This window comes from Crinia signifera, chromosome 8 (assembly GCF_055691185.1).
Source record: "Crinia signifera chromosome 8, ASM5569118v1, whole genome shotgun sequence".
Classification (NCBI taxonomy): Eukaryota; Metazoa; Chordata; class Amphibia; order Anura; family Myobatrachidae; genus Crinia; species Crinia signifera.
In genome coordinates this window covers 3,907-75,995 of record NC_139224.1, presented here as the reverse complement: position 1 = coordinate 75,995, position 72,089 = coordinate 3,907, and the positions used below count along the sequence as shown (strand labels likewise).

At 44.8% G+C, this 72,089-nt stretch overlaps 1 protein-coding gene across 1 annotated transcript; it reads right to left on the bottom strand.

Moving 5' to 3' along the window:
• Positions 1 to 28,209: 28,209 nt before the first annotated feature.
• Positions 28,210 to 53,823, bottom strand: LOC146025603 (uncharacterized). The gene is made up of 6 exons (XM_083155529.1): positions 53,640 to 53,823; positions 50,643 to 50,742; positions 33,235 to 33,327; positions 33,053 to 33,150; positions 31,002 to 31,095; positions 28,210 to 28,438 (listed from the first exon to the last, which is right to left on the bottom strand). The coding sequence occupies exons 1-6, from the start codon at positions 53,720 to 53,722 to the stop codon at positions 28,433 to 28,435; spliced, it is 474 nt and encodes a 157-aa protein (XP_083011655.1). The 5' UTR covers positions 53,723 to 53,823; the 3' UTR covers positions 28,210 to 28,432.
• Positions 53,824 to 72,089: the final 18,266 nt, after the last annotated feature.

Genomic DNA, 72,089 nt, shown 5'->3' with positions numbered 1-72,089 from the left:
ATTTATGCTATATAATTCATCCTGTGACACTGGAGCGTCACGCCATCAGCACATTTATGCTATATAACCATCTTGTGACACCTGAGAGCGTCACACCATCAGCACATTTATGCTATATAACCATCTTGTGACACCTGAGAGCGTCACACCATCAGCACATTTATGCTATATAATCCATCTTGTGACACCTGAGCATCACACCATCAGCACATTTATGCTATATAATCCATCCTGTGACACTGGAGCGTCACACCATCAGCACATTTATGCTATATAACCATCTTGTGACACCTGAACGTCACACCATCAGCACATTTATGCTATATAACCCATCCTGTGACACTGGAGCGTCACGCCATCAGCGCATTTATGCTATATAACCCATCTTGTGACACCTGAGAGCGTCACACCATCAGCGCATTTATGCTATATAATCCATCCTGTGACACCTGAGCGTCACACCATCAGCACATTTATGCTATATAACCATCTTGTGACACCTGAGAGCGTCACACCATCAGCACATTTATGCTATATAATCCATCCTGTGACACCGGAGCGTCACACCATCAGCACATTTATGCTATATAACCATCTGGTGACACCTGAGCGTCACACCACCAGCACATTTATGCTATATAACCATCTGGTGACACCTGAGCGTCACACCATCAGCACATTTATGCTATATAATCCATCCTGTGACACCGGAGCGTCACGCCATCAGCACATTTATGCTATATAATCCATCTTGTGACACCTGAGCGTCACACCATCAGCACATTTATGCTATATAATCCATCCTGTGACACCTGAGAGCGTCACACCATCAGCACATTTATGCTATATAATCCATCCTGTGACACTGGAGCGTCACGCCATCAGCACATTTATGCTATATAATCCATCCTGTGACACTGGAGCGTCACGCCATCAGCACATTTATGCTATATAATCCATCTTGTGACACCTGAGAGCGTCACGCCATCAGCACATTTATGCTATATAATCCATCCTGTGACACTGGAGCGTCACGCCATCAGCACATTTATGCTATATAATCCATCTTGTGACACCTGAGAGCGTCACACCATCAGCACATTTATGCTATATAATCCATCCTGTGACACCTGATGTCACACCATCAGCACATTTATGCTATATAATCCATCTTGTGACACCTGAGCGTCACACCATCAGCACATTTATGCTATATAATCCATCCTGTGACACTGGAGCGTCACGCCATCAGCACATTTATGCTATATAATCCATCTTGTGACACCTGAGCGTCACACCATCAGCACATTTATGCTATATAATCCATCCTGTGACACTGGAGCGTCACGCCATCAGCACATTTATGCTATATAATCCATCCTGTGACACTGAAACGTCACGCCATCAGCACATTAATGCTATATAACCATCCTGTGACACCTGAGCGTCACGCCATCAGCACATTTATGCTATATAACCATCTTGTGACACCTGAGCGTCACACCATCAGCACATTTATGCTATATAATTCATCCTGTGACACTGGAGCGTCACGCCATCAGCACATTTATGCTATATAACCATCTTGTGACACCTGAGAGCGTCACACCATCAGCACATTTATGCTATATAACCATCTTGTGACACCTGAGAGCGTCACACCATCAGCACATTTATGCTATATAATCCATCTTGTGACACCTGAGCATCACACCATCAGCACATTTATGCTATATAATCCATCCTGTGACACTGGAGCGTCACACCATCAGCACATTTATGCTATATAACCATCTTGTGACACCTGAACGTCACACCATCAGCACATTTATGCTATATAACCCATCCTGTGACACTGGAGCGTCACGCCATCAGCGCATTTATGCTATATAACCCATCTTGTGACACCTGAGAGCGTCACACCATCAGCGCATTTATGCTATATAATCCATCCTGTGACACCTGAGCGTCACACCATCAGCACATTTATGCTATATAACCATCTTGTGACACCTGAGAGCGTCACACCATCAGCACATTTATGCTATATAATCCATCCTGTGACACCGGAGCGTCACACCATCAGCACATTTATGCTATATAACCATCTGGTGACACCTGAGCGTCACACCACCAGCACATTTATGCTATATAACCATCTGGTGACACCTGAGCGTCACACCATCAGCACATTTATGCTATATAATCCATCCTGTGACACCGGAGCGTCACGCCATCAGCACATTTATGCTATATAATCCATCTTGTGACACCTGAGCGTCACACCATCAGCACATTTATGCTATATAATCCATCCTGTGACACCTGAGAGCGTCACACCATCAGCACATTTATGCTATATAATCCATCCTGTGACACTGGAGCGTCACGCCATCAGCACATTTATGCTATATAATCCATCCTGTGACACTGGAGCGTCACGCCATCAGCACATTTATGCTATATAATCCATCTTGTGACACCTGAGAGCGTCACGCCATCAGCACATTTATGCTATATAATCCATCCTGTGACACCTGAGCGTCACACCATCAGCACATTTATGCTATATAACCATCTTGTGACACCGGAGCGTCACACCATCAGCACATTTATGCTATATAATCCATCCTGTGACACTGGAGCGTCACGCCATCAGCACATTTATGCTATATAATCCATCTTGTGACACCTGAGAGCGTCACACCATCAGCACATTTATGCTATATAATCCATCCTGTGACACCTGAGCGTCACACCATCAGCACATTTATGCTATATAACCATCTTGTGACACCGGAGCGTCACACCATCAGCACATTTATGCTATATAATCCATCCTGTGACACCGGAGCGTCACACCATCAGCACATTTATGCTATATAACCATCTGGTGACACCTGAGCGTCACACCACCAGCACATTTATGCTATATAACCATCTGGTGACACCTGAGCGTCACACCATCAGCACATTTATGCTATATAATCCATCCTGTGACACCGGAGCGTCACGCCATCAGCACATTTATGCTATATAATCCATCTTGTGACACCTGAGCGTCACACCATCAGCACATTTATGCTATATAATCCATCCTGTGACACCTGAGAGCGTCACGCCATCAGCACATTTATGCTATATAATCCATCCTGTGACACTGGAGCGTCACGCCATCAGCACATTTATGCTATATAATCCATCCTGTGACACTGGAGCGTCACGCCATCAGCACATTTATGCTATATAATCCATCTTGTGACACCTGAGAGCGTCAAGCCATCAGCATTTATGCTATATAATCCATCCTGTGACACCTGAGCGTCACACCATCAGCACATTTATGCTATATAATCCATCCTGTGACACTGAAACGTCACGCCATCAGCACATTTATGCTATATAACCATCCTGTGACACCTGAGCTTCACACCATCAGCACATTTATGCTATATAATCCATCCTGTGACACCTGAGCGTCACACCATCAGCACATTTATGCTATATAACCATCTTGTGACACCTGAGAGCGTCACACCACCAGCACATTTGTGCTATATAATCCATCCTGTGACACCTGAGCGTCACACCATCAGCACATTTATGCTATATAACCTTTTTGTGACACCTGAGAGCGTCACACCACCAGCACATTTATGCTATATAATCATCCTGTGACACCTGAGCGTCACACCATCAGCACATTTATGCTATATAACCCATCCTGTGACACCTGAGCATCACACCATCAGCACATTTATGCTATATAACCATTTTGTGACACCTGAGAGCGTCACACCACCAGCACATTTATGCTATATAATCATCCTGTGACACCTGAGCGTCACACCATCAGCACATTTATGCTATATAACCCATCCTGTGACACCTGAGAGTCACACCATCAGCACATTTATGCTATATAACCCATCTTGTGACACCTGAGCATCACACCATCAGCACGTTTATGCTATATAACCCATCTTGTGACACCTGAGCGTCACACCATCAGCACATTTATGCTATATAACCATCTTGTGACACCTGAGAGCGTCACACCATCAGCACATTTATGCTATATAACCATTTTGTGACACCTGAGCGTCACACCATCAGCACATTTATGCTATATAACCATCTTGTGACACCTGAGCGTCACACCAGCAGCACATTTATGCTATATAACCATTTTTGACACCTGACCGTCACACCATCAGCACATTTATGCTATATAACCATCCTGTGACACCTGAGAGCGTCACACCATCAGCACATTTATGCTATATAATCCATCCTGTGACACTGAAACGTCACACCATCAGCACATTTATGCTATATAACCCATCTTGTGACACCTGAGCATCACACCATCAGCACGTTTATGCTATATAATCCATCCTGTGACACCTGAGCGTCACACCATCAGCACATTTATGCTATATAACCATCTTGTGACACCTGAGAGCATCACACCATCAGCACATTTATGCTATATAACCATTTTGTGACACCTGAGCGTCACACCATCAGCACATTTATGCTATATAACCATCTTGTGACACCTGAGAGCGTCACACCATCAGCACATTTATGCTATATAACCATTTTGTGACACCTGACTGTCACACCATCAGCACATTTATGCTATATAACCATTTTGTGACACCTGACCGTCACACCATCAGCACATTTATGCTATATAATCCATCCTGTGACACCTGAGCGTCACACCATCAGCACATTTATGCTATATAATCCATCCTGTGACACTGAAACGTCACGCCATCAGCACATTTATGCTATATAACCATCCTGTGACACCTGAGCGTCACGCCATCAGCAAATTTATGCTATATAACCATCTTGTGACACCTGAGCGTCACACCATCAGCACATTTATGCTATATAATCCATCCTGTGACACCTGAGAGTCACACCATCAGCACATTTATGCTATATAATCCATCCTGTGACACTGAAACGTCACGCCATCAGCACATTTATGCTATATAACCATCCTGTGACACCTGAGCTTCACACCATCAGCACATTTATGCTATATAATCCATCCTGTGACACCTGAGCGTCACACCATCAGCACATTTATGCTATATAACCATCTTGTGACACCTGAGAGCGTCACACCACCAGCACATTTATGCTATATAATCCATCCTGTGACACCTGAGCGTCACACCATCAGCACATTTATGCTATATAACCTTTTTGTGACACCTGAGAGCGTCACACCACCAGCACATTTATGCTATATAACCTTTTTGTGACACCTGAGAGTGTCACACCACCAGCACATTTATGCTATATAATCATCCTGTGACACCTGAGCGTCACACCATCAGCACATTTATGCTATATAACCCATCCTGTGACACCTGAGCGTCACACCATCAGCACATTTATGCTATATAACCATTTTGTGACACCTGAGAGCGTCACACCACCAGCACATTTATGCTATATAATCATCCTGTGACACCTGAGCGTCACACCATCAGCACATTTATGCTATATAACCCATCCTGTGACACCTGAGTCACACCATCAGCACATTTATGCTATATAACCCATCTTGTGACACCTGAGCATCACACCATCAGCACGTTTATGCTATATAACCCATCTTGTGACACCTGAGCGTCACACCATCAGCACATTTATGCTATATAACTATCTTGTGACACCTGAGAGCGTCACACCATCAGCACATTTATGCTATATAACCATTTTGTGACACCTGAGCGTCACACCATCAGCACATTTATGCTATATAACCATCTTGTGACACCTGACCGTCACACCATCAGCACATTTATGCTATATAACCATCTTGTGACACCTGAGCGTCACACCAGCAGCACATTTATGCTATATAACCATTTTTGACACCTGACCGTCACACCATCAGCACATTTATGCTATATAACCATCCTGTGACACCTGAGAGCGTCACACCATCAGCACATTTATGCTATATAATCCATCCTGTGACACTGAAACGTCACACCATCAGCACATTTATGCTATATAACCCATCTTGTGACACCTGAGCATCACACCATCAGCACGTTTATGCTATATAATCCATCCTGTGACACCTGAGCGTCACACCATCAGCACATTTATGCTATATAACCATCTTGTGACACCTGAGAGTGTCACACCATCAGCACATTTATGCTATATAACCATCTTGTGACACCTGAGAGCGTCACACCATCAGCACATTTATGCTATATAACCATTTTGTGACACCTGACTGTCACACCATCAGCACATTTATGCTATATAACCATTTTGTGACACCTGACCGTCACACCATCAGCACATTTATGCTATATAATCCATCCTGTGACACCTGAGCGTCACACCATCAGCACATTTATGCTATATAATCCATCCTGTGACACTGAAACGTCACGCCATCAGCACATTTATGCTATATAACCATCCTGTGACACCTGAGCGTCACGCCATCAGCAAATTTATGCTATATAACCATCTTGTGACACCTGAGCGTCACACCATCAGCACATTTATGCTATATAATCCATCCTGTGACACCTGAGCGTCACACCATCAGCACATTTATGCTATATAATCCATCCTGTGACACTGAAACGTCACGCCATCAGCACATTTATGCTATATAACCATCCTGTGACACCTGAGCTTCACACCATCAGCACATTTATGCTATATAATCCATCCTGTGACACCTGAGCGTCACACCATCAGCACATTTATGCTATATAACCATCTTGTGACACCTGAGAGCGTCACACCACCAGCACATTTATGCTATATAATCCATCCTGTGACACCTGAGCACCACACCATCAGCACATTTATGCTATATAACCTTTTTGTGACACCTGAGAGCGTCACACCACCAGCACATTTATGCTATATAATCATCCTGTGACACCTGAGCGTCACACCATCAGCACATTTATGCTATATAACCCATCCTGTGACACCTGAGCATCACACCATCAGCACATTTATGCTATATAACCATTTTGTGACACCTGAGAGCGTCACACCACCAGCACATTTATGCTATATAATCATCCTGTGACACCTGAGCGTCACACCATCAGCACATTTATGCTATATAACCCATCCTGTGACACCTGAGAGTCACACCATCAGCACATTTATGCTATATAACCCATCTTGTGACACCTGAGCATCACACCATCAGCACGTTTATGCTATATAACCCATCTTGTGACACGTGAGCGTCACACCATCAGCACATTTATGCTATATAACCATCTTGTGACACCTGAGAGCGTCACACCATCAGCACATTTATGCTATATAACCATTTTGTGACACCTGACTGTCACACCATCAGCACATTTATGCTATATAACCATTTTGTGACACCTGACCGTCACACCATCAGCACATTTATGCTATATAATCCATCCTGTGACACCTGAGCGTCACACCATCAGCACATTTATGCTATATAATCCATCCTGTGACACTGAAACGTCACGCCATCAGCACATTTATGCTATATAACCATCCTGTGACACCTGAGCGTCACGCCATCAGCAAATTTATGCTATATAACCATCTTGTGACACCTGAGCGTCACACCATCAGCACATTTATGCTATATAATCCATCCTGTGACACCTGAGCGTCACACCATCAGCACATTTATGCTATATAATCCATCCTGTGACACTGAAACGTCACGCCATCAGCACATTTATGCTATATAACCATCCTGTGACACCTGAGCTTCACACCATCAGCACATTTATGCTATATAATCCATCCTGTGACACCTGAGCGTCACACCATCAGCACATTTATGCTATATAACCATCTTGTGACACCTGAGAGCGTCACACCACCAGCACATTTATGCTATATAATCCATCCTGTGACACCTGAGCACACCACACCATCAGCACATTTATGCTATATAACCTTTTTGTGACACCTGAGAGCGTCACACCACCAGCACATTTATGCTATATAATCATCCTGTGACACCTGAGCGTCACACCATCAGCACATTTATGCTATATAACCCATCCTGTGACACCTGAGCATCACACCATCAGCACATTTATGCTATATAACCATTTTGTGACACCTGAGAGCGTCACACCACCAGCACATTTATGCTATATAATCATCCTGTGACACCTGAGCGTCACACCATCAGCACATTTATGCTATATAACCCATCCTGTGACACCTGAGAGTCACACCATCAGCACATTTATGCTATATAACCCATCTTGTGACACCTGAGCATCACACCATCAGCACGTTTATGCTATATAACCCATCTTGTGACACCTGAGCGTCACACCATCAGCACATTTATGCTATATAACCATCTTGTGACACCTGAGAGCGTCACACCATCAGCACATTTATGCTATATAACCATTTTGTGACACCTGAGCGTCACACCAGCAGCACATTTATGCTATATAACCATTTTGTGACACCTGACTGTCACACCATCAGCACATTTATGCTATATAACCATTTTGTGACACCTGACCGTCACACCATCAGCACATTTATGCTATATAACCATCCTGTGACACCTGAGAGCGTCACACCATCAGCACATTTATGCTATATAATCCATCCTGTGACACTGAAACGTCACACCATCAGCACATTTATGCTATATAACCATCCTGTGACACCTGAGAGCGTCACACCATCAGCACATTTATGCTATATAACCATCCTGTGACACCTGAGAGCGTCACGCCATCAGCACATTTATGCTATATATAGAAACGCGTGTTCTGTTTTGAGAATCACCCCCTCCTTGTATGCTCGATTTATGAGCCTGTCGTACATGCTTTTGTAGGTGTTCGTGGGATTAAGAATGAGTTGTTTGTAACACTTTTGATCTTGGAGTTGCCTGTTGGCCTCCCTCATGTACATGTCCTTGGGCCATAAAACGATGTTGCCCCCTTTATCAGAGGGTTTGATTATGATCTCCTCCCATGATGAAATGTCCCTCAGGGTATGTCGTTCTTCTTGAGTCAGATTGGTATTGTAGTTTCTGCGTGTGTCAAGATGACCCATGAGGCCGTTCATGTCTCTGGACACTGTATCAAGAAAGACTTTAATTTCTGCACTAAGATGTTCTTGTGGCATGAAGGAACTCTTTCTCTTCACAATGGATCGTCCGAGTCCTTTGGTTTGGGAAGTGCCTGGGTCCTGTAACTCTTCTAGGATCTCTATCATCAGTTGGTCTTGGGCTGAGAGTTCTTCCTCTCCCTGAGATGGTTCCCCCTGTGCTTGTGAAAGACTGGGATCGGTCTGGGGTAAGGTAGTTCCTCTCTCTTTATTAGCAAAGAACCTTTTTAGAAGTAATTTTCTGCCAAATAGACGCAGATCCTTCTCCCATGTGAAGCGGTTCATCTGTGTATTGGGGGAAAAAGATAGACCCTTGCCCAAGACATCGAGATGTTCCTTCGAGAGTTCCCGTTTGGAGAGATTGATCACTGTGAGAGGTGTATCATTTACTGGTTCTGTTTCCTGGTCCTGGAGGACTGTCGCTGCGGTAGTGGTGGGTCCCAGGTTCTCCAGTCTCTTCTTCTTCTGTCCTCGCCGGATCTTCCTCTTCCTGGGTTTCGGCGGTATCCCCTGCCACTGGGGCCTTCCTCTAAAAAAGGAACCTGGGATCTAAATGTGGATGAGGGGGGTTCATCAGTCTCTGAGACATGCGTTTCTGATGAGCTATAGTTATGTATATATCGTCTGCTCTGATTACGGTTTGGGTTCCGCGTGGTGGAGGTCCATTTAAAGATGTTACCATTTGCAAAGTCTTTCTTGTCTCTCTGATATTTGCTTCTCTTCCTGTCAATTATGGTATCTTCGTACCTCTTGAGTTCTTCTTTGTTACTTTCAAAACTCTTCTGGAACATGAGATCTTTTTCATATGTCTCCAATTTGGTCCCCAACTCTTCTATCTGTTTTTCACAGGTATTCAAAGTGAGCATGCTGTGTTTCACCAGGATCCCCATCAGATCGTTAGAGCATTTCAGGAGACATGTCTCCCATTCCGTCCTTAGAGCATCCGTGGCCAGTTCAAAGGTGGGAAAGATGCGGGGTCGCAAGCCCCTTGGTACTATTTTCTGTTTAAGATAACTGTTCAGTGTGGATATCTCCCAATTAAGCCTGATTTGTTTCTGCATGGAGTTTTTCAATGACATGAGATCATCCTCCCAAGTGGCAGTGTGAGTAGTCCCCAGGGGTGTTGACGGAAAGATATCGTCCAAGTCATCGTTTGTACCCCTTTTAGATGAGAGTTCTTTTCGTAGGCTGAACGCCATTATGGTCTCCTATTTATGAGCTAGTTCCGTCCCTGGGTGGTAATGGTATAATCTGTTTCACAACAGTTAGAGATTGAAGTACCGTGCAGACTGGTCACTTTTAAGAATCCTGGGATCACGTTTATATGTTGTATGATGGTACCGGGGATAAAATCTTTCAAGTGTACCTCTGGTCTATCACAGGTGGGTTGCCCGGCACAGATGCTGTATAAACGGAATCGGTACATCTGTCAGAATGAACTTAGGTCTACAGTCATTAGGTCGACTGGCAGGAAGGTCGACCTGATTTAAGGTCGACATGGGCCAAGGTCGACATGACTTAAGGTCAAATTTGCATAAAGGTCGACATGCGGAAGGTCGACTGGTCATAAGGTCGACATGGGTTTTTCAGTTTTTTTGACCGAATGTCGACACAGTCGACATGGACACAGTTGGCAATGAGAATCGGACCCTCGCTTCGCTCGCAATGCTTCGGGCACGGTGGCTCGCTTCGCTCGCCACAGCTTTAATAACCTCCTCCACGCCCTAGTGGATGGTAGGGCATGAAATACCGCCTGTCGGCACATGTCGGCTCAAAAAACAGTGAAAAACCCCATGTCGACCTTATGCCCAGTCGACCTTCCTCATGTCGACCTTTATGCAAATTCGACCTTAAGTCATGTCGACCTTGGCCCATGTCGACCTTAAGTCAGGTCGACCTTCCTGCCAGTCAACCTAGTGGGGTCGACCTAATGACTGTAGACCTAAGTTCATTCTAATAGATGACCGCTTCCCATATAAACTGGTATGTGATAATCCACAGCAGTGGATTTACCGCCGCGTTCTTAGTACTCGCAGCTTACCCGTTCCCAGGGAAATCACCGCGCTGGTTTCTCCGTGGAGATGCCGGAGGCGCCGCTAGTACGCTTCAGTACTGTCAGCACCTCTGTGTGTAACAGGAGCAGACAGCTGTTTCACTAAGACAAGCTTCGTCAGTGCTACTGGACGAGCTGCACATCACAGGGTTTTAAATCCTTGCCCTGTGATTGGCTAGAAAAAAATGGGTGTGTTTGTCTATCTGAGTTAAGTGGTCGGAACGCTGGAATGGCTAATTGTAATGTGGTTTCTCCGTTGTGTTAGAGAGTACAGATTGTGGTACTTTTGTATTATCTGGGCTCCCATGTTAAATGCACCCCATTTTTTCATACCCCTACTATCCAACTACGCATGGAGTGGATTTTATATAGTGTGGCGAGCGGACGCGGTCTCATAAGAAAAACGGGAGCCCAGATATTACATAAGTACCCAGATTGTAATGTGTGTATGAGACTATGGATGTGGTTTTATTAATTGGATATGTGAAGAGATATGTAATTTAGTTCTAACTTTCATTGTGTGAAATAAACGGGGGAATTGGGAGCACGGACTAATACAGTAGTAGCGCACCAAGTTATTTGAAGATATGGTATCTAAGTGTATCCGCAAAATATGTATGGATCATGGATATCATGGTGTTCTTAGACATGAATGTTCATCAGCTACTACAGGTCTACCAAAACACCTTTTATACAGATGGGGCAGGTCCCATCTTTGCAGGGGATGGCGACGCCGACGGAGATTGAGACGCGCGTGCGTCTCAGCCAGGTGGTGAGCCAGGCTGCTGGCGGATCGCCAGCGCTGACGTTCTGGCGATTCGCCAGCAAAGAAGAAGCCTGCTCCATCTGTACATCAGAAATGAATGGAGCCTATTTCTGTTCCTTATCCTCCTTCTGTGGAGATTGATGGATAAATGGAAAAATGATGTATATATATACACGCTTGATGTGTACATTTAGCAAATTTATATCAGTTGTTACTAATATATGTTATTATGTGTGTGTGTATATATATATATATATATATATATATATATATATATATATATATATATATATATATATATATATATATATATATATTTTTTTTTTTTTTTTTCTTCTTTCTTTTGTCAAATACCATTTGTGGCAGAATAATTAATGCATATAGCGCAGATGAATATAGTTTTTATGTCTGCTGGTAAGTACTGTGTATGTGTTTATAAAGAGTTGGCGTGTTTTGTTCCAGTATCTAGGGCAAGAAGTGTGAGTGAGATGGGTTGTTGTAGTACCCGTGTTGTGTGGTGGTGCTTATAAGAGAATTGGACTATGCGCATTTACTAATAAATGGGCGGTGAGTGATACTTAGATGGGTAATAGGTACAGTAAGTAACTTATGTTGGTATCTAGGTGGTCATTGTTATTGTTTATTGTGTAATATGGATTTAGATGTGACTTTGGGAATGGGACTGTGACAAAAAGAGAGGGGAATTGGAGAATAGTGGTTAGTTAAAGGTTTGTTGAGATCCTGTGATCGTGAGAGTAAAGTTCTACTAAGTATGCCTCTTGGGGGAGTGGAGTGTGGGGGAATGATGAATTAGTAGCATTTCCATCCACTCCATACACTAAGTGAATATATGGGTGATCCTAACGGTGTACATTGTGTCATTGTGCCTTATTGCCAATCACTTTAAAGGCAACATTGTAATACTTTGTTCTATAAATTGTGCAGCAACCAGAGTGTTCAGGACACTGACTATGATATATACTAGTAATGGAATGGCAAATGCCATCAATAAATGATTTATAAGTCAGTGTTCCCTGACACTTCTCCAGCTCATGTTACCGCAGGGATTATCATCCGTATAGCACACGGGGGAGATATATTGCTCAGCCATATATTGCTCAGTTTCTCCTGTTCATCAGCAACCAGAGATGCACCAAAGAAAATGTTCCTGCGACCAGCGATCACCACAGGGGCAAAAACGGGAGCGCGCACCCGGCGATATATCGCCGGTGCACACTCCCATTGCGAGCAATATGGTCGCTCAGCAACCATATTTCCCGTGATTTTGCACAAAATCGCCCCCGTGTGTACATTCTCTTAAATGTGCACATCTCATTTCTTGTATTACTGACATACTTTCATTATTAATTCCCTATTGCAAAAGTAATACAATTCTTTACAATAAATGTATCCTTCAGGGACACTATCTTGAACACAATTAATAAAAGGTGTATTACTGATACCTGGTTAACCAGTGTGCTGAAGGTAAGCAACACTGGGAGAGATAAAGTATACAATAAAGTTATAGTTCCCTGACACATTTTTCAGTCTACCTACAGTACATAGAGACTTGCACGTTAAGAGGACTCCAAGGGGCACTTACTAACGTGCACATTTATATTCCATTCTTTTGATTAAAAAACTATAAAGTGACACCTTGTACCAACAGTTTATGATATAATTGACACATAACAATAAAGCAGTTAATTGCAATAGTAAAACAATATATAGCGTGTCAAAATGTAATTCTTTATGGTTATAAAGGAGTTTGGCTTAAAAATCTGTCCAATTGAAACCTAAATGTATCTCAACACACACGTGCAATTTTAAAACGCACTTCCCCGCACCTATATGTGTGTTTATATTTTGCTTGTTTTATAATTAAACTAATAAAAGTTAGATTTTAGGACTAAGTTTTTTTTTCTGATTAGTGCACCACAACAAGACAAATATTTCTCTCTATCCCTTTTTTGTGACCATATACTATTTGTCAGTGGTGGCACACCCCAGATTTGAATCCAGTGATAAGGCTTTTAGGATTATAAACAGGGGACCTTGTTTTGTAACCATCTTTAATTGATAAGATACACAGTCTTGTGCGATTGTACCCAACCTCTCTGTCTCCATATCTCGTTGGATCAGGGAGACTATTCTATTCGCTTACAAGCAAGACGACAAGAAGGCACCTCCTATTGTACAGGCACATTCTACTCGGGCAGTTTCCACTTCCTAGGCTAATAAGGCGAAGGCTTCAGTAACGGAGATTTGCAGGGCAGCAACTTGGTCATCAGTTCACACCTTTTCAAATCATTATGCTCTTGATGTTTCTCTTGCCCACTTTGGGAAGCAAGTGCCTCCTGTAGAACAGTCTGGTTGACGGTCTTCTCAGTAATAAATATTTTACATGCAGTATTTAGCCCTTCTGTCTGTTTACTTGGGCTCTCTAGGAAGTATCGGTGAGTATAATTCACCTCTTTACAAGCCTTGCGGCTTTGCAAATGTAACAGGTGCCTACTTGGGTGTAGTGCTTAGCTGCACCCACGGGGGCAGGTCAAATCTCCTAGATGAATATAGGAAAAGAAAAAGATGGTGAAGCGCAAGAAAAAAAAATTATGATAAATGGGGTATCGGGGTATCACAAGATTATATTTTTTATTTTGTTAATATAAAATCTAATAAAACACTGTAAATATATATATAAAAAAAACTAAAAGAAAAGGTTAAATGACAATAGCAAAATATACTAATTGAAATAATCAAATTCAGGTATAATAATGGCAGTACAGCTGGTGTAATGGTTACTGCCTCACAGCACTGAGGTCATGGTTTCAATTCCCACCATGGCTTTAAATGTGCGGAGTTTGTATATTCTCCCCGTACTTGCATGGGTTTCCTCCCACAATCCAAAAATATACTGGTAGGTTAATTGGCTCCCAATAAATTAACCCTAGAATGTCTGTGTGCATGTGGTATCGAAAATAGATTGTAAGCTCCACTGGAGCAGGGACTGATGTGAATGTTCAGATATTCACTGTAAAGTGCAACGTACAATGTATGCGCTATATAAGAAACTGTTAATAAGTGTACAGCCTTTTTTTCCACTGCATAATTTGTAATGAAAATTTCCTTAATAAAAATATTCAGTATACTTTTTACTATACAGGGTGTCCTGCATCCTTGTGCTTAGCGTGTGTTATAACATAACTACACATCAACCCTCTAGTGCAGTGTATAACTCCCCTTTCCTTGTTTAGGAGTGAACACAGTACATGTTTGAAGATGTGAGTTAGTAATGACTACACCTGTGTACCAGCTAACTCACATTTTCAAACATGTGCTACGATCATTCATAAAACACATTCTACAGATCCACTGATAGTCTGGAAAATATGAGCGGTTGGTAGAGAGAGGACCAGTTTGGTCACCCCTGGACTATTCATTTACTCATTTGGAATGGAAAGTCCAGGCCTTTAAGACGTTAGCCAATCTTAGGCATGTTGACAAAAGGGAACTCATACTCCCATTGATCAGAAAAACTCATCTGTTGTGGAGACGTATGGTATTGTTCCTAAAGTACACAATAGGCATCTAATGTTCGGTTATATTTATTTTCATTACCTGGGTGTGTAAGTAATAACTGAACAAAGGTTGGCAAATCAACTTCTAAATTAAAACTAGTGTGTAAATCATTGCTCTTCAGCTCTCAAAATCAAAATGGATCCTCTTGTTAGAAGATTTGGGCAATTGCCTTAATTGAAGCTTTACATAGACCAGCCTACATCTGGCATCTGAGGTTTTTTTTTGTAATGTGTGGAAAAATCAAGAGCAATTGCTTCAGTTATAAAGCCACTGTTGTGCTTGCGATACCTACAGCATTGCAGGATCATATTTATTCAAGGTTTATGAAGCTTCTAGATCACCAATTTGCATGGTGGGATACGGTCATTAGGTCTACAGGCCTTAAGTCAACACCTGAAATAGGTAGAAAACGGGAAAGTAGACAGTCAAAAAGTAGACATGAGTTTCACAGGTTTTCTTAACCAACATGTGCAGACGGGTGGTATATCATACCCTACCCTCCACTACGGTACCGTGGGAGAATAAAATAGTGCCTGAAGCATGGCAAGGGGATGTGGAACCGTTGGACAGTGTCCATGTTGACTGTCAACATTTGGGACAAAAAAAAAAAATAGGAAAAATTCATGTCTACCTTCCCATTGTCGACATAATGCTGGTGTCGACCCAATGCACGTTGACCAAAACACTTTTGCATTAGGTCACCATAGCATTGCATATTAAGGATTCACAAAACTGCAAGAGATCCATTTTACTGCATACTGGATTTCAAAACACATTTTTTAAGCAAACGATCAAAACCATGTTGCACTGCAGGTGGGGAAAATGTAACGTGCAGAGAAAGTTATACCCCTTTTACACCAAAATCCATTTACCTCCTCCTTGGCTCTGCTGCGGTCTGCACCCACAACCTCCATACTGACAGGACGTTGCTATCAGGAGGTTGGGCTCCCCCACTGGAATAACGGACCCCTGGTTGTTTGACCCAGCATACCTGTTTACACTGCCCCACAACCCGGGTCCTTCCCAGGTTCTACCCGGGTAGGATTCCTTGGAAAATTAACCTGTTTTTTTTTTTTACCCGTGTCAACGAGGCAAACAAACCCTGAGTTTTTGCAGTGGTGTAAAAGGAGTATTAGATTTGGGTGGGGTGTGTACAAACTGAAAACTATATTGAAGTATAAACCCCACAAAAACAAAATAACTCACCCAAAGCTAATTATTTGCACATGTTGCAATGCAGGTAAGGCCAATTTCAGATTTTGTGGTCCTGACGAAGCTTACTGGCGAAGCATACGCCGACCATACACTCCGCAGTGTGCTCCCACTTCCCTCTCCCCCCATGAATGCATTTTGATCTGTTTCTCTCCATTTAGCGGTATCCACAGCGGCGTGCATCCAAGCACTTACACGGCAGGCAGACGCGGTGCACACCGCAGTTCTGATGCCCAGCACACCGGCTGACAGTCCCACAGACTGACTCAGACCACTACGTGCAGTACAGTGCGAGCCGGCTGTGTCATTCTCAGCCGGAGTGACGAGAGCGGGCGCAGCGCTTCTCAATTAAACGCTGTGAATCCTGCTGTCCCGGCTCACAGACCGGACTCAGAGCACTGAAATTACAGCTCACTTAAGCACCATCCTGGTATTGCAGTGACCACACAGCTTATTGCTGTCTCTGGCACTGATACTTTTTTGAGCACACTACATTATAAACGCTCATATCTGCATATGCTTTAATTATACCAGCCTGCTGGGTGAGACCATAAATCTTTGGTTACCCTCACACCACAGACAAAATTGGTATACAGGCACCCTTGAACCTAATAGGTGCTTAAAGTGATACCGCTATTTAGTACTTGAAAACTGGGAAAATATATATCAACCAGTTCCTATTCTGGAAACAGTGAATGCACTAAACACATATTAAAGTGTTGACATTTATACGTATAAAAACATTGTGAAGTGGGACCCCACGGAGTCAAGGATATCTTCATCCTTTTTTTACTTGTCTATGTTTAATGTGTGTATTGTGTCTTATATTTTTGCCAAAAGTTTTTAAAAAAATTATAAATAAAGGTTACTTATTAAATTTTCTCTCTCTCGGTGCATCAAAGTGACATCCTTTTCTTGCTTTACAAGAATTTGTCTTTTGCTTCAAACTTATGTCCCGTGATAGCACACCCTCAGCATAAATATTTACGTATATAACACTATCATTTGAGGAGTCACCTTACACTAACTCTACGTATACTCTTCCTGTGCGATTAACCCTGTCCTCCCTTTGTCAATTTCAGATTTGATTGCAAAGCACATTTATTCTGCAATGGACACAACAATGTTAATTAGGCGTAATCTGTTATATGGTCAAACTGTATTCAGTGGTAGTCTCTGTGAAAGGTATATTATAGGATAAGACAGAGGCTTCAAACAAATCTGGTTCCTCAGAAACGTACATTATCTAAACTCGGAGAACACAACATACCAAAGGAAGCAAGTACAATTAGTTTTATTTAACATTAACCATTTTCTATTATAAAATTTGTGCACTTTTATTTTGGGCCGAAAAACCCTAGTTGGTAGATCAGCTCCAGTTCCCTTTACAAGAAAAAGAAAAAAAAAAAGTTAATAAAAAACAAACACCGACTTCCGGTTCCGGCTCCTATGCTGCTGGCAGCAGACTAGGAGAGCTCCGCTGTCTCACCCGGCTAACTCACCGTTACAACCCGCTTCGGCGGAAATAACAGGGCAGACTGCCTAGCCCAGTGGTTCCCAAACTGTGTGCCGTGGCTCCCTGGGGTGCCTCGGGTTGGTGGTCCAGGACCAATTCAAATTATTTATGATCATTTATTTATGGACAAAACCAGTGCTGGTGGCTGCCAATTATAACATGTGTGTACAACAGAAGCAATTCCTGCCCTTTAACACATAACTGAACATAATAGGCACATATAAACACAATCTACTTAATTTTACATATATTTTTTGGGGCCTGGGGTGCCGCGGAAAAATTCTGATTCTGTAGGGTGCCGTGATTTGAAAAAGATTGGGAACCCCTGGCCTAGCCCAAGCTGCCCGCTGACACCAGGCATCGTATGCAAAAGACCCCGGACTCCTCCATGCCCTCAAAGCCGCAGCGCTCGAGGTCTGAACGCAGGGCTGAAAAATCCAACATGGCGGCCGCAATGCATGACACGCTGCAGGACGCCAGAGATGCAGTGCTCTGAGCCTTCAGACTCAGAGCAAGGTAACCAAACCTCACACCGCTCCAGATCCCCACAAGCGAAACCAGGCAAGGGGGGTACCCCTGTAACATACGAGGACATCGTAAAAGCCATACAGGTCACAATGCAGCCCATGATGGATGCGCAGGCTGCTAAGTTTGACAAGGCAGTCCTAGATATAAAGTCACAACTGCAAACAGTAACCAAACGCCTCTCCATCACAGAAAACAGGGTGGGTGAGATATTTCATGACGTGGCTGAACTTAAAAAAAAAAAAAAAAAGAGACACAGCAACCCTGTCTAAAGATTACCTGCAGGTTATTAACAAACTAGACGACTTAGAAAACCGTTCCCGGAGAACAACCTCCGCGTGACAGGGCTGGCAGAATCTCTGAAAGGAGAAGAACTGTATAAATTTCTGCAGGACACACTCCCAGAACTACTGGGAATCAGTGATATATGTGGGGAGATGGTAGTGGAGAGGACACACCGCATTGGCCCCATACAGAAAGGAGCAGGAGGAAGACCCAGGGTAGTCATATTCAAAGCCCTGAATTATCAATATAAAGAGGCCATCTGGCAGGCGGCCAGGAAAAAAAAATCAGATCTAACATGGGATGGTGTCAGGATCAGACTATTCCAAGATTATTCAGCAGAGGTAACCAGGGCAAGAAAGGCGTTCTCACCGATCTGCACAAGTTTATTCAAGGAGTCAAAGAAATTTGCCCTCCTATACCCAGCCAGGCTACGTGTATTTGAGGGGGACACGTTTAAAGAATTCTCCACCGCAGCAGACGCAGAACAGTACTTGAAAGGAGCATCTAGTGGAGGCACACCACCCAGTCCCAATGTTGAATAGTAAATATCCCCAGCACACAATGACTAAGCATAAGTTAAAAACCATGTACCTGCCCTTGGACAGATGTTCACTGGCCCCGGAGTGGCATGAAACTGGCACTGAACGGAAAGGTTATATAAGCCGCTCACAGCCAGGAACAATGGAGCATTGTAGCCCCAGGGGGTGGCCGAAATACATATTTCTCACCATGACATACTAAACCTTTGCAGTAAATGGCTGATGCTGGAGGCCAGACAGCGACAATAAAGGGCTCTTACACAGGAGAAAGGGCCTGAGATACCACCTATTGGTACAGTTACAGTTATGACTAAACATAGAAGCCAGGGTGAGCAAGGAGTACACCCAGGTGATATACAGTTATTTAGTTATAAGATAGAAATAGTACGGAAGTTCGAGTTAGAATGGTAGACCATTGGGGAAATGTTTTCCCCCGGGTCATGCAAATGTTGTTCATGTGGTTATACATATGTATATGTAAATGTAAGTCTGTCATAGAGATTAGTTTTTCCCCCATGTATCTTCCTCCCCCACCAGGTCCCACCATGCCCCCCCCCCCCCCCCCGGCTTCACAGGGCAGGAATCCTACAAGCTAAATTTATGGGTAATCTTACTGCTGGACTCATACCTAAAACATAGGGTTCCTCATGAATGATCTAAAGGTCGGCACATGGAATGTGGGAGGATTTCATTCTCCAATAAAACAGAAGAAAGTTCTAAGATACCTAAACAAAATGGCATTAGACGTGGTCCTCCTTCAGGAAACACCTGCTAACCCCCGAGGTTAATAAATTGAACATGATGGGCTGGACGGTTGCATCACATGCCTCCTATACCTCCAAGGCACGGGGGGTAGCTATATTAGTCAAACAAAATATACCAATTACCATACATGAGTGTATCCAGAAGGAAGATTTGTTATAACCGACACCACAATATGTTCCATGAGAGTGGTGATTGGCAAAATATATGCTCCCAACGCATATTCACAGGAATTCTTTCAAAAGATCCTGACAAAATTAACAAATTATGTAGGCACACCCCTGATAGTGGGTGGTGATTTTAACTTCGTAGCGTCCGAAACAATGGACAGGAACACACCCCGTGCCTCGAGAACTAGGAAAATTAACCTGGGGATCCCTGAGTTGATGAGGGAATTGCAGGTGGTAGAAGTCTGGAGGGCGTGCCACCTGCTGGAGAGGGACTACTCTTGCCTCTCTGCGGCCCATGGCACGCTCTCCAGACTGGATTATATACTGATGTCCGCTGGTTTGTTCCCTAGAATTGTAGATGCTAAAATGGAAGCCATACATATTTCAGACCACGCTTTGTGTTGGTTCAAAATGTCCATCAGCACAGATAAAGGTCCCATACGTCAGTGGAGATTCCCCTCACAAATGGCCAACTATTAAATTTAGAAATATGCTTGATGCTGCGTGGATGGACTACAAGTTCAACAATGCAGAATGTGAAAGCAGGGACCCCATCCTGTTCTGGCAGGCAGCGAAACCTGTAATAGCGGGAGTCATCCAATCATACATGAAGTCCCTAAATAAACAAAACAATGCAGAATACCTAGACACCCAAACCAAACTCACAGCAGCATACCAGGCATTTACGCTAAATCCCAACTTGGCAACTAAACAAAACTATTACTATCTAAAAACGGAATTCGACAATATATTGTCCAAATTGGAAAATAGGTACACCTTTCATAGGGAAACAGCATTTTATAGATTTGGCAACAAGTCAAGCAGATTAATGTCACATTTAATAAAAGGCAGACACCCAGCCACAGTAATACCCCCTCTGAGGAACCGGCAGGGGGAAATGGTAAAGACAAACGCACAAATCACAGACCTGTTTAAAAAGTTCTATTCTGAGCTATATTCCAATCAGAGAGTAGACATGGAAAAAAAAAACACCAGTTCTGGTCAGACATATCACTACCCCAGATGACGCAGTCCCAGGTCGCCTCGTTAACATGCCCCATCACAACCGAAGAATTACAATCAGCAATAACTAGCCTAAAAAGGTGGAAAAGTACCAAGCCCAGATGGCTTTTCTAACGAATTCTACAAAATACTATCCCCCAGAATAGCAGACCCAATAAAAAACATGTTTAACCCCTTCCCGACATTTGACGTAGATTTACGTCATGGTCGGGAAGTACTTCCCGACACATGGCGTAAATGTACGTCGTGGCTTTAAACTGTCACCGCGTCTATAGACGCGGTGACAGTTTAAACATGTCTGCTGTCCCTGACAGCAGACATGTCCCTGCATGCCCAGGGGGGGCTGCGATGCCGCCCCCCCGTCGGCGATCGCTGTGATTGGCTGTTCAGTGTGAACAGCCATTCACAGCGTTTTCTGTGTCACCGGCGAATAACGTTCGCCGGTGACACGGGATCGGAGGTGATTGCTGTACTTTACAGCACCAATCACTGCGGGGTGTAAGGGTGACACTGGTGTCACCCCACCTCACCCCGCCCGCCCCCAAAGGCCGTGATTGGTTCGTCGGACCGACGAACCAATCACAGCCATGGAGGGGGGTTTAAACTAACGGTGACTGCACTGCAGACGCCATTCCGGTCTGGAATTGCGTGCAGTGCGGTCACCGTGCCCAGCTGCCGCGATATACTGACCAGAACCCCTCTAAATACTTACCTGATCACTGCCTGGATCTTGCTACTACTTGTGACGTCCTGTGCTGTGTTGTGCTGCTGCGAGTTATGAGAGAGAGAGAGAGAGAGAGAGAGAGAGAGAGAGAGAGAGAGAGAGAGAGAGAGAGAGAGAGAGAGAGAGAGAGAGAGAGAGAGAGGCCTAGTGACAGAGAGTGCTTTATTTTGTGCTGCTGCAGTGTGATAGAGTTATAGTAGTACGTTTATTTATAAGGCGCCACAAAGTGTCCGCAGCGCCGTACATAGCAAACAAAAAAAAAACAAATTACAAGGTAACGTACAGGGTGTGTAGAAAGATACAGTATAAATAGGGGTATAGCTGGTAGAACTAAAATCAGCATCAGTTCAGAAGTAGGTGTCAAAATAGTCAAGGAGACCGAAGATGAAGTAGAGGAAGGGAAGAACAGGACCGGAGCACAGGTGAGGTAATGAGGTAGGGTGAGTATGTGAGGAAGGAGGGCCCTGCTCATAAGAGTTAACATACTAAAAATAGGTGGGTGGACGAACGAAATACAATAGGATAAGTAGGAACGGAGGGGAACGGAGGCAGGATAGGAGGATCAAAAGAGGTTAGGAGGAGGGATAGGCTAGTCGAAAAAAGTGGGTTTTGAGGGAGCGCTTGAAGGAGGTAAGGGTATAGATAGAGAGATAGAGAGAGATAGAGAGAGAGATAGTGACAGATTGTGCTATATATTTTTTATATAACTGACTGCTGCCCCCCCTTTTGTGCTGATCAGTATAAATTAACTGATCAGAAACTTTTTGGGGGCGCAGGTTTTTTTTTATATATAGATATACCTGTCAGTGCTGCTGCTGCAGTGTCATAGAGTGATAGATAGTGAGAGATAGAGAGAGAGATAGTGACAGAGTGCGATAGAGACTGCTATATTTTGTGTCTGCTGCCCCCCTTTTGTGCACCCCCAGCAACTTTTTGGGGGTGCAGGGGTTATTTTTCATATATATAACTGTCAGTGCTGCTGCTGCAGTGTCATAGAGTGATAGTGAGAGATAGAGAGATAGTGAGAGATAGTGACAGAGAGTGCTAAATTTTGTGTCTGCTGCCCCCGCCTTTTGTGCTGATCACTATATCTGAGGTGATCAGCAACTTTTTGGGGGTGCAGAGGTTTTTTTTTTTTTATATATACCTGTCAGTTGCTGCCAGTTGCACTGTCAGTTGCACCAAAGGTTGTGCACCTGCTGCCCCTCACTGGTAATCAGTGTCGCATCACTGATCACCTTTTTTTTTTTGTGGGTGCTGTGGGGTCTTTTTTAAATTTTTTTTTTTTTTTTACACACACACTGTGATTTTGTGGGTGTCCTGTGGCCACTGTGCGCTGATCAGTGACGTACATCACTGATCAGCTTTTTCGGCACAGGGTTGATCTATTTTTTTTTTTTTTTGATCAAATTCCTGTTGCCTTTGAGCGCTGTTCAGTGACGGACGTTACTGACCAACATCTGTGCTCAATTTTTGGCGCAGGACCTTTTTTTTTTTTTTTGTATAAAGTATTTTTTTTTTCTGCACTACATACACACTACATACCCCCCGGGTTGAAATAAAGTTTGTACCCCCCCCTACACTACACGTGTTGAAACATTTCACTACCAGTAACACAAAAATAAAAATGTCATCCCAAATGTCATCCCAGTCATCCAGAAGAATGTATTCAGCGGAGGAGGCATATGCCATGCTTGCCTCTGACTCTGACACAGCCAGTGATGCAAGCGAGGAATTTGAAGGATTCGTCTTAAGCTCCTCTTCCTCCTCTGGTGATGAGGGACCCCCTCAAAGACGCCCCCGTAGAGCAGCTGAGACACCCCCCCCCCCCCCAATAATTGATCTCGTATGGACCCCACCACCAGACAATTTTGAGCCCCAGGTTCCTGAGTTTTTGGCCATGCCAGGAATCCAATTTGATTCCACAGGTCTCAGAGAAATTGACTTTTAAATTATTTTTCTCTGATGATTTTATAAATTTAATGGTGGACCAAACTAATTTATATGCCCAGCAGTTTATTGCTCAAAACCCCACGTCATCATTTGCTAGGTGGACCCCTGTAGATTCAGTAGAGATGATGACGTTTTGGGGTCTGGTGTTTCATATGGGCATAGTAAAAAAGCCAGAAATTAGGCAATATTGGAGTACAGATGTTCTGTACAGCACCCCATTTTACCGTATGGCCATGCCCCGGGCTCGATTTGAGACGATCCTTAAATTTTTGCATTACAACGATAATGCACAGTGCCCACCCAGAGATGATCCCACCTTTGACCGGCTATTCAAAGTCAGGCCGGTCATTGATCATTTCAGTGCCAAATTTGAAGAGATGTACATCCCAGATAAATTCATTTGCATAGACGAGTCCCTTATACATTTTAAAGGAAGGGTTAAATTCCGCCAGTACCTTCCCAATAAGAGGGCAAGGTATGGCATAAAAATGTATAAGCTGTGTGAAAGCACCTCAGGGTACACTCACAGGTTTAGGGTATATGAAGGGAAGGATTCAAGAATTGAACCGCCAGAATGCCCCCCCTCCCTCGTAGGTGTTAGTGGAAAAATTGTCTGGGATTTAGTGCACCCCTTCCTGGATAAAGGTTATCACCTCTATGTGGATAACTTTTACACTAGCATCCCCCTGTTTAAGGCCCTTGGTTCAAGAGGTACAGCAGCTTGCAGTACTGTGCGCAAGAACCAAAGAGGCCTCCCAAAAACGCACATTGCCCAAGTAATGAGAAGGGGTGAAAGCAGGGCACAATCCACCGAAAATATGTTGTTGGTCAAATATAAGGACAAGAGGGATGTCCTTATACTGACAACAATTCACGGAGACAGTACCACCTCCGTCCCTGTACGAGGTACCAGTACCCACACCTCAAAACCTAATTGTATCCTGGATTACAATAGGTACATGGGCGGAGTGGATCTTTCAGATCAGGTACTGAAGCCGTACAGTGCCCTGCGGAAAACAAAAATCTGGTACAAGAAGCTGGCCGTGTATATCATCCAGATGGCACTGTATAACGCTTACGTGCTATTCCGTTCTACCGGCCAGAGGGGGACATTTATGCACTTTCAAGAGGAAGTCATAAAGGGCCTAATATTTGGGAACCAGCAGGCAGAGGGCCCCAGTACTTCTAGTACTGGCCCCCGTATTGTACCAGGGCAGCATTTTCCTGATGAAATCCCCTCCACTGGAAAAAAGGGCAGGACACAAAAAAGGTGCAAAGTTTGCTATAAAAAGGGAATAAGAAAGCAAACTATTTTCCAGTGTGACACTTGCCCGACAAACCCGGCCTATGTATAAAGGAGTGTTTTAAATTATACCACACATCTATGGATTATTAGGTTCATAATTTCACCGTGCTTCGGGGGTCTTGCTAATGCCACATAGCACCCACCAAAATTCCACCAGAATCTGAGCTGCAAAATCCAAAAATCACTCCTTCCCTTCAGAGTCCTGCCATGCACCCAAATGGTATTTTTTGGTCACATGTGAGGCATTGCCGTACTCGGGAGAAATTGGGGCACAGATTTTGGGGTGCTTTGTCTCCTTCATTCCTTGTGAAAATGAAAATTTTTTAGCCAGAACTGCATTTTTGTGTAAAAAATGTAATTTTGCATTTGCACAGCCCAGTTGTATCAAAATTGGTGAAACCCCTGGGGGTTTGAAATGTACCCTATACCCCTAGATGAATTCCCTGAGGGGTGTAGTTTGCAAAATGGGGTCACTTGTGGGGGGGTTCCTAAATTTTAGCATCTTATGGTGCCTAGAAACCTACATGGTGCCTAAAAAATAATCTCATAAAAAGGAGGCTCCAAAATCAAGTAGGTGCTCCTTCTATTATGAAGCCTGTGGTTTGGTCAACGTGCACACTAGGGCCACATATAGGATATTTATGAAAACAAAAGAATTGGGGGAATCAATTTTTAGTCACATTTCTCTAGTAAAATGTACTGTGTTCCTTAGAAAAATGTATTAAAATTGCAAATCTGCAAAAAAAATGAAATTTTGAAATTTCACCTACACTTTGTTTTAATTCCTGTGAAACACCTAAAGGGTTAACAAACTTCCAAAATGCTGTTTTGAATACTGTGAGGGGTGCAGTTTTTGAAATGGCATCATTTATGGGGGTGTCTCACATACAAGTCCCTCAAAGTCACATCAGAACTGAACTGGTCCCTAAAAAAAATCAGTGTTTGAAATTTTCTTGAAAATTTGAGAATTTGCTATTCATATTGTAAGCCTCCTAGTGTCCAAAAAAATTAAAAGGAAGTTGAAATAATGATGGAAACATAAAGTAGACATATGGTCTATGTTAGTCATTAACTATTTTGAGTGGTATGATTATTTGTCTCACAAGCAGAAAATTTAACATTTTGCAAATTGCTAAATTTTCCATTTTTTTTACGACATTTTGGTATTTTTCACAAAAAAACACAGACTGTATCGACCCAAATTTACCACTAATTTGAAGTACAATGTGTCACGGGAAAACAATCTCAAAATCACTGGGATAAGTAAAAGCAAAAAAAAGTTATCCCCACTTAAGTGATACATGTCAGATTTGAAAAAAAAGGGCTCTGTCAGGAACGCAAAAACTGGCTCTGTCAGGAAGGGGTTAATGAAATAATGTCAGGAAAGCCAATACCACACCACTTTAATTCAGCACTAATCAAAGTTCTCCCAAAACCGGGCAGGAACCTAGAAATGCCAGAATCATACCGCCCAATCTCACTATTAAATGCGGACTACAAAATACTCACCAAAATAAAAATCATCATGCCCAGCCTAATACACCCGGTTCAAACCGGATTCATTTGGGGGAGACAATCAATCACTAATATTCGCAAAGTACTAGCCATACAACAATGGGTAGAATTGAAGAAGACAGAAGAAACTAATATTATATTATCACTAGACGCTGAAAAAGCTTTTGACTTGGTGACCTGGGACCATCTGTTCACGACACTAGGAAAATTTGGGTCATCCCAAGAGTTTACACATTTATTACAAAATCTGTACACCACCCCCAGAACGCAGGTAATCGGAAACTCCCACCTGTCATCCTCATTCAACATAGAGAGGGGCACTCGTCAGGGCTGCCCATTATCTCCGTTCTTGTTCGCATTGGCACTGGAGCCCCTGGCGGTGGCCCTAAAAAACCTCACTTCATTTGAGGGAATAACGGTGGGCAAAAACCAATGCAAGATAGCATTATTCGCGGACGATATGCTATTGTTCATATCTAAACCGGTGAAGTCAGTCCCAGAAATAGTAAAAGTCATAGAGAACTTTGGATCCTTTGCTGGATACAAGGTAAACTACACAAAATCAGAAATTCTCCCACTGAGTGGGAAAACAGAAGAATTCAAATCTCATCCAACCTTGGCCCAATTCCCTATAGCAAAAGAGTCAATAAAATACCTGGGGATACATATACCAAGGAATTTAATGTCACTCTACGACCTAAATGTAAAACCGGTAATTTCCAGGGTGGTGCAAACCATGACAAATTGGAGGGATTACCCCATATCACTAATGGGAAGAGTAGCGGTGCTGAAATCAATCATTTTCCCAAAACTAGCTTATGTGATGCATATGTTACCTATAATTATAACAAGAGCTGACATTTCAAAGGTAGAGAAAGAATTTAAAAGATTTCTATGGGCAGGTAAAAAACCAAGAATAGCTTTTGCAAAGATGCAATTACCCAAATTGGAGGGGGGACTAGCGGTGCCCGACCTAGCCACAACAAATAGAGCCACGCATTTTAGGTATGTGTCTGATTGGACATGGAAACGTTCGGTTTTCATAAATTACGATTTGGAAATGGAATTATTCTCCCCTTATTCACCAATTGCTTTACTGCACTCCCCAAAGAAAAAACTACCTCCTCAGGCCTTATATAATATTTTATTGACAAGCACATACATACATAGCATGGATACATACAAACAAAAAATTGGGAAGAGACCCCTCATCATCCCACTTCACCACTCTGTGGGGCAACCCGCTGTTCATCCCGGGATTGCAAAACACAAGATATAACGGGTGGAGGGAGGCAGGTATCTGCTCAATCAGAGATGTCTTTGACCCGGGAGGGGGGTTCTGTCATTCTCAGCCCTGAAAGAAAAATACCCAATTACTAATGATCAGTTTTACATGTTCTTGCAGACGAGACATTTTATACAAACGATGCCTAACAGCTACTAATGACCCAATTCACTCCCTGCTGATTATGATGGGGACCTGTGTTTACAGACTAAGATACTACTACTTAATGGTGACCTAATCTAAGGTGGCAAAAGTATGGAGTAACACAACTAGAGCGTGGCAGAAAGACATCCCTGAGGTGAAAGACGAACAGATAATATTAAAACACAACCACGAAATATGCAAATACCTACACTCGGCCTCCCTGCAGGAAACACACTTCAAGCTAATCAGAGCTTACATATCACAAACACAAAGGAAACGCATGGTACCTGAAGAATCTGGGGCATGCCCCAAATGCTCAGCTAGAGAAGCCACCTTCTATCACAATATATGGCAATGCAGGAAGATAGCAGTATTTTGGAATAAGGTTGTTAATTTTATAAATAAAATTTTTCACATCTCTGTTAAAAAACACCCACTGGCATGCCTGTTTGCAAACCTGTCGGTCTGGGAGCTAGGGCAAAATAAATAATACCTACACTTAGTCATCATAACTGTCGCACAGAAGTGTATAATGAGACACTGGATAAAGAGATCAGCCCCAAGGCTGCAGGAGGTGTCGAATATGTTAATGAAAACTGTGTACTTTGAACGTCAGGCCACTTTGCCTGATATAGAAAATGGTATAGGAAAATTTCACAAAAAGTGGGGTATGTATCTTGAATCGGTAGACTCTTCTACCAAAGAACACATTTATAAACTGTTTGAGAACACAACGTGGTCTTTGTTGAGACAAGCAGCTGGAAATAATTAAAACAAGAATTGCTGTGGAATACACTGTAATAGGGTAAAATGTTGGAAGCTATAAGCGATGTAGAAGGGCATGAGAAAATAGTTTTCATAAATAGCACATCGTATATGATACTAAGTATCCCAGGAAACTAGAAATTAATAGGAAAGAATGTCTAGCAGATAAGGCCTGTCTGTGAATCCCAGCTTAGCTTTCAGATAAATGCCATTTACTATTGTGGGACATATAAACAATGGGGCCAATTCAGCCAACGCTGCAAAAATCACTATCAGGCAATTGTCACACTACTGTGCACGTGTTAGTGCCCACAGTACACATGCTCTGTGCATTTTGCTGACCAGTGAAGCATTGTTAGGGGGGGACACACTGTTACGTTTGCCGTAAGGCCTGGAGTATAGGTAACGGGAGATGGGGGAAGGGAAGTCAGGCATGAGCCCGTAGCCGGGACCGCCGGTCAGGACAGCCACAGCAAAACCTACGCTGACTCTGTTGAGAACCCCGGGCAGATGACAAATCCCTGCGGGAACTAGGCTTCACCTGTGGCCGCCGCGTCCGAAGGAGTGAGTTAGGCCCGCTCCAACCCCGATGCAGCTAGGTCTATGTGTGGACAAAGGATAAGGGATCGCCAGGGGTAACTCAAAAGGATAAACTATCTACAGGACCTGGCTGGAAACAAACCCCTGTCTGCCGGCACCTGGCCGAAGACGGGAATGCGACCTCGTCGCAAACACCTGGGATGTTGGACGGGGAATCACCATAAAACAAAAGAGTACAAGGAAGCGACTCCCCAAAGCAAACACTGGGGAATGGAATAACGGATACCCTGCCTAGCACAAAATGATTAAATGGAAGAAGGGACGGAAAGAGAAGCTGGAAGCAGTATAGGCAAAAAAAAAACATACGCTGAGCCCACGGCGGGGCTGGTCCAGCATCCTGTAAGGGGAACCGCAAGCAGGACAGGCAGGCACTACCTAGGAGCAGGTCCAGGGAAGGGAGGCTGTAGGAAGCGCTCAGGACCGGGAACACGCAGGAGAAGCGCTATAACCAGCGTCTGTGCCCAGCAGACGCCGGCTTCTTATTCAAATTCCGCGCTGCCTGAGTGACGTCAGGCTCGCGCGAGAGTTGCGGCCGGGCGGAAGCCGGGGACGTTGCCTAGCAACGCCCCGACGCTCTGCCTCAGGAGGAGGCTTGGAACGCATCGGCAGCACTGCTGCTGCACTCCCCACTCGCCGTCCGTCCGGGCACTGAGAGCACCGGACGGCGGCGTGCAACACACACATTATGCAGGAATGTCCAAACCAGTTTTGAGGTGGATGGGTGACAAAAAAATGGCAGCGTTGCACCTTCCTTTGCAGCCAGTCATGGTTTTTTGCTATGTGACCACAATTAGATTGCAACTCTCATTCCAGAGCGTCCTTGCCCTGCACCGGGTGACTGCAGCTGCAGTTTTGCTATCTTAGCAAAAGTGCAACTGAAGCAGACCCTCAAACCACATCCCAAACTCTCTCCCACACACTCAATTACTTATACAATGCCATGAATTAAGGTTCCGACTAGGATTGACATGCATGCAGCCAACGGGTGACAGAAGTCACTTTAAAAATCACCTGATAATGGACACCAGCAGGAAGCCTATAAAGTGCTCCAACTGCCTTTATAAGCTGTAATGCACAGCAATCCCAGCCTGTCAGATACAACTGTCCATACTAGTCTATATACCTGATCAGTGGAAAGACTTTTATTGCAGGTGCAATTCAGCAACGCCGCCTCATACTTCTCCTCCATAACCTTCAGCTCCTTCTGCAGACTTTGCCTATTGTACAAAAGGTGAGAGATTAAACCAGACAGGGCAGCTGAAGGAGACAATGCTGCTAACTGCAACAATTCATACACCTCATTCAGGTTGTTGGACTTACAGGTCTTCACTATACAAATTTATTTAAAATAAACAAAAAAGGAAGTTTCTGGTTTAATGTCCTAGGAGACACTATAAATATAAAGGGTACTTATGTAATATCTGGGCTCCCGTTTTTCTTATGAGACCGCGTCCCCTCGCGGGGCTCGCTGCGCTCACCACGCTTCGGGCATGGTGGCTCGCTGCACTCGCCACACTATATCAACTCAATGCGTAGTTGGATAGTAGGGGTATGAAAAAATAGGGTGCATTTAACATGGGAGCCCAGATAATACATAAGTACCATATAAATGCATATGCAAGATAGTCAGCAGCAAACCTAGGGATTGGTTTCATGTTGAAATTCACACACAAAAAAAAAAAAAAAAAAAAAAAAAAAAAAAGGTGCTCACACTAGAACGATTTTTGGGCCGATTTCCGATAATTGGAAGATTTCGGTCCAATGCGCGCTCCTGTGGATCTTTTGCTAAGTCTTCTGATCTTACATGCTGCATGAAAGATCAGAAGATTTAACAAAAGATCCATAGGAACACACATGGGATCTTAAGAGAAATCTTTGGTAAAGATGTGCGCTTGCCTGAAATGTTTTGTCCAGGATGGACAAAAATTTTTCAAGGCTAATTTATGCGCACATCTTAAGATCGCAGATCTTTCTAGTGTGTGGGCACCTTAAGACAGGGTTTGACAATTATTTTAAAAATCTAGGAGCCAGGATGAAAATGTAGGAGCCAGAAAAAAAATAGTGACAGTGTGCACCGAAAAGTAACACCATTATGCCTATTACACGTCACATACCCATTACACATACCTACATGCCACAATGCCCATTATGCCACACACTGAAAAACCTTTTGCATATTATACCACACACAATAATGCCCATTACATATACCCCACACACCGTAATGCCCATTACACGGTAAACCAAACACCATAATGCCCATTACATATATTACCACATGCCATAATGCCCATGGCATATTATGCCACAGTGCTGCTTACCTACATGCTCATTGCTATGGGTTTGTGGCTTGATGCCAGGCAGGGGCAGACTCAGAAAAAAACCCTCTGTTCTCTGGAGCCTCTGCATAAGCAGCGGGTCCCCGTGGTGGGTTATAATGTTTAATGCAACAGCCAGCATAGTGGCAGCCCGGTAAAACACGGGAGATTGACAGGGAGAGGCAGGGAGCTGGCAGCAGCGTCTCTGTAAGCAGCGGGTGCCCGTGGCTTGCTATCCTATCAGCACTTACAGCAGCCTTGGGTGCCTGTTTCAGACACGTAAAAAGATGGCGCCATGGTGGGTTAATGTTTACTATAACAGCCAGCACGGCGGCAGCCCGGTGCAGAACTCTCCCGGCTGCCACTGTATCAGAGCAGGTCAGCAGCGCGCCTATTTCAAAGCTCAAGCACGGCTCCCGATTAGCTCGTGTAATAGGCGCGCTGCTGACCAGCTCTGACGCAGCGGCAGCCGGGAGAGTTCTGCACTGCTCTGCCGGGCTGCCGCCGGGCTGGCTGTTATATTGAACATTAACCCACTGTGGCGCCATCTTTTTACGTGTCTGAAACAGGCACCCAAGGCTGCTGTAAGTGCTGATAGGATAGCAAGCCACAGGAACCCGCTGCATACAGAGACGCTGCTGCCAGCAGCCTCTTCCTGTCCATCTCCCAGCAGCCAGGACCCGGGATAGTTGTGAACTACGCAGCCCGCTGCTATCAAGCCACCACTCTGCCCGGGGGTTCAGTTTCCTGGCAAATCTGGTCGCCAGGAAGCAGAATCTGGTCGCCATGGCGACCTGGCCCCCGGGTTTTGTCGAGTCCTGCCTTAAGATTTCCTGGCCATGGATGGGGCACTTACTTGAAGCATTGCTCCCGAAGTTCCATGTGCTGTTTACATTCAGTTAACAGGTCGAGCTTTACTTGCTGTTTAGCAATTTCCATAGCTCTCAGCCATGCCTAGATGAATAGATTTTATTTAGAATATGATGTTGCCCACATCTAATATCCCCCCAAATAGAACATGTCTAGGGGAGAGAGTACCGCATAATCTTCCTTTTTGATTAGGAAAGAATTGTCATCATCATCATGCTGCTCCTTGCTTCTTGAAGCCTCGCATGTATCCAGACTTTGATCCTGATCACATGAAGAGAATATTCACAATGTATTAGTAGTTTACAAGGCATAGTAGTAGTAGTAGTAGTAAGTTTATTTATAGGGCGCCGCAAAGTGTCCGCAGCGCCGTACATAGCAAACAAAAAAATGACGAGGTAACGTACAGGGTGTGTTGAAAAATACAGTATAAATGGGGGTATAGCTGGTAGAACTAAAATCAGCATCAGTTCAGAAGTAGGTGTCAAAATTGTCAAGGAGACTAAAGATGAAGTAGAGGAAGGGAAGAACAGGACAGGAGCACAGGTGAGGTAAAGAGGTAGGGTGAGTACGTGAGGAAGGAGGGCCCTACTCATAAGAGTTAACATACTAAAAATAGGTGGGTGGACGAACGAAAAACAATAGGATAAGTAGGAACGGAGGGGAACGGAGGCAGGATAAGAGGATCAAAAGAGGTTAGGAGGAGGGATAGGCTAGTCGAAAAAAGTGGGTTTTGAGGGAGCGCTTGAAGGAGGTAAGGGAATCAGAAAGCCTGATGGGTGGCGGGAGGTTGTTCCAGTGCAGGGGGGCAGCGCGAGAGAAGTCTTGGACACGGGAGTGGGAGGAGGTGATTAGGTGAGAGGTCAGTCGGCGGTCAGCGATGGAGCGAAGAGGACGGGAGGGAGTGTGGATAGAGATCAGTGAAGAGAGGTAAGGAGCGGTGGAGGAGGAGAGAGCTTTGTAGGTGGTGGTGAGGAGTTTAAAGAGAACTCGGAAAGGAATGGGGAGCCAGTGAAGAGATAGACAGAGGGGGGAGGCGGAGGTAGAGCGGCGGGAGAGGAAGATGAGCCTAGCAGCAGCGTTAAGAATGGATTGGAGAGGTGCGAGGCGGGTGAGAGGTAGCCCGGAGAGAAGGATGTTGCAGTAGTCAAGGCGGGAGATGACAAGAGAGTGAATGAGAATTTTGGTCGCGTCAGTGGAGAGGAATGGTCTTATGCGTGAGATGTTGCGTAGGTGAAAGCGGCAAGACTGTGAGAGAGCACGAATGTGGGGGGTGAAAGAGAGGGAGGAGTCAATGATGACACCAAGGCAGCGCGTTTGGTCGGTGGAGGTGATCTCGGTTTCACCAATACTGATGGAGATAGTGGGAGAAGAGGGGATGTTCGGGGGATGGAAGATTAGAAGTTCAGTTTTAGCCATGTTTAGCTTCAGGAAGCGTTGGGTCATCCAGGCTGAGATGGCTGTGAGGCATTCAGAGACCTTGGACAGGAGTGATGGGGATAGATCGGGGGAAGAGAGATAGATTAGGGTATCATCAGCATAAAGGTGGTAATGAAAACCATAGGAGCTGATGAGAGTGCCCAGAGAGGTGGTGTAGAGAGAGAAGAGGAGAGGGCCAAGGACAGACCCTTGGGGAACACCGACTGGCTGCGGGGTAGTAGGAGAGGAGGAGCTCGGAGTGGAGACGGAGAAGGAGCGATCGGAGAGGTATGAGGTGAACCAGGAGAATACCGTGCCAGTGATGCCAAAGGAGCGGAGTGTGTTGAGCAGGAGAGGGTGGTCAACAGTGTCAAAGGCAGCTGACAGATCAAGCTGGATGAGGATAGAGAAGAGGCCTTTGGATTTAGCCGATATTAGATCGTTAGTGACTTTGGTCAGGGCAGTTTCAGTGGAATGTAAAGGGCGGAACCCGGATTGGAGGGGGTCGAGAATGGAGTTAGCAGTAAGGTGGTTTAGGAGACGATTATAGGTCAGACGTTCTAGGAGTTTGGAGGCAAAAGGGAGGAGGGAGATGGGCCTGTAGTTGGATGGGGAGTTGGGGTCCAGATTTGTTTTTTTGAGAATTGGGGAGACAAGAGCGTGTTTGAAGGAGGAAGGGAAGATCCCAGAGGATAGGGAAAGATTAAACAGGTGAGCCAGGTGAGAGCAGACTGACGGACTGAGACGACGGATAATATTGGAGGGGATAGGATCAAGCGGGCAGGTGGAGGGAGAAGCGGATTGAAGGATAGAGTGGACTTCAGCAGCAGTGGTGGGGTAAAATGAGGACAGGGGTTGGAAGGAGGGGAGTGGGGATGTAGGAGGGGAGGAGGGAGAGGGTGGGGTCATGGCAGCAGTGATGGCATACTCCAATACAGTCATTGATAAACACTTGCTGCACGGATCCCCAATATTTCACAACACCAGATCTATGGATATTTGGATACACCCCTAGCCCCAACACTTTACCCCTTTTAGCCCAATCTTCACATTTTAATCCACCCAAAAAAATAATCAGTAACATGCCAGAATTGCAGTCATGCGACGCACACCCGCTTCATCACCGTTCATACCTTTTGAGCAACTCCTGGAAATTTTAGAACATTAAGAGTCTCGTCTGTTAAAACAGAAATAACGCATCAATAATTCTTTGCTTTTGTTATACTCTGTTCTCAAATATTGTTATTTATTGCTGCAGGTGGCGTTAGCTTGTTGCACAAGCTACTAGCCACGGCGTATGAGGCCTACCCCTTGTAATACGCAGCAGGTGTTTGTTAGAAACAGCAACCATTATGGCCATCATGACTTGCATAACATTATAAAATGGCTGAAGATACAGAACAGTGCTGTAAAAGTGATTTCTCATAGAGAATTGTTTTTGGTTTTAGAAGCTTAAGAATGTGATGTTGACAGTATAATGGAGCAAGGACAGACACCTAGACTCCACAAACTTATCAATATGGGAACAGGGCCACACATGCGTAGACCCCAAAGGCCACAGAATCTTTGCCTAGAAACAAGGAAGTTGGGTGTTGGGTTAATTATGACATCATGATTGAAAGCAGAGCTTGCCAATAAGATTTAATGCTTATGAGTAATTAATGTGATTAAGGTTTAAATATCAGAGTTAGAGAAGGAGGAGGCAGGCAGTTGAGGAAGAACAAGCAAGCACAGGGGGCTGGAGGTAACTATGAAGGAGGTTTAATCATTGCCAATCACTGTCCTTGAAAGGGTTCCATTTTGATTTGATTTAGAATTACTGTTTAAGTATTATCTAATCCAGGGGTTCCCAATCTTTTTTGAATCACGGCACCGTAGAGTATCAGAATTGTTTCACGGCACCCCATGGCCAAAAAAAAATCAAATTTAGATTGGGTTTACATGCAATTCTTAGGGTCAGTTATGTGGTAAAGGGCAGGATTTGCTTCTGTTTGTACACATTTTATGATTGGCAGGCACCAGCACTGGTTTTGCTCATTAATAACAAACCATTAAAAATTTTGAGTTGGTCCTGGACCACCAACCAAGGGCACCCCTGCATGTGTCCCGAGGCACCCCAGGGAGCCACGGCACACAGTTTGGGAACCACTGATCTAATCAATTTTATGTTTCTTGAGTTAAGTCTGCATTTGCAGATACCGGTAATGAAGATATTTTTCAAGTAAAGCATGGTCATATATTTTATAAAAAGGTTGTGTTGGTGTGCAATCATTTCAGCGTTGCCGTTATATTTAAAGGTAAGTAAATATATACAATTTTGGGTTATCAATCTTAGCTAATCCTTATCATTCATATCTATGCATTATCATAAGCAGAGGCAGACTGACAGATGTTAACAATCATGGACACTTTTCCTTTGCCACTGAAAAAGCTCTGAAGGTAGTATGTAAGCTTGCTCTCTAAATGGGACATGCTGCTGGGCCCTAGACAGACAAGGTGAAATGGTCATTACTATAAGGCCTATGCACAGGGCAATTTCAGCCTACTTTTTAAGCAATCTGACTAGATTGCTTAGATAATGACCCTATATCGCTCCGTGTGTAGGGGCCATAGCAATAGGTGGCCTCACACATCAATGTTACCCGGTCATGAAGAGCCTGCACGCAGGATAAATCTAGTCAGATCACCAGTCAAGGCCAGTGTTCTCTGAGCGATCTGTGACAGATCGCTCAGCACACATTGCTGTGCCGCGCTGTGTGCCGAGCGACCTTGCACCACTCAGCTCAGTCGCCCTGTGTGTAGGCCCCATTAGACATGAAGGAGATAAAGTAAAAGTACAGATTATTGCTTGCTAATAGGCTTTCCTCTACTCCACCATGGCAGCATACTCCTGGGTAGATATCGGGAAAGGAAACAAAGACACTGGCCCTATATAAGGACCGCCCCCACAAGGCTCTGTGTCTTCAATTTTCAAGCTTTATAACAATCATACCGTATATAACATAATACGCTCCCTCAACACCTTAACCCGCAGGGCTGGGAAAACAGCTGCCATGGTGGAGTAGAGGAAAACCTATTAGCAGGTACTTTCCTCTACCTCCCCATGGCAGCATACTTCTGGGTATACCCTAGCAGTTCATTTCACTGGGCAGGTACCAAAATAATATTACATCACTGGAAGGATACAGGTTAATTCACCTTTGCTTCTCTGTATGCGCAGTCCTTTCTTTTTCTCTCTTTTTTTTTTAAACTACCGCGCTAAGAATATTTCTTCCGAGTCTAGCATCTTCAGAAGCCACCACATTTACTCTGTAATGCTTGGTGAATGTATGTACTGATGACCAACAAGCTGCTTTACAGACTTCTTCCAATGATGCTGCCCCTTTTTCTGCCCAAGACGCCGCTAAGGCTCTTGTCGAATGTGCCTTCAGCCCCACTGGAAGTGCCAATTTCCCGACATTATAAGCCTCAATGATACAGGTTTTTATCCATCTGGATAGTCATTTTTGTAGCTCCTAAGCCTTTCTTTGCACCCTCTAGCACAGGGGTGGGAACAATTTTGGCTAGGGGGGGGGGGGGGGGGGGCGCTTAACACTTTCAGAGAATATTCTAGGGCCGCACACATATATGTATATATGGCGTGGTCCGACAAGCGCAAAGGGGGGAGCGGCACTCAAGGGTCTGTGTAGCGTGAAATAATCAGTCCAAGAAGTGACCAACATTTCGGTTTTAATCAAAGATCAGTTTAACAAAAGAATAAAACATACCTTTTATCCTGCATTGTATTATTGTTATTGGACATCATGCCTTTGATGCAACACTTGCCAGTTATTTCGTTTTTTTCAGTGGCTTTGGATATACAGGTTCAGTTGAACATTGGTGCATGAACCATCAGAGTGGTCTGATAGCGATAGATTTGCTAATACGGTGGACAGCCTTAGCGCTGCATGTACAGACCACTTGAGTTGATCTCTGATCCTGTGCCCCATACTTATGATCGTACATTCTGGCTCATTTGCTTTATCGTTCTGTTTGTAAATGGTTTGTTCCATGTTGCATTTTAATTGTATGTCACTTTATTTAGATGTGTTGCCCGGCAACCCGCCCTCTGAACCCGGAAGAGCAGCACTGTCAGTCTCATCACACTGCGCCCTGGAACGCACGCTGCTGTTTGGTGACGTCTGAGGGACCCGGAAGTAGGAGGCGGGCGGCTGATGCACTGTGCAGGATAAAAGGTATGTTTATTCTTTTGTTAAACTGATCTTGACAAAGGTTTGATTAAACATTCGTACATAGGAAACACTTCACATGCAATACCACAGGTGTCATACCTATTGAGATGTCCCTGCAATCTAGAGTATGTGGGGTGAACCGTTAAGTCTGAGTGCCAGACTGTATGAGCATGTGAGGAACATAAAAAAGAGGTTTCGATCAGCACAGTGTGTCCTCTCATTTCAAAGCCAAACATCACTGCAATCCCAAGGGTTTGCAATTCACCATTATAGAAGCACCAAAGAAAAATAGGAGGGGACTTTGCTCAACAACTTGACAGAAGAGAATTATTTTGGATTTTCTAACTGCAGACACTAGCACCCAAAGGGCTGAACATAGACTTTAATCTGGGGACAGTCTCCAGAAGATATATGGCATCACCCACAGAGTAACCACCAGAATACGACATCTCCAAAGGGGACACAAATACACCCTTTAGAGAGATCACTGCCACATCTGTATACCTACACAGATAGCGCAGAATTATTACACTGTCCCCAACAATTGGTCGACATGGTGTGTCAACAGTGTATGCACACAATGTCGATTACGAACCTCCATTAGCAATCCCAGGGCTGCACTCAAAATGACCAACATATGCACACACTGCATTGAGACTTTCGCTGTACAGAAAACTGACATAGAACTCCATCCAATGAGGTGATCACACAGCCATTCTGACGGACAGCTCCTGGAACCCATGGCCACCACCCACTAAGGGGGAGTGACCAACAACCCCTATAAACACGGCTCACCAGCAACACCATGTATCCTTGAGAAAGGCCCCACAAGGGCAGAAATGCGTTGGATCACACACCACAGCATCATCCTCCAAGTCTCCTCCCGTCCGGGAGTTGAGCCCACCCTGCTCCACCAACCAGCTCACGCTTCCGACTGCGCGATCCCCACAGAACCCAGAAGTGCGGCTGCTTGCTGTGGAAGCGGCATGGATCGACAGCCGGCATCCTCCCCTGAAGCAGACGCCGGTAAAGTCTCCAGGCCATGGACAACGCCGAAGGACCCTCCAGACGGGAGAAGAACCAGCGGGTATCAGGTACGTGCACGGTGCACCGCCGGAGGTGCTTGGGACGCCAGCCTTCGATGACACCCTGTCACCTTCCTTGACCCAAGACTGCATTTCCCTACAGGTGACTGCCACCAGCTTGCTGTGTCCTTTAGCCCTGCCCCGGCTATCAACAGCTGCTGCAACACAGATCTTACCAGTACAGTAATTTTGTGCACCGTTTTCAATAAATACATTTTATTCCCACTACTGGCTCACGATGTTTCAGGATTCACACACGACACATAAAACTATTGTGAAAACTGTTTCTTGCAGTATACCTGAGCCATTGGTGCACCTAGACATGTAAAAAGTGCACATAAACATACCCCAGAAGCTCCAATCAGCTCTGGTTTTCAAATATACCGGGTTGGGAGCGTTTCCACTCATACTGCTTTCACATTGCAAAAACCTGCTTTCAACCCGATTTTCTAAACGTGTCTTAAAACTGGTCAAAAGACAGTTAAACCCCTTTCATATTGCATGATGTAAAGGTAAATGCAGTTTAAATACCGTTTTGTACCTTTCAGATTATTATTTCTGCTATTGGAAAAGGGGTATAAGTGGTAAATGACTGGTATAATATGTAGTATAAGCAGGAATAGTACCAGTGCCACCTAGTGATCACTATAGAAATTGCACTAATGACGTCACCGTTTTGAAGCAGGGTGCCATGATCAAATACGTAACATTGCTCATTTGTATTTTTATTAATTTCACATGCACACAGGAATATACATAGGATAAGAAGATACAAGGAGATATGATCATGTCATTTTTGCTTATGTTTTAGATACACCATAGAGTGCATCGCAGTGTTGCCCGTCCAACATGATGACCCCAGAAGAGAGACGGAGAACACGCCGGTGGGCGGATGCGGGAGCGGGCAGCACCGGGATGGGTGAGTAACACAAATGTATAAATGTATGTCATTTGTCAATGTTTTAATGAGTATGTCCTGAAGACGGGCTTGGCCTGAAACGCCGTAGGCACTAGTAAAACTTCGGGGTTTTTTTTGCACAAGACCTGGAGTGACGTTCCTCTTTTGACTGCTGTACATGTGTGGGGGCAACCTCACAAACGGACGAGCACCCGGGCAAGTACAAGTTTGATATGGCGGGCAGTGCCGATCCCTTGTAAAGACTAAAAAAAAAAAAATAATAATTATATATATATATATATATATATATATATATATATATAGTAATAGCCGAGATCCTGGCACTCTGGTTACAACAATCAAAAACTTCTTCTGCGGTGCCTTCCCCTGGACGGTTGTCCCAATCTACCTGGTGTAACAGGCGGCACTCGCTGGCTGTAAATAACTGAGACCACTCAGCGGTTCGTTAGGGTTAGTAACCCTGATAACGAACCGCTGAGTGGTCTCAGTTATTTACAGCCAGCGAGTGCCGCCTGTTACACCAGGTATATATATATATATATATATATATATATATATATATATATATATATATATATATATATATATATATATATATATATATATATATATATATATATATATATATATATATATACACACATATACATATACATATATATACATATATATACATATACATATACATATACATATATATATATACACACACACACACACACACACACACACACACATAAAATTGCTCCTTACTTTTAATTACTGTTACATTTTCCAGTGCCTGAGAGGGGGGAAGCCAGGAGAGAGGAGAACTAGCTGCATATCTGCACAGTAGCTGCTTGAGTCTGCCAAAACTAGAGAGCTCCCACCCTGCACAGCATTACTGGGCTCTGGGAGGGGATGCAGTGACGTGGCGGCCACACCAACCAATGGCGGGGAGGCAGCTGCCGCGTCCTCCCACACTCCCAGTAATGCTGTGTGCAGTGCAGCCAGGCATTCATGTTGGTGGCTGAAAATCTCTGCACGCAAAATCAGCTGGTAAAATGACAAGCGGCTTATGCTAGTCGGGCCACTTGTCATAGTAATAAAGGTCTGTGCGGCGGGCCAGACATAAGCGTCTCACGGGCCGCCTGTTGCCCACCTTTGCGCTATCATACAGTTTCTTTGATTTTCTCCAGGACTGCAACCTCTTTATGTAGATCTTCAATGCTCTGCTCACATCCAGATTATGAAGTCTTGCCTCTTTGGAGTTTGTAGGATTTGCACAAAAAGATGGCAGAATCATCTCCAGGTTTATATGGAATTTTGAAACCACTTTTAGCAAGAAGTGAGGATTTGTCCTCAAAACTGCCCTATCTTAAAAAAAGTTAATTAAAGGTTCTTCTGCCCACAAGGCCTGTAACTGAGACCCTCCTTGCAGAGGTAATTGCTACCCAAAAAAACTACTTTGATTGTAAGAAACTTCAACAACACTTCCTCTAGAGGCTCAAACGGAGCTTCCGTCAACACATTTAGAACCATATTGAGGTCCCATGGTGCCAAGGGATTATGGAATGCCAGTCTAATTCTCTTAATTGCCTGCACAAACCTTTGTATATATTTATTGTCTGCAACTTTCATATCTATCATTGCACTATAGAGCAGATATCTGTACTCTTCGTGACCTTGCCAAAAGGTTCTTCTCGAATCCTGTTTGAAGAAACTCCAGAATTGTAGTTACCATTCTCTCATTTTTGTTGCCTGACTTACAAAAATGCATACTTCCTCCATATTCTGTAGTATGTACTTGTATGTTGAGGATTTTCTTGATTTTAAGAGGGTACCGACAACCTTCTCAGAAAACCCCCTTCTTAATGTCCTGGCCTCAGTAACCAGGCCGTTGGCTTCCAGTTGTCTGGTTGTTTGATAGTAACGGCCTTGCTGAATTAGATCTTTGTGATCTGGTAACATCCATAGTTCCTCTGCGTTAATTTGGCAAACCATGCCCTTCTCCTTTATCTTGTTTAGTAGTCTGAATAACTGGAAATGGTGGAAACACATAAGACAGTTCTACATCCCAAGTTGTCATCAACGCATCTGCTTTCCATGACCCTGGCTCCCAGTGTCTGGAGATTTAGCATGGTACCTTTGCATTCCTCCCTGTTGCCATCAAGTCCACCTGTGGTAGACCCCATATTCTTATAATTGTTGCAAATATTTCTGGGGAAAGATCCCACTCCTGGAGCTATTCTGTTTCTGCTATCTGATTCTCTTTGCCCGCGATAAAGACAGCCTTGAGACTCCTGACGTAATGTTCTGCCCATTGAAGAACTTTTGCCGCTTCTAATTATTAGGGCAGTATTCAATGTGAAAGTTCTCCGTGCATGGAGAGCGTTTTATTTCGCTCTCCATGTTCCGGAGCCTCCTGCTCCCACTATTCAATGTATTTAAGACTCGCCGCCACTCGCGGCGAGTCTTAACCCCTGCAGCAGACGAGCGTCCGCGGCAGGGAGCCGGGGGACGGAAGCAGCCAGAGAGATTAAAGTCTCCCTGGCTGCTCCAGAGGAATGTGGAGGGCAGGTGGGCTCTCCGTGACCCAGGCAGCCCCCCCCCTATAGCCAGCGGGGGACCCAGTATTCACTGCATCCGATCGTGCATATTAACGATCGGGTGCAGTGAATATATGAATATGTAATGAGCGGCTCGAGCGCTCCGGCCCCCTGCTGGCTGCACTGTAAAAAAAATTAAAAAAAAAAAAAAGTAAATTTTTTTTTTATTATTAAATATATATTCATGTGCAATATATATTCATGTGCTATAAGCACATGAATAAAAATAACATGCCCCTTCACAGAAAAAAAACTGATTTTTTTGACACCAAAAAAAAAAAAAAAAAAAAAACACCTTTTAGTTTAAAAGTTCACATTCCAGCTCCCCATCAAAAGATGGAGAATTGCTACACGGAGAAAATCACTTCGAAAGACGGAGAATATTTCACATTGAATAGGGTTGCTCGCTTTTGGAGAGCAAAATGCTCCGTCCAAGGCGAACAAAGCACAAATTCTCCACAAAACACGGAGAACTTTTCTCATTGAATACTGCCCTTAGAGTTTTGCTTCTTGTTCCCCTTGCTTGTTTATGTACGTCACGACAGATCACAACCTCCTTATTTATTAAAGGACTCTGGAACTTCAGGCATGCCATCACTGCCCTCATGTCTCTTATATTAGAGTGGGCTTGGCTCATCTCTGTACTCCATTCTCCTTGTGCTGTCCATTGTTCGCATACAGCTCCCCAGCCTGTTTTGCCGGCATCTGTTACCAAAATTTGCACTCCTGTTGCAAAAGATCTTCCCTGGCTCAATCTTTCCATGCTGCTCCACCATTTGAGATCTGCTGTTACCTCTTGATAAGTAAATCTTTTGCATCTCCGTCCCAATGTCCTAGAAAAGTTGTGTAGCGACCGTATAGAAAATCTGGCCCATGGTATAGTGTCTAACGCAGCTGACATGAGACCTAATATTCGCATGCATTCTTCTGAATGCCTCACTTTCCTAAAAGACTCCTTCTTTGTTCAGTCTTAAACATCCATCTTCCATGCGAATAAAGTTAACGGAACTTGTATCCAGAATAACTCCTAGATACTTTACCCTTTGTGAAGGCTTGAGGTGACGTCTGGTAAATTTATTAACCAACCATGCTTTTTCAGGTAATCTAGAACCAGCTTTGTATGTTGAACCGCATGTACTTCTGATTGTGCCATAAGTAGATCATCCAAATACGGCCAAATTGACACCCCCTGTATTCCGAGGTTGGCCTCTAGTACTACCAGTATCTTTGTAAAAGTTTTTGGTGACGTTGACAGGCCGAATGGCAGTGACATGAATTTGGTAAGTAATTCCTCTTAACCGAAATTGCAGATATTTTTGGTGTCCTATAAATATTGGAATGTGCACGTAGGCATCTTTTAAGTCTATTGTTGTCAAATATGCTCCTTTTTCGATATCTGGAAGAGACGACCTGATGGATTCCATTTTGAATTTTTTTACGTGAACATATGCGTTTAGTCTTCTTAGATCTAATATGGTTCTTAAACCCCCTGAGGGTTTTTTTTTTTACAACAAAAAACCTTGACTGCCATCCTCAGTTTTCTTGCTGCTTTGAGACTATTTTGACTACACCCTGGTCCACCATTACTTGAAGGCTGGTGAATAGAGACAATCTTTCCTCCCAGTTCTTTGGAACAGGGGATTCTTCTATCCAATCGCCCAGCAGATTGAAAAAATTATATTTTGGAACCAGAAGATATGACCTCTAGAACCCACATATCTTTGGTCGATCGGTACCAGACTTGCTTGTAATGCATTAGCTTGCAACCAACTCTTTCTCTGGTGTCATTGTGTCTGACTGAAGGCAAATCCGCCTTCTCTGCCCCTTTGGCCACAAAAAAGTGGTTCTATTCCCAAACCATGGCCTAAAATTTCTGCCAGGCCTATAAGTCTTTGCTTCCTTGTAGTCTGTCGAATAACAAGGACTTTTGTTGAATTGACCTCTTCTTGTAGTTTTATCCTGGGGTAACCACACAGACTTACCGCCAGAAATTTGGGTACTTATGTAATATCTGGGCTCCCGTTTTTCTGATGAGACCGCGTCCCCTTGCGGGGCTCGCTGCGCTCGCCACGCTATATAAAATCAACTCCATGCGTAGTTGGATAGTAGGGGTATGAAAAATAGGGTGCATTTAACATGGGAGCCCAGATAATACATAAGTACCGAAATTTGTGATAATTTCGTCCAATTGTTGGCCGAACAGATATTTTCCTTGAAAAAGGTAAATGATATCAGCTTATTCTTTGACTGATTGTCAGCCACCCATGGCTTTAGCCAGAGGGCTCTTGTCACTGCTGTTGCGTTTGATCTCGCTGCCAAAACACATCTTGAGAGGCGCCGCAGAGAAATTCCACCGCCATTTGAATATTCTGAACCATCTTCCATCAACTCTGTTCTCTTTATTCCGTCTAACATATCAGACTCAAGGTCCTGACACCAGGACTTTAGATGTTATCGCCATTGCTGAGGATGCCTTTATTGCAGCTCCAGATGTTACATGCTGCTTTCTTAAATTCATCTCTATTTTCCTCTCCATAGAGTCTTTAAATACATTCGCATCCTCCAGTGGAAAGGTGCGTACACATGTACAGATTTTCTGTCTGATCTATCTGGTGGGAACAAAAACCTGGAAATGTATGGGAGCATATGACATACTGCTCCCATACATTTCCAGTTTGTTGTTACCACCAGATAGATCAGACAGAAAATCTGTACGTGTGTATGCACCTGAAGAGTAGTTTTCCTTGATATGCGGGCAATGGCGGCGTCTACTTTTGGTGCTTTTCCATGTTTTAACCAGTTCTGGGTCAAACGGGTACATCTTTAACACCCTTAGTGGCACTGCCACTTTATCTGGGTGAAGCCACTCCTCTTCCACCACATCTTTTAAGGTTTTGGAAAATGGAAATTGCTTCACCTTTTTCTTCTTATCTCTAAATAGGTCTTGAAGATTCCCCTCTTCTTCTCTTCTAAAGGGACAAAAGGTAATCGAGCAGATCTGGGTTAAAATCGGTTTCTTTTTCCTGAAATAATTATCCCTCTTCCTCTGTCCTAAATGCCGGGCCTGCCTCAGATTCATCTGAATCTGTAATCACGTAAAGTAGAACTCCAATGGCGCAAATCTCGTAATATGACTGATTTCCACACATATAAGACTAGCTACCACTCCTACTGCAATGCTTTGGACACTGCCAAACATATTACCACTCTCTCTCTCATCCCTTCTCATGCCACCAACCCTAAATCTCTTCTGTACCCTCCCCCTCCGGCTACCATCAGTGCACAAGAACTTGCCTCCTACTTTAAGGACAAGATTAATAACAGATGAAATGGTATGCTATTCCAAAACCTCTAACCCTCTTTCTTCCCCACCTGAACCCTCTGAATCTCTTCATTTGAGCCCACAAATGAAAAAGTATCCACACTCTTATACTCCTACTCTACTACCTCTCCTCTTGATCCAATACCTAATAATAATCACCATTCATAATAAAAAATTAAATATCACTCATCTTTAAATCCTGGCTTACCCTGATTTCCTTTGCTGCCTTTTATCCTCCTCCATTATGCCGCTATTTGGCTTTACAGCCTAAAGCAATAACACAATCAATATTCCTCCAAGCATAGCATAATGTACTCCTCCAGCCAAAAGCTGTCTCAGGAGTCTTACCAGTCTGCTGGGTCAGAAGTGCAAAAACAAGACTTGTAGTCACCGTCTCCACGTTTTGCCGCCGGGTATGCCTGTGACTCCGGCTTCTACCATCGGTATCGGTTGCTGGGCGCGTTCTTATGATGCGTGCACGCTCCGCCAGCGCCTCCCTGCCGCATCACGCCTTCTGACGTCAGATGCTGGCCGGGACAGTACACACACCATCCACCTTCGGCCAGATCACGCCTCCCTGAGGTCAGACGCCAGCCGGGATTGCGTGCACCATCACCTCAGGCCGGGTCACGCCCCCTGACGTCAGCCGAAGAACAGCACTGCCACGAGTGCCCGCAGGGCCCTACCTGGACATCCCGGGTTACCTTCTCAGATGCCAACCCCTGTGTCCGGAAGGCACCCCGCTCCTCTTCAGCCTAAAACGCCTGCTCCAAACTTGGTCACCCAGCAGACACAGGTACCACTTACTGCACTCGACAGCGGGGTACCTATTCCATATACATGCCTCAACCCCAACAGCACTAGGCAGTGGAAAAAAAAAAAACACTGATATGTAGGAGGAGCTTATATAGGGGGCAGTGGGGTTTTTTTTGGGTTTCCTTTCCAGTGTACTACCCAACAGGACTTAATTCGGTACTTGTGAGTTATCCGGGCTGCCGATTTTGTCCTTAAGTTTGGTTAACTTAAGGACACCCGACCGACGCCCGCGATTTAGCCCCAAATCGGGGGCATCGCGTCGGTCGTGGCCGTTATAAGGGGCCGCGACGCGATGCCCACGATTTCCCATACACAGTAATGTTAAAAGACACGATGGACCCGATTTCCCATAGACAGCAATGTTAAAATAAAATGACAATGTGAAATTGGCCAATATGTTTTTAAAAAAAAAAAGTTTCATGGCCCCCCACCACCGTTAACGCCACCCCGCTATTGACGCCAACCCGAAGCGTGGCGAGCGCAGCGGTACGCGTCCTCTGACCTTTTCATGCCCTACTATCCACTAGGGCGTGGAGGGAGAATAGAATAGTGTGGCTCGCCACGCTTCGGGCTCAGTGGCTCGCCACACTATTCTATTCTCACTCCACACCCTAGTGGATAGTAGGGCATGAAAAGGTCGGAGGACGTGTACCGCCGCCCCTCGCGGGCTCGCTGCGCTCGCCACGCTTCGGGTTGGCGTCAATAGCGGGGTGGCGTTAACGGTGGTGGGGGGCCATGAAACTTTTTTTTTTTTTAAAACATATCCAATGTGAAATGGCCAATTTCATTGTCATTTTATTTTAACATTGCTGTCTATGGGAAATCGGGTCCACCGTGTCTTTTAACATTACTGTCTATGGGAAATCGTGGGCATCGCGTCGCGGCTCCTTATAACGGCCACGACCGACGCGATGCCCACGATTTCGGACGCGATGAAAAAAAAAAAAAAAAAAAATCGGCAGCCCGGATAACTCACAAGTACCCTTAATTCATTAGTGGCTGCCATGGGGAGGAAGAGGAAATAATATCATTTTAATGCACCAGAAGGATGAATAACATAGCCTAGAGCAGGCACATCCAACCTGCGGGCATCAGCTGTCGTGAAACTATACATCCCAGCATTCCCTAATAGCAGAACTATGGCAAGGCATGCTGGCATGTGTAGTTTCACAACAGCTGGAGGGCAGGTTGGACATGCCTGGACTAGAGGTTCACAAACAGTACCCAAGACTCCCTAGTGGTCCAGATTTTAAAGGAAAACCAAGTTTGTGCACAGCTTATTTAATTAGTACCTTTGGGTACCTCGAGGACTGGTTTGGGAACCTCTGGTATAGGTAAAAAGGTATAGGAACTCCAGTTAAACAAAGTGTTTACTTAGTAATGTTCATTTCCAGTCTCATAAGCACTTTGATTGCGCATATAGCCTTCCGTGATATGAGATTCAAAGCAATGAGGTGAAATAGCGCAATCCTGTTTAAGCATCAACTCTGGAGTGCCAATGCCTGAGAGAACCACTGCTCTATACACAAACTATTTTGAATCATGGCACCCTCGAGTATAGTCATTTTACTCTAGGGTGCTCAAACAAAGGGAACACTTCAACACCACAATGTAACTCCAAGTCAATCACACTTCTGTGAAATCAAACTGTTCACTTAGGAAGAAACACTGATTAACAATCAATTTCACATGCTGTTGTGCAAATTGAATAGACAACAGGGGAATATTATAGGCAATTAGAAAGACACCCCCAATAAAGGAGTTGTTCTGCAGGTAGTGACCACAGACCACTTATCAGCTCCTATGCTTTCTGGCTCATGTTTTGGTCACTTCTGAATGCTGGCGGTGCTTTCACTCTAGGGGTAGCATGAGACGGAGTCTACAACCCACACAAGTGGCTCAGGTAGTGCAGCTCATCCAGGATGGCACATCAATGCGAGCTGTGGCAAGAAGGTTTGCTGTGTCTGCCAGCGTAGTGTCCAGAGCATGGAGGCGCTACCTGGAGACAAGCCAGTACATCAGGAGACGTGGAGGAGGCCAACAACCCAGCAGCAGTACCGCTACCTTCCCTTTGTGCAAGGAGGAACAGGAGGAGCACTGCCAGAGCCCTGCAAAAAGACCTCCAGCAGGCCACAAATGTGCATGTGTCTACTCAGTCAGAAACAGACTCCATGAGGGCCCGACATCCACAGATGGACACCGTGCAGGACATTTGGCATTTGCCAGAGAACACCAAGATTGGCAAAGTCACCACTGGCGCCCTGTGGTGTTCACAGATTAAAGCAAGTTTAAGTGACAGACGTGACTGAGTTTGGAGACGCCAACGAGAACATTTTGCTGCCTGCAACATCCTCCAGCATGACCGGTTTGGCAGTGGGTCAGCAATGGTGTGGGGTGGCATTTCTTTGGGGGCCGCTCAGCCCTCCATGTGCTCGCCTGACTGCCATTAGGTACCAAGATGAGATCCTCAGACCCCTTGTGAGACCATATGTTGGTGCGGTTGGCCCTGGGTTCCTCCTAATGCAAGACAATGCTAAACCTCATGTGGCTGGAGTGTGTCAGCAGTTCCTGCAAGATGAAGGCATTGATGCTATGGACTGGCCTGTCCGTCCCCCAGACCTAAATCCAATTGAGCACATCTGGGACATCATGTCTCGCTCCATCCACCAATGCCACAGACTGTCCAGGAGTTAGCGGATGCTTTTGTCCAGGTCTGGGAGGAGATCCCTCAGGAGACCATCCGCCACCTCATCAGGAGCATTCCCAGGCATTGTATGGAGGTCATACAGGCACGTGGAGGCTACACTACTGAGCCTCATTTTCACTTGCTTTAAGGACATTACATACAGAGTTGGATCAGCCTGTAGTGTGTTTTTCCACTTTAATCTTGAATGGGACTCCACATCCAGGCCTCCATGAGTTAATAAATTTGATTTCCATTGATAATGTGTGTGATTTTGTTGTCAGCACATTAAACTATGTAAAGAACAAAGTATTTAATAAGAATATTTCATTCAGATCTAGGATATGTTACATTCGTGTTCCCTTTATTTTTTTGGGCAGTGTGTATAATTATTATTATTTTTTGGGGGTTAACCTCTCCTTATAAATGAAGCCTCCTGTATGGTTCTAAATAGTCATGGTCTGTGCTAGTTATACCTGGGTGGTGTCAGCCTCAGATTCTGCCAATGAAAATACCTTTATTCGGAGGTCATCCATCTCTTGGGGTCCATAGTCTGTGTCCTCCCCAAGATTGGAAAGCCTAGGAGGCGCCAGATGGTCTCTGGTTGGCTCCACACTGAGTACAGGAAGGGAGAGGGAACAATTACTTTTAAAATTCTGAAGACTTGACACTATCCTCCCAATTATAAAGTCCTATAGTTAGACAAACTATATACCCAATTAAAGATTTGGAATAATAATAATAATAATAATAATAATGATAATAATAATTTTATTTATAAGGCGCCACAAGTGTTTCGCAGCGCCGTACAAAGGAACAATACAGGGAGACAAAATTTAGCATAGCATTGAATAAATAACAAAAATACAGTACAAATAAAGAGCACCACAGTTCAAAACACATTACAGCTTAAATGTAAGTAGTGAGGACCCAATCAACATAAAACTAGAGTCTTGAGGCCAATGATGGAGATGAGTATGAAGATGGTCACTGAGTGTTGGAGTAAAGGAGAGCTGTGAGTGAAATGTGAAGAGAAGTGGGCTTTGACAACAGGAGGGAAGAGGGCCCTACTCAGAGGAGTTTACAATCTAGTAGGAAGGGGAGACAGACAGATTACAAGAGGTGCAAGCGAGGGGGTGGTTATTAGATAGCAGGATGTAAACAGGCAAGGGGTCGGAGAACTAGCTGGTTTATGCAGTGGAAGGGTACACTTTGATGAATAGGTGAGTTTTCAGTGCCCGTTTGAAGCTTTGCAAGGTCGGGGAGAGTCTAATGGAGCGAGGGAGTGCATTCCACTGAAGGGGTGCAGCACGGGCAAAGTCCTGTACTCTAGCATGGGAAGCAGTGATCAGGGTGGAGGAGAGACGACAGTCGTCAGCTGACCGTAGAGGGCGGGAGGGTGTATGAATGGAGATGGTTAGAGATATATGGAGCAATGGAATTAGAGATGGCCCTGTATGTGAGTGTGAGGTGTTTGAAGAGGATTCTGTAGGGGAATGGAAGCCAGTGCAGATTTTGTTGAAGGGGAGTAGTAGAGTTAGAGCGGCGGGAGAGGAAGATAAGCCTGGCTGCAGCATTGAGGACAGATTGGAGAGGAGCTAGTTGGGATTGAGCGAGGCCGGTGAGAAGAGCATTACAGTAGTCAAGCCGTGAGATGACTAATGAGTGGATGATCAGCTTAGTTGCACTCTGAGAGAAAGGGCCTGATGCGAGCAATGTTGCGTAACTGGAACAGGCAAGAATGGGCCAGGGCTTGGATGTGGGGTGCAAAGGAGAGGGAGGAGTCAAGAGTGACACCCAGGCAGCGGAGTTGGGGAACAGGGGATATTATTATTAATAATAATAAAATATTTTTGCATGAAGATAGATGGCACTCTGGGGTTTTCTTTATGAAAATAAATATAATTCAAGGCATAAGTGAGGCCAGAATGAATTATTTTTATTTTCACAAAGAAAGCCACAGATTGCCATCTTTCTTCATGCGTATGTATGTATGTAAAATTACACACAATGGAGTTTTACAAGGTGCTTCCAACAGGTCTTATTTAAAAGATCAACACTATTAGAATTGCCAAGTTTTGCAGTCTAATACTTTGTAAATAAACCCAAATTGTTACAATTTGCTTCTAAAAACAGCAGGTTTGAGCGGCTTTCTGCACAAAGCCAAAGCCACCCAGTGTGTATGCCCCAACGATGAGCGCTGCTGCTCACTCCCGCAACATCGCCGGGAAAGCCGTTCATCTGCTGGTATTATCAGCAGATGAGTGGCTTTAAGAACGGCTTCGCTATGCAACGCCGTCCTCCCCCCCCCCCTCAGTCGGCGCCGGGCAAGGGGAAAGCCGCTATCATCACTGTCCATACACGCTGGGCATAGTCGCCCAGTGTGTATGGACCTTAAAACAAACCATGTTGCAAATAATTTAACAAATACAGGCATGCCTTTGTTATAAACATCAACTTTGGCTGGAAGTTGGACACAATTATCTGCACTAATTGCTACAGGCAGGAATCAAAGCTAATCAATTATCACCACAGCAGAACTTTCTGTCCATGTCTCCAGAGGCTTAAACACCTGTGTCAAGGCAGTCTCCTGCTGCGCTGCCCAGACCAGTGAACTCCTCCTCCCTGTACCTATTCCAGGTGCAGGGAGGAGCAGCCCTGGCCAAGCAGCAGCAGTAGGGATGGCCATCGTTGCCTTTGCCATCGATGCCAAAAGTGCAACTGCCCATCGATAGTCTATAACCATTCTATGGATATCGATGGTCATCCATTTTCTCTGATAGAGTGGCCTGTGGGCCAATCAAAATGCAGGGGTGGGGCTTTGCAGGTGTCACAGGCGGAGCTATGCTCCATGTTGCAGCACTGTAGGGAAAAAGCAAAACCGAAACTATTCGTTTAAGCTTTACATCGATGGTGGGAAACCATCTGGTTCTCGCCCATCGATGGCAAAACTATTCGACATCGGCCATAAACCAGCGATGATTTCTAATCATCGATGGCCATCCCTAAGCAGCAGTAGGGGTCCAGGGAGGGAGAAGGGACCCGCCGCACATTGCAAAGGACAGCTCTTAACGCAAGAGCGGTCCTTCCCAATAGTTATCACATGTGATCATTATTCCTGCAGTAGCCAGCGATGTGCAGCAGAGAGGGGCAGCGGATGTTCGTGCATCCCACCCAAAATAAGGACAGCTGACAGTGGGAACAACCTGTGGATCCCCAGGTGAGAGCACTTGCACTACAATATCATCATACCCTGGCAGCTTAAGTTGGCGAGGGCATTTTAGGACATGTACTTCCATCAGACAGCTACAGGAATTCATGGTGCTAGCTGCAGGGTACATACAAAGCAGCTGACTGGTTTCTATCCGCTACATACCTTAATGCAGAGCTTCCCACACAGGTTACACCAAACTGACCGTCACCTGTGCTTAAGCATGGGTATACTTGAAAGCTGGCTGGGTTTGGGTAAAACTACCATTACATACATACACATGCCAATCAGCAGCACTCACACGGCACATAGCTCATCCCCCTCAGCAGTAATCTCTCCGGACTCTGGTCGCCAATGCGTCTCTCCGGGCTCGGCACCTTCCATCTTCCACACTGACCGTCGCCATCGTTGCGACGATCTCTTTATTTATACGGTAGCGGCTCCTGGAAAGGAGGTTTGATGACGTCACTTCCATGTGACTGCTGTCGTCATTAGGGGAAGCAGCCAGCACGCAGCACAGTTTTCCCGCTGCAGGAAACAGCGCGTGCGTGGTTATGAGTCCCACGACGGCATCAGGTTGGTACACTTTCCCGGGAGTTTATCACACTTGCGGCACCCCACGTTTACACTCCCCCCCATCTATGTCCCTGGTGTGTTAGATGGGTGGAGGGAGAGAGAGTGCACGAGCCCCGGCTTTCCTGCCACCGCTGGGTATTGGGGAGGTGTGCCTGTTGTCGGGAATTACATTGGGGAGGGGTGCACAGGTGCCTGGTGTCCTGCCGCCGCTGGGTATGGGGGAGGGGTGCACTGCTGCTGTGTTTGGAAGGGGAGGGGGGGGTAGAGTGCACTGTCGCTGGGTTTGGGAAATTGGTGAGGGGTGCGCAGTGCGCTGATGCTGGGTATGTGTGTGGGGGGAGGGGGGGTGCTCTGCCACAGCCGCCGCATGTGGGGGAGGGGGAGTAGAGTAGAGTGTGTGTGGGGGGGGGGGGGGGGATATACTGCCTCTGGGTATGTGGGAGTGCGCTCTGGTGGGGTGGGGGGGTGTTTACTCCCGCTGGGTTTGGGAGATATTTGGGGGGGGGGGGGGGGGGAGTGCAATGGTGCTGAGTGTCTGGGGGGGAGGAGGGATATACTGCAGCTGGGTATGGGGGGGAGAGGGGTTGTGTGTGGGGGGGGTATACTGTCACTGGGTTTGGGAGATAGAGGGGAGAGTGCACTGGTGCTGGGTGTGGGGGGGGGGGAGAGGGATATACCGCAGCTGGGTATGTGGGGGGGGGGTTTGCGGTGCACTGGTGTTGGGTGTGTGGGGGGGGGATATACTGCAGCTGGGTATGGGCGGGGGGCACGGCACTCTGGTGCTGGGGGGGTTGCGGTGCACTGGTTGGGTGTGTGTGGGGGATATACTGCCGCTGGGTTGGGGGGGGGGGGGGTGCACACTGGTGCTGGGTGTGTGTGGGGGGGGGGGATATATTGCCACTGGGTTTGGGAGATAGAGGGGAGAGTGCACTAGCGCTGGGTGTGAGATGGATGGGGGAGAGAGTGCACTGGGCCCTTGTGTATTAGATGGAGGGAGAGAGTGCACTGGCGCCTGTTATTTTTTGCGATCTAAGAGGATAAGAGTGCGCTGGGTGTGGGAGATGGAGGGGGGGGGGGTGGCCTGGCATTAGGGGTGGGAGATGGCACCAGTTCACCCCCTACATCCCCCACAACCGGTGCCAGTGCACTGTCCCTCCCCCACACCCAGCAGCATGCACTCCTCCCCCCCTCCTCCCCAGCCAGCTTTAAACAGGGTAAAACCTACTTTACCCACCCTTATGTTGGCACCATGTAGAGTTAAGCCCACTTGCCAAAGAACCATGCAACCTTAAAACACTCCCCTTACAAAAGCACCATGCTGTATTAATCCCCCCCATATCACAGCACATTGCGGCATGCTGAGCGATTGTGCTGTAGCACGTCGCTCAACCAAAATCTGGGTCGCCCTGTGTGTACGGTCTGACGGAACACTTGCTTCAGGGCCATCTGGTGCAGGTACAGTCCGACTATACGACAATTGTCACTTTTGTACATCATCAATAGTGTTCACTCTAGAATTTTTTTAGGGCAGGGTGCTGACCACGGGAAGGGCACATTTTTCAATCGCGAGGGCACATTTTTCAATCGAGAGGGCACATTTTAATTTAAAAGGTCAAAATGGTGACACCTGATCTTCAAACCATCAGCACGTTTATGCTACAGTATATAACCACCTTGTGACACCTGAGCATCACACCATCACCACATTTATGTTTTATAATCTTGTGACACCTGAGCATCAGACCATCAGCACATTTATGCTATATAACCATCTTGTGACACCTGAGAGCGTCACACCACCAGCACATTTATGCTATATAATCCATCCTGTGACACCGGAGCGTCACATCATCAGCACATTTATGCTATAGAACCATCTTGTGACACCGGAGCGTCACACCATCAGCACATTTAGGCTATATAACCATTTTGTGACACCTGACCGTCACACCATCAGCACATTTATGCTATATAACCATCTTGTGACACCTGAGCGTCACACCATCAGCACATTTATGCTATATAATCATCTTGTGACACCTGAGCGTCACACCATCAGCACATTTATGCTATATAATCATCTTGTGACACCTGAGCGTCACACCATCAGCACATTTATGCTATATAACCCATCCTGTGACACTGAAGCGTCACGCCATCAGCACATTTATGCTATATAACCCATCTTGTGACACCTGAGCGTCACACCATCAGCACATTTATGCTATATAACCATCTTGTGACACCTGAGCGTCACACCATCAGCACATTTATGCTATATAACCATCTTGTGACACCTGAGCGTCACACCATCAGCACATTTATGCTATATAACCATCTTGTGACACCTGAGCGTCACACCATCAGCACATTTATGCTATATAACCATCTTGTGACACCTGAGCGTCACACCATCAGCACATTTATGTTATATAATCCATCTTGTGACACCTGAGAGCGTCATACCATCAGCACATTTATGCTATATAATCCATCTTGTGACACCTGAGAGCGTCATACCATCAGCACATTTATGCTATATAATCCATCCTGTGACACTGGAGCGTCACACCATCAGCACATTTATGCTATATAATCCATCCTGTGACACTGGAGCGTCACGCCATCAGCACATTTATGCTATATAATCCATCCTGTGACACTGGAGCGTCACGCCATCAGCACATTTATGCTATATATCCATCTTGTGACACCTGAGAGCGTCACACCATCAGCACATTTATGCTATATAACCATCTTGTGACACCTGAGCGTCACATCATCAGCACATTTATGCTATATAATCCATCTTGTGACACCTGAGCGTCACACCATCAGCACATTTATGCTATATAATCCATCCTGTGACACTGGAGCGTCACACCATCAGCACATTTATGCTATATAACCCATCTTGTGACACCTGAGAGCGTCACACCATCAGCACATTTATGCTATATAATCCATCCTGTGACACCTGAGCGTCACACCATCAGCACATTTATGCTATATAACCTTTTTGTGACACCTGAGAGCGTCACACCATCAGCACATTTATTGCGATATAATGCATCTTGTGACACCTGAGCGTCACACCATCAGCACATTTATGCTATATAACCATCTGGTGACACCTGAGCGTCACACCATCAGCACATTTATGCTATATAACCATCTGGTGACACCTGAGCGTCACGCCATCAGCACATTTATGCTATATAATCCATCCTGTGACACTGGAGCGTCACGCCATCAGCACATTTATGCTATATAATCCATCTTGTGACACCTGAGAGCGTCACACCATCAGCACATTTATGCTATATAATCCATCCTGTGACACCTGATGTCACACCATCAGCACATTTATGCTATATAATCCATCTTGTGACACCTGAGCGTCACACCATCAGCACATTTATGCTATATAATCCATCCTGTGACACCTGAGCGTCACACCATCAGCACATTTATGCTATATAACCTTTTTGTGACACCTGAGAGCGTCACACCATCAGCACATTTATTGCGATATAATGCATCTTGTGACACCTGAGCGTCACACCATCAGCACATTTATGCTATATAACCATCTGGTGACACCTGAGCGTCACACCATCAGCACATTTATGCTATATAACCATCTGGTGACACCTGAGCGTCACGCCATCAGCACATTTATGCTATATAATCCATCCTGTGACACTGGAGCGTCACGCCATCAGCACATTTATGCTATATAATCCATCTTGTGACACCTGAGAGCGTCACACCATCAGCACATTTATGCTATATAATCCATCCTGTGACACCTGATGTCACACCATCAGCACATTTATGCTATATAATCCATCTTGTGACACCTGAGCGTCACACCATCAGCACATTTATGCTATATAATCCATCCTGTGACACTGGAGAGTCACGCCATCAGCACATTTATGCTATATAATCCATCTTGTGACACCTGAGCGTCACACCATCAGCACATTTATGCTATATAATCCATCCTGTGACACTGGAGCGTCACGCCATCAGCACATTTATGCTATATAATCCATCCTGTGACACTGAAACGTCACGCCATCAGCACATTAATGCTATATAACCATCCTGTGACACCTGAGCGTCACGCCATCAGCACATTTATGCTATATAACCATCTTGTGACACCTGAGCGTCACACCATCAGCACATTTATGCTATATAATTCATCCTGTGACACTGGAGCGTCACGCCATCAGCACATTTATGCTATATAACCATCTTGTGACACCTGAGAGCGTCACACCATCAGCACATTTATGCTATATAACCATCTTGTGACACCTGAGAGCGTCACACCATCAGCACATTTATGCTATATAATCCATCCTGTGACACTGGACCGTCACACCATCAGCACATTTATGCTATATAACCATCTTGTGACACCTGAGCATCACACCATCAGCACATTTATGCTATATAATCCATCCTGTGACACTGGAGCGTCACACCATCAGCACATTTATGCTATATAACCATCTTGTGACACCTGAGCGTCACACCATCAGCACATTTATGCTATATAACCCATCCTGTGACACCTGAGCGTCACACCATCAGCACATTTATGCTATATAACCATCTTGTGACACCTGAGAGCGTCACACCACCAGCACATTTATGCTATATAATCATCCTGTGACACCTGAGCGTCACACCATCAGCACATTTATGCTATATAACCCATCCTGTGACACCTGAGAGTCACACCATCAGCACATTTATGCTATATAACCCATCTTGTGACACCTGAGCATCACACCATCAGCACGTTTATGCTATATAACCCATCTTGTGACACCTGAGCGTCACACCATCAGCACATTTATGCTATATAACCATCTTGTGACACCTGAGAGCGTCACACCATCAGCACATTTATGCTATATAACCATTTTGTGACACCTGAGCGTCACACCATCAGCACATTTATGCTATATAACCATCTTGTGACACCTGAGCGTCACACCAGCAGCACATTTATGCTATATAACCATTTTTGACACCTGACCGTCACACCATCAGCACATTTATGCTATATAACCATCCTGTGACACCTGAGAGCGTCACACCATCAGCACATTTATGCTATATAATCCATCCTGTGACACTGAAACGTCACACCATCAGCACATTTATGCTATATAACCCATCTTGTGACACCTGAGCATCACACCATCAGCACGTTTATGCTATATAATCCATCCTGTGACACCTGAGCGTCACACCATCAGCACATTTATGCTATATAACCATCTTGTGACACCTGAGAGCGTCACACCATCAGCACATTTATGCTATATAACCATTTTGTGACACCTGAGCGTCACACCATCAGCACATTTATGCTATATAACCATCTTGTGACACCTGAGAGCGTCACACCATCAGCACATTTATGCTATATAACCATTTTGTGACACCTGACTGTCACACCATCAGCACATTTATGCTATATAACTTTTTTGTGACACCTGACCGTCACACCATCAGCACATTTATGCTATATAATCCATCCTGTGACACCTGAGCGTCACACCATCAGCACATTTATGCTATATAATCCATCCTGTGACACTGAAACGTCACGCCATCAGCACATTTATGCTATATAACCATCCTGTGACACCTGAGCGTCACGCCATCAGCAAATTTATGCTATATAACCATCTTGTGACACCTGAGCGTCACACCATCAGCACATTTATGCTATATAATCCATCCTGTGACACCTGAGAGTCACACCATCAGCACATTTATGCTATATAATCCATCCTGTGACACTGAAACGTCACGCCATCAGCACATTTATGCTATATAACCATCCTGTGACACCTGAGCTTCACACCATCAGCACATTTATGCTATATAATCCATCCTGTGACACCTGAGCGTCACACCATCAGCACATTTATGCTATATAACCATCTTGTGACACCTGAGAGCGTCACACCACCAGCACATTTATGCTATATAATCCATCCTGTGACACTGGAGCGTCACGCCATCAGCACATTTATGCTATATAACCCATCTTGTGACACCTGAGAGCGTCACACCATCAGCACATTTATGCTATATAATCCATCCTGTGACACCTGAGCGTCACACCATCAGCACATTTATGCTATATAACCATCTTGTGACACCTGAGAGCGTCACACCATCAGCACATTTATGCGATATAATGCATCTTGTGACACCTGAGCGTCACACCATCAGCACATTTATGCTATAAAACCATCTGGTGACACCTGAGCGTCACGCCATCAGCACATTTATGCTATATAATCCATCCTGTGACACTGGAGCGTCACGCCATCAGCACATTTATGCTATATAATCCATCTTGTGACACCTGAGAGCGTCACACCATCAGCACATTTATGCTATATAATCCATCCTGTGACACCTGATGTCACACCATCAGCACATTTATGCTATATAATCCATCTTGTGACACCTGAGCGTCACACCATCAGCACATTTATGCTATATAATCCATCCTGTGACACTGGAGCGTCACGCCATCAGCACATTTATGCTATATAATCCATCTTGTGACACCTGAGCGTCACACCATCAGCACATTTATGCTATATAATCCATCCTGTGACACTGGAGCGTCACGCCATCAGCACATTTATGCTATATAATCCATCCTGTGACACTGAAACGTCACGCCATCAGCACATTAATGCTATATAACCATCCTGTGACACCTGAGCGTCACGCCATCAGCACATTTATGCTATATAACCATCTTGTGACACCTGAGCGTCACACCATCAGCACATTTATGCTATATAATTCATCCTGTGACACTGGAGCGTCACGCCATCAGCACATTTATGCTATATAACCATCTTGTGACACCTGAGAGCGTCACACCATCAGCACATTTATGCTATATAACCATCTTGTGACACCTGAGAGCGTCACACCATCAGCACATTTATGCTATATAATCCATCTTGTGACACCTGAGCATCACACCATCAGCACATTTATGCTATATAATCCATCCTGTGACACTGGAGCGTCACACCATCAGCACATTTATGCTATATAACCATCTTGTGACACCTGAACGTCACACCATCAGCACATTTATGCTATATAACCCATCCTGTGACACTGGAGCGTCACGCCATCAGCGCATTTATGCTATATAACCCATCTTGTGACACCTGAGAGCGTCACACCATCAGCGCATTTATGCTATATAATCCATCCTGTGACACCTGAGCGTCACACCATCAGCACATTTATGCTATATAACCATCTTGTGACACCTGAGAGCGTCACACCATCAGCACATTTATGCTATATAATCCATCCTGTGACACCGGAGCGTCACACCATCAGCACATTTATGCTATATAACCATCTGGTGACACCTGAGCGTCACACCACCAGCACATTTATGCTATATAACCATCTGGTGACACCTGAGCGTCACACCATCAGCACATTTATGCTATATAATCCATCCTGTGACACCGGAGCGTCACGCCATCAGCACATTTATGCTATATAATCCATCTTGTGACACCTGAGCGTCACACCATCAGCACATTTATGCTATATAATCCATCCTGTGACACCTGAGAGCGTCACACCATCAGCACATTTATGCTATATAATCCATCCTGTGACACTGGAGCGTCACGCCATCAGCACATTTATGCTATATAATCCATCCTGTGACACTGGAGCGTCACGCCATCAGCACATTTATGCTATATAATCCATCTTGTGACACCTGAGAGCGTCACGCCATCAGCACATTTATGCTATATAATCCATCCTGTGACACTGGAGCGTCACGCCATCAGCACATTTATGCTATATAATCCATCTTGTGACACCTGAGAGCGTCACACCATCAGCACATTTATGCTATATAATCCATCCTGTGACACCTGATGTCACACCATCAGCACATTTATGCTATATAATCCATCTTGTGACACCTGAGCGTCACACCATCAGCACATTTATGCTATATAATCCATCCTGTGACACTGGAGCGTCACGCCATCAGCACATTTATGCTATATAATCCATCTTGTGACACCTGAGCGTCACACCATCAGCACATTTATGCTATATAATCCATCCTGTGACACTGGAGCGTCACGCCATCAGCACATTTATGCTATATAATCCATCCTGTGACACTGAAACGTCACGCCATCAGCACATTAATGCTATATAACCATCCTGTGACACCTGAGCGTCACGCCATCAGCACATTTATGCTATATAACCATCTTGTGACACCTGAGCGTCACACCATCAGCACATTTATGCTATATAATTCATCCTGTGACACTGGAGCGTCACGCCATCAGCACATTTATGCTATATAACCATCTTGTGACACCTGAGAGCGTCACACCATCAGCACATTTATGCTATATAACCATCTTGTGACACCTGAGAGCGTCACACCATCAGCACATTTATGCTATATAATCCATCTTGTGACACCTGAGCATCACACCATCAGCACATTTATGCTATATAATCCATCCTGTGACACTGGAGCGTCACACCATCAGCACATTTATGCTATATAACCATCTTGTGACACCTGAACGTCACACCATCAGCACATTTATGCTATATAACCCATCCTGTGACACTGGAGCGTCACGCCATCAGCGCATTTATGCTATATAACCCATCTTGTGACACCTGAGAGCGTCACACCATCAGCGCATTTATGCTATATAATCCATCCTGTGACACCTGAGCGTCACACCATCAGCACATTTATGCTATATAACCATCTTGTGACACCTGAGAGCGTCACACCATCAGCACATTTATGCTATATAATCCATCCTGTGACACCGGAGCGTCACACCATCAGCACATTTATGCTATATAACCATCTGGTGACACCTGAGCGTCACACCACCAGCACATTTATGCTATATAACCATCTGGTGACACCTGAGCGTCACACCATCAGCACATTTATGCTATATAATCCATCCTGTGACACCGGAGCGTCACGCCATCAGCACATTTATGCTATATAATCCATCTTGTGACACCTGAGCGTCACACCATCAGCACATTTATGCTATATAATCCATCCTGTGACACCTGAGAGCGTCACACCATCAGCACATTTATGCTATATAATCCATCCTGTGACACTGGAGCGTCACGCCATCAGCACATTTATGCTATATAATCCATCCTGTGACACTGGAGCGTCACGCCATCAGCACATTTATGCTATATAATCCATCTTGTGACACCTGAGAGCGTCACGCCATCAGCACATTTATGCTATATAATCCATCCTGTGACACCTGAGCGTCACACCATCAGCACATTTATGCTATATAACCATCTTGTGACACCGGAGCGTCACACCATCAGCACATTTATGCTATATAATCCATCCTGTGACACTGGAGCGTCACGCCATCAGCACATTTATGCTATATAATCCATCTTGTGACACCTGAGAGCGTCACACCATCAGCACATTTATGCTATATAATCCATCCTGTGACACCTGAGCGTCACACCATCAGCACATTTATGCTATATAACCATCTTGTGACACCGGAGCGTCACACCATCAGCACATTTATGCTATATAATCCATCCTGTGACACCGGAGCGTCACACCATCAGCACATTTATGCTATATAACCATCTGGTGACACCTGAGCGTCACACCACCAGCACATTTATGCTATATAACCATCTGGTGACACCTGAGCGTCACACCATCAGCACATTTATGCTATATAATCCATCCTGTGACACCGGAGCGTCACGCCATCAGCACATTTATGCTATATAATCCATCTTGTGACACCTGAGCGTCACACCATCAGCACATTTATGCTATATAATCCATCCTGTGACACCTGAGAGCGTCACGCCATCAGCACATTTATGCTATATAATCCATCCTGTGACACTGGAGCGTCACGCCATCAGCACATTTATGCTATATAATCCATCCTGTGACACTGGAGCGTCACGCCATCAGCACATTTATGCTATATAATCCATCTTGTGACACCTGAGAGCGTCAAGCCATCAGCATTTATGCTATATAATCCATCCTGTGACACCTGAGCGTCACACCATCAGCACATTTATGCTATATAATCCATCCTGTGACACTGAAACGTCACGCCATCAGCACATTTATGCTATATAACCATCCTGTGACACCTGAGCTTCACACCATCAGCACATTTATGCTATATAATCCATCCTGTGACACCTGAGCGTCACACCATCAGCACATTTATGCTATATAACCATCTTGTGACACCTGAGAGCGTCACACCACCAGCACATTTGTGCTATATAATCCATCCTGTGACACCTGAGCGTCACACCATCAGCACATTTATGCTATATAACCTTTTTGTGACACCTGAGAGCGTCACACCACCAGCACATTTATGCTATATAATCATCCTGTGACACCTGAGCGTCACACCATCAGCACATTTATGCTATATAACCCATCCTGTGACACCTGAGCATCACACCATCAGCACATTTATGCTATATAACCATTTTGTGACACCTGAGAGCGTCACACCACCAGCACATTTATGCTATATAATCATCCTGTGACACCTGAGCGTCACACCATCAGCACATTTATGCTATATAACCCATCCTGTGACACCTGAGAGTCACACCATCAGCACATTTATGCTATATAACCCATCTTGTGACACCTGAGCATCACACCATCAGCACGTTTATGCTATATAACCCATCTTGTGACACCTGAGCGTCACACCATCAGCACATTTATGCTATATAACCATCTTGTGACACCTGAGAGCGTCACACCATCAGCACATTTATGCTATATAACCATTTTGTGACACCTGAGCGTCACACCATCAGCACATTTATGCTATATAACCATCTTGTGACACCTGAGCGTCACACCAGCAGCACATTTATGCTATATAACCATTTTTGACACCTGACCGTCACACCATCAGCACATTTATGCTATATAACCATCCTGTGACACCTGAGAGCGTCACACCATCAGCACATTTATGCTATATAATCCATCCTGTGACACTGAAACGTCACACCATCAGCACATTTATGCTATATAACCCATCTTGTGACACCTGAGCATCACACCATCAGCACGTTTATGCTATATAATCCATCCTGTGACACCTGAGCGTCACACCATCAGCACATTTATGCTATATAACCATCTTGTGACACCTGAGAGCATCACACCATCAGCACATTTATGCTATATAACCATTTTGTGACACCTGAGCGTCACACCATCAGCACATTTATGCTATATAACCATCTTGTGACACCTGAGAGCGTCACACCATCAGCACATTTATGCTATATAACCATTTTGTGACACCTGACTGTCACACCATCAGCACATTTATGCTATATAACCATTTTGTGACACCTGACCGTCACACCATCAGCACATTTATGCTATATAATCCATCCTGTGACACCTGAGCGTCACACCATCAGCACATTTATGCTATATAATCCATCCTGTGACACTGAAACGTCACGCCATCAGCACATTTATGCTATATAACCATCCTGTGACACCTGAGCGTCACGCCATCAGCAAATTTATGCTATATAACCATCTTGTGACACCTGAGCGTCACACCATCAGCACATTTATGCTATATAATCCATCCTGTGACACCTGAGAGTCACACCATCAGCACATTTATGCTATATAATCCATCCTGTGACACTGAAACGTCACGCCATCAGCACATTTATGCTATATAACCATCCTGTGACACCTGAGCTTCACACCATCAGCACATTTATGCTATATAATCCATCCTGTGACACCTGAGCGTCACACCATCAGCACATTTATGCTATATAACCATCTTGTGACACCTGAGAGCGTCACACCACCAGCACATTTATGCTATATAATCCATCCTGTGACACCTGAGCGTCACACCATCAGCACATTTATGCTATATAACCTTTTTGTGACACCTGAGAGCGTCACACCACCAGCACATTTATGCTATATAACCTTTTTGTGACACCTGAGAGTGTCACACCACCAGCACATTTATGCTATATAATCATCCTGTGACACCTGAGCGTCACACCATCAGCACATTTATGCTATATAACCCATCCTGTGACACCTGAGCGTCACACCATCAGCACATTTATGCTATATAACCATTTTGTGACACCTGAGAGCGTCACACCACCAGCACATTTATGCTATATAATCATCCTGTGACACCTGAGCGTCACACCATCAGCACATTTATGCTATATAACCCATCCTGTGACACCTGAGTCACACCATCAGCACATTTATGCTATATAACCCATCTTGTGACACCTGAGCATCACACCATCAGCACGTTTATGCTATATAACCCATCTTGTGACACCTGAGCGTCACACCATCAGCACATTTATGCTATATAACTATCTTGTGACACCTGAGAGCGTCACACCATCAGCACATTTATGCTATATAACCATTTTGTGACACCTGAGCGTCACACCATCAGCACATTTATGCTATATAACCATCTTGTGACACCTGACCGTCACACCATCAGCACATTTATGCTATATAACCATCTTGTGACACCTGAGCGTCACACCAGCAGCACATTTATGCTATATAACCATTTTTGACACCTGACCGTCACACCATCAGCACATTTATGCTATATAACCATCCTGTGACACCTGAGAGCGTCACACCATCAGCACATTTATGCTATATAATCCATCCTGTGACACTGAAACGTCACACCATCAGCACATTTATGCTATATAACCCATCTTGTGACACCTGAGCATCACACCATCAGCACGTTTATGCTATATAATCCATCCTGTGACACCTGAGCGTCACACCATCAGCACATTTATGCTATATAACCATCTTGTGACACCTGAGAGTGTCACACCATCAGCACATTTATGCTATATAACCATCTTGTGACACCTGAGAGCGTCACACCATCAGCACATTTATGCTATATAACCATTTTGTGACACCTGACTGTCACACCATCAGCACATTTATGCTATATAACCATTTTGTGACACCTGACCGTCACACCATCAGCACATTTATGCTATATAATCCATCCTGTGACACCTGAGCGTCACACCATCAGCACATTTATGCTATATAATCCATCCTGTGACACTGAAACGTCACGCCATCAGCACATTTATGCTATATAACCATCCTGTGACACCTGAGCGTCACGCCATCAGCAAATTTATGCTATATAACCATCTTGTGACACCTGAGCGTCACACCATCAGCACATTTATGCTATATAATCCATCCTGTGACACCTGAGCGTCACACCATCAGCACATTTATGCTATATAATCCATCCTGTGACACTGAAACGTCACGCCATCAGCACATTTATGCTATATAACCATCCTGTGACACCTGAGCTTCACACCATCAGCACATTTATGCTATATAATCCATCCTGTGACACCTGAGCGTCACACCATCAGCACATTTATGCTATATAACCATCTTGTGACACCTGAGAGCGTCACACCACCAGCACATTTATGCTATATAATCCATCCTGTGACACCTGAGCACCACACCATCAGCACATTTATGCTATATAACCTTTTTGTGACACCTGAGAGCGTCACACCACCAGCACATTTATGCTATATAATCATCCTGTGACACCTGAGCGTCACACCATCAGCACATTTATGCTATATAACCCATCCTGTGACACCTGAGCATCACACCATCAGCACATTTATGCTATATAACCATTTTGTGACACCTGAGAGCGTCACACCACCAGCACATTTATGCTATATAATCATCCTGTGACACCTGAGCGTCACACCATCAGCACATTTATGCTATATAACCCATCCTGTGACACCTGAGAGTCACACCATCAGCACATTTATGCTATATAACCCATCTTGTGACACCTGAGCATCACACCATCAGCACGTTTATGCTATATAACCCATCTTGTGACACGTGAGCGTCACACCATCAGCACATTTATGCTATATAACCATCTTGTGACACCTGAGAGCGTCACACCATCAGCACATTTATGCTATATAACCATTTTGTGACACCTGACTGTCACACCATCAGCACATTTATGCTATATAACCATTTTGTGACACCTGACCGTCACACCATCAGCACATTTATGCTATATAATCCATCCTGTGACACCTGAGCGTCACACCATCAGCACATTTATGCTATATAATCCATCCTGTGACACTGAAACGTCACGCCATCAGCACATTTATGCTATATAACCATCCTGTGACACCTGAGCGTCACGCCATCAGCAAATTTATGCTATATAACCATCTTGTGACACCTGAGCGTCACACCATCAGCACATTTATGCTATATAATCCATCCTGTGACACCTGAGCGTCACACCATCAGCACATTTATGCTATATAATCCATCCTGTGACACTGAAACGTCACGCCATCAGCACATTTATGCTATATAACCATCCTGTGACACCTGAGCTTCACACCATCAGCACATTTATGCTATATAATCCATCCTGTGACACCTGAGCGTCACACCATCAGCACATTTATGCTATATAACCATCTTGTGACACCTGAGAGCGTCACACCACCAGCACATTTATGCTATATAATCCATCCTGTGACACCTGAGCACACCACACCATCAGCACATTTATGCTATATAACCTTTTTGTGACACCTGAGAGCGTCACACCACCAGCACATTTATGCTATATAATCATCCTGTGACACCTGAGCGTCACACCATCAGCACATTTATGCTATATAACCCATCCTGTGACACCTGAGCATCACACCATCAGCACATTTATGCTATATAACCATTTTGTGACACCTGAGAGCGTCACACCACCAGCACATTTATGCTATATAATCATCCTGTGACACCTGAGCGTCACACCATCAGCACATTTATGCTATATAACCCATCCTGTGACACCTGAGAGTCACACCATCAGCACATTTATGCTATATAACCCATCTTGTGACACCTGAGCATCACACCATCAGCACGTTTATGCTATATAACCCATCTTGTGACACCTGAGCGTCACACCATCAGCACATTTATGCTATATAACCATCTTGTGACACCTGAGAGCGTCACACCATCAGCACATTTATGCTATATAACCATTTTGTGACACCTGAGCGTCACACCAGCAGCACATTTATGCTATATAACCATTTTGTGACACCTGACTGTCACACCATCAGCACATTTATGCTATATAACCATTTTGTGACACCTGACCGTCACACCATCAGCACATTTATGCTATATAACCATCCTGTGACACCTGAGAGCGTCACACCATCAGCACATTTATGCTATATAATCCATCCTGTGACACTGAAACGTCACACCATCAGCACATTTATGCTATATAACCATCCTGTGACACCTGAGAGCGTCACACCATCAGCACATTTATGCTATATAACCATCCTGTGACACCTGAGAGCGTCACGCCATCAGCACATTTATGCTATATATAGAAACGCGTGTTCTGTTTTGAGAATCACCCCCTCCTTGTATGCTCGATTTATGAGCCTGTCGTACATGCTTTTGTAGGTGTTCGTGGGATTAAGAATGAGTTGTTTGTAACACTTTTGATCTTGGAGTTGCCTGTTGGCCTCCCTCATGTACATGTCCTTGGGCCATAAAACGATGTTGCCCCCTTTATCAGAGGGTTTGATTATGATCTCCTCCCATGATGAAATGTCCCTCAGGGTATGTCGTTCTTCTTGAGTCAGATTGGTATTGTAGTTTCTGCGTGTGTCAAGATGACCCATGAGGCCGTTCATGTCTCTGGACACTGTATCAAGAAAGACTTTAATTTCTGCACTAAGATGTTCTTGTGGCATGAAGGAACTCTTTCTCTTCACAATGGATCGTCCGAGTCCTTTGGTTTGGGAAGTGCCTGGGTCCTGTAACTCTTCTAGGATCTCTATCATCAGTTGGTCTTGGGCTGAGAGTTCTTCCTCTCCCTGAGATGGTTCCCCCTGTGCTTGTGAAAGACTGGGATCGGTCTGGGGTAAGGTAGTTCCTCTCTCTTTATTAGCAAAGAACCTTTTTAGAAGTAATTTTCTGCCAAATAGACGCAGATCCTTCTCCCATGTGAAGCGGTTCATCTGTGTATTGGGGGAAAAAGATAGACCCTTGCCCAAGACATCGAGATGTTCCTTCGAGAGTTCCCGTTTGGAGAGATTGATCACTGTGAGAGGTGTATCATTTACTGGTTCTGTTTCCTGGTCCTGGAGGACTGTCGCTGCGGTAGTGGTGGGTCCCAGGTTCTCCAGTCTCTTCTTCTTCTGTCCTCGCCGGATCTTCCTCTTCCTGGGTTTCGGCGGTATCCCCTGCCACTGGGGCCTTCCTCTAAAAAAGGAACCTGGGATCTAAATGTGGATGAGGGGGGTTCATCAGTCTCTGAGACATGCGTTTCTGATGAGCTATAGTTATGTATATATCGTCTGCTCTGATTACGGTTTGGGTTCCGCGTGGTGGAGGTCCATTTAAAGATGTTACCATTTGCAAAGTCTTTCTTGTCTCTCTGATATTTGCTTCTCTTCCTGTCAATTATGGTATCTTCGTACCTCTTGAGTTCTTCTTTGTTACTTTCAAAACTCTTCTGGAACATGAGATCTTTTTCATATGTCTCCAATTTGGTCCCCAACTCTTCTATCTGTTTTTCACAGGTATTCAAAGTGAGCATGCTGTGTTTCACCAGGATCCCCATCAGATCGTTAGAGCATTTCAGGAGACATGTCTCCCATTCCGTCCTTAGAGCATCCGTGGCCAGTTCAAAGGTGGGAAAGATGCGGGGTCGCAAGCCCCTTGGTACTATTTTCTGTTTAAGATAACTGTTCAGTGTGGATATCTCCCAATTAAGCCTGATTTGTTTCTGCATGGAGTTTTTCAATGACATGAGATCATCCTCCCAAGTGGCAGTGTGAGTAGTCCCCAGGGGTGTTGACGGAAAGATATCGTCCAAGTCATCGTTTGTACCCCTTTTAGATGAGAGTTCTTTTCGTAGGCTGAACGCCATTATGGTCTCCTATTTATGAGCTAGTTCCGTCCCTGGGTGGTAATGGTATAATCTGTTTCACAACAGTTAGAGATTGAAGTACCGTGCAGACTGGTCACTTTTAAGAATCCTGGGATCACGTTTATATGTTGTATGATGGTACCGGGGATAAAATCTTTCAAGTGTACCTCTGGTCTATCACAGGTGGGTTGCCCGGCACAGATGCTGTATAAACGGAATCGGTACATCTGTCAGAATGAACTTAGGTCTACAGTCATTAGGTCGACTGGCAGGAAGGTCGACCTGATTTAAGGTCGACATGGGCCAAGGTCGACATGACTTAAGGTCAAATTTGCATAAAGGTCGACATGCGGAAGGTCGACTGGTCATAAGGTCGACATGGGTTTTTCAGTTTTTTTGACCGAATGTCGACACAGTCGACATGGACACAGTTGGCAATGAGAATCGGACCCTCGCTTCGCTCGCAATGCTTCGGGCACGGTGGCTCGCTTCGCTCGCCACAGCTTTAATAACCTCCTCCACGCCCTAGTGGATGGTAGGGCATGAAATACCGCCTGTCGGCACATGTCGGCTCAAAAAACAGTGAAAAACCCCATGTCGACCTTATGCCCAGTCGACCTTCCTCATGTCGACCTTTATGCAAATTCGACCTTAAGTCATGTCGACCTTGGCCCATGTCGACCTTAAGTCAGGTCGACCTTCCTGCCAGTCAACCTAGTGGGGTCGACCTAATGACTGTAGACCTAAGTTCATTCTAATAGATGACCGCTTCCCATATAAACTGGTATGTGATAATCCACAGCAGTGGATTTACCGCCGCGTTCTTAGTACTCGCAGCTTACCCGTTCCCAGGGAAATCACCGCGCTGGTTTCTCCGTGGAGATGCCGGAGGCGCCGCTAGTACGCTTCAGTACTGTCAGCACCTCTGTGTGTAACAGGAGCAGACAGCTGTTTCACTAAGACAAGCTTCGTCAGTG

Bases quoted from the DNA above. Each gene is read 5' to 3' on its own strand.
- LOC146025603 (XM_083155529.1), bottom strand. From the start codon at position 53,722: ATGGAAGGTGCCGAGCCCGGAGAGACGCATTGGCGACCAGAGTCCGGA. The intron at 50,743-53,639 runs GTGAGTGCTGCT...TCCTGTACTCAG, and splicing joins GGGGATGAGCTATGTGCCGT to TGTGGAGCCAACCAGAGACC. The intron at 31,096-33,052 runs GTAAGTGCCCCA...TTTGTACAATAG, and splicing joins CTTCGGGAGCAATGCTTCAA to GCAAAGTCTGCAGAAGGAGC.